Here is a 72,089-nt window from a genome sequence, read left to right on the forward strand (position 1 = left end):
TTAGCTTCAGAGTGTCTGGCTTTATGTGGAGGTCCTTGATCCATTTGGATTTGAGCTTAGTACAAGGAGACAAGGATGGATCAATTCGCATTCTTCTGCATGCTGACCTCCAGTTGAACCAGCACCATTTGTTGAAAAGGCTATCTTTTTTCCATTGGATGTTTTCAGCCTCTTTGTCGAGGATCAAGTGGCCATAGGTGTGTGGGTTCATTTCTGGATCTTCAATCCTGTTCCATTGATCCTCCTGCCTGTCACTGTACCAATACCATGCAGTTTTTAACACTATTGCTCTGTAGTATTGCTTGAGGTCAGGGATACTGATTCCCCCAGATTTTCTTTTGTTGCTGAGAATAGTTTTAGCTATCCTGGGTTTTTTGTTGTTCCAGATGAATTTGATAATTGCTCTTTCTAACTCTGTGAAGAATTGAGTTGGGATTTTGATGGGTATTGCATTGAATCTGTATAGTGCTTTAGGCAAAATGGCCATTTTAACTATATTGATTCTACCGATCCATGAGCATGGGAGGTTTTCCCAATTTTTGAGGTCTTCTTCCATTTCCTTCTTCAGAGTCTTGAAGTTCTTGTCATACAGATATTTCGCATGTTTGGTAAGAGTCACCCCAAGATACTTTATACTGTTTGTGGCTATTGTGAAGGGGGTCATTTCCCTAATTTCTTTCTCAGCCTGCTTATCCTTTGAGTATAGGAAGGCCACTGATTTGCTTGAGTTGATTTTATAACCTGCCACTTTGCTGAAGTTGTTTATCAGCTGTAGGAGCTCTCTAGTGGAGTTTTTTGGGTCACTTAGGTAGACTATCATGTCGTCTGCAAATAATGATAGTTTGACTTCCTCCTTTCCAATTTGTATCCCTTTGACCTCCTTATGTTGTCGAATTGCCCGAGCTAGTACCTCAAGTACAATATTGAAAAGATAAGGAGAAAGGGGGCAACCTTGTCTGGTCCCTGATTTCAGTGGGATTGCTTCAAGTTTCTCTCCATTTAGTTTGATGCTGGCTACCGGTTTGCTGTATATTGCTTTTACTATGTTTAGGTATGGGCCTTGAATTCCTGTTCTCTCCAAGACTTTAAGCATGAAAGGATGCTGAATTTTGTCAAATGCTTTTTCAGCATCCAATGAAATGACCATGTGGTTTTGTTCTTTGAGTTTGTTTATGTAGTGGATTGTATTGATGGATTTCCGTATATTGAACCAACCCTGCATTCCCGGGATAAAGCCTACTTGATCATGGTGGATGATCGTTTTGATGTGTTCTTGGATTCGGTTGGCAAGAATTTTATTGAGTATTTTTGCATCGATGTTCATAAGGGAAATTGGTCTGAAGTTCTCTTTCTTTGTTGGATCTTTGTGTGGCTTTGGTATCAGCGTAATTGTGGCTTCGTAGAAGGAATTGGGTAGTGTTCCTTCTGTTTCTATTTTGTGGAATAGTTTGAAGAGTATTGGTGTTAACTCTTCTTTGAAGGTCTGGTAGAATTCTGCACTGAAGCCATCTGGTCCTGTGCTTTTTTTGGTTGGAAGACTTTCTATGACTCCTTCTATTTCTTTAGGCTTTATGGGACTGTTCAGATGGTCTAGTTGGTCCTGATTTAATTTTGGTATTTGGTATCTGTCAAGGAAATTGTCCATTTCCTCCAGATTCTCCAGTTGTGTTGAGTACAGGCTCTTGTAGTAGGATCTGATGATTTTTTGGATTTCCTCAGTTTCCGTTGTTATGTCTCCCTTTTCATTTCTAAGTTTGTTAATTTGGATACTTTCTCTGTGCCCTTTGGTCAGTCTGGCTAAGGGTTTATCTATCTTGTTGATTTTCTCAAAGAACCAGCTCCTGGTTTTGTTGATTTTTTGTATGGTTCTCTTTGTTTCTACTTGATTGATTTCGGCCCTGAGTTTGATGATTTCCTGCCTTCTACTCCTCCTGGGTGAAAAAGCTTCTTTTTGTTCTAGGGCTTTCAGGTGAGTCATTAAGTTGGTAATGTATGCTCTCTCCATTTTCTTTTTGGAGGCACTCAGGGCTATGAGTTTTCCTCTTAGCACTGCTTTCATTGTGTCCCATAGATTTGGGTATGTTGTGTTTTCATTTTCATTGTGTTCTAAAAAGTCTTTAATTTCTTTCTTTATTTCTTCCTTGACCAAGGTATCATTGAGTAGAGTCTGTAGTAAATCTTGATGTCAGGGATGGTGGTTCCCCTAGCTATTCTTTTATTGTTAAGAATTGTTTTCACTATTCTGGGTTTTTTTTGCCTTTCCAGATGAATTTGAGAATTGCTCTTTCCATGTCTTTGAAGAATTGTATTGGGATTTTGATGGAGATTTCATTGAATTTATAGATTGCTTTTGATAAGATGGCCATTTTTATTATATTCATTCTGCGAAGCCATGAGCATGGGAGATCTCCCTACATTTCTGAGATCTTCTATTTCTTTCTTGAGGGTCTTAAAGTTATTGTTATACAGGTCTTTCACTTGTTTGGTTGGAGTTACCCCCATACATTTTATATTATTTGTGGCTATTCTGAAGGGAGTTGTTTCCCTAATTTCTTTCTCAGCCTGTTTATTATTTGTGTAAAGGAAGGCTACTGATTTATTTGAGTTAACTTTATATCCAGCCACTTTGCTTAAGTTGGTTATCAGCTGGAGAAGTTCTCTGGTAGAATTTTTGAGGTTGTTTATGTATACTATCATATCATCTGCAAATAGTGATACCTTTGTTTCTTCTTTGACAATTTGTATCCCCTTGATCTCTCTTTGTTGTCTTATTGTTCTAGCTAATACTTCTGGTACTATATTGAATAGATATGGGGATATTGGTCATTCTTGTCTTGTCCCTGATTTCAGTGAGATTGCTTCAAGTATGTCTCCATTTAAATTGATATTGTCTGCTGGTTTGCAGTAAATTGTTTTTATTATGTTTAGATATGAGCCTTGAATTCCTGATATCTCCAGTACTTTTTAACATTACATTTCAAATATATGTTCCTCTTCCTGTTCCCCTCCTCACTAGTCCCACACACACTCCCTCCTATTTGTCTCTAAGATGGTTCTCTCCCAACCCACTCCCACCTTATCCCTACCTCACCCTTCTAGCATCCCCCTTCTCTGGGACATCAATCCTCCACAGGACCAAGAGCATCCCCACCCATGAGGTCAGACAAGACAGTCCTCTGCTACATATGTAGCATGGAACCATGGATGTTGTTTGGCAGGTGGCTTTGTCCCTGGTAGCTCTGAAGAGTCCAATTAGTTGATACTGTTCTTCTTCCAATGGGGTTGCAATCCCCTTCAGCTCCTTCATTCCTTTCTCTAACTCTTCCTTAGGGGTCCACATGCATAGTCCAATGGCTGGCTGTAAGTATCTGTATCTGTCTCAGTCAGGTGTTGTCAGAGCCTCTCAGAGGACAGCCATGCTCATCTTGGCATCAGCAATAGCGTCAGAGTTTGTTGTTTGCATATGGGCCAGATCCCAAGATGACGCTTGCTTCAGTCTCTATTCCATTTTTGTCCTTGCATTTCCTGTTGACAAAAAGAATTCTGGATTAAAAATTTTTAATGTGGGTGGGTGGCTGCATCTCTCAAGTGAGTGTCATGTCTATCTACTGGAGGTAGTCTCTTCAGGTTCTATCTACCTGTTGTTAAGCATTTTGGCTAATGCCATTTTCATTAGGTCGTGGGAGCCTGCCATAACCCTGGTGTCTGGGACATTCTAGAAGTTTCCAACCCACTTCCCCATTCCACAGTGCTACATACTTCTGTTCATTCTCCTGGTCCTCTGCGCATATCTCCTGTCTACCACCATACCTGATCCTGCCCCACTTTTTCTTTCTCCCTCTCCTCTCATACCCAGGTCCCTGCCTCCCTCTGTCTCCTGTGATTATCTTGTTCCTCTTTCTAAGTGGTCCCACTTAAGTTACACCCACATTGGGCCTTCCTACTAATTAAGTTTCATATGGTCTTTGAGTTGTATCATGGGTAGTTTGAACTTTTTGTCTAATATCCACTTATCACTGAGTATATACCAGGTATATCCTTGTGGGTCTGGTGTTTCTTACTCAGGATGTTATTTTCTAGTTCCATCCATTTGAAAAAATCATGATGTTCTTGTTTAATAGCTTAGTAGTATTCCATTGTTTAAATGTACCATATTTCTATATCCATTCTTCAGTTGAGGATTTGTGTTTCCAGCTTCTGGAAATTGTGAACAAGGCTGCTATGAACATAGTGGAGGATATGTCCTTGTTGAATGGTGAAGCATATTTTGGGTATATGCCCCCAGTGTTAGCTGGGTATTGCTGTAGAACAATTTCCAAATTTCTTAGAAATTGTCAGATTGATTTCCATAGTAGTTAGATGGAGAAAACAAGATATTCCATGGAGAAAAACAAATTTAAGCAATATCTTTCTACTAATTCAACCCTACAGAGGATAGTAGATGGAAAACTCCAACACAAAGAGGGTAACTAAACCCAAGGAAACACAAGAAATTAATCATCTCACAACAAACCCAAAAGAAGAAAACCACCTTTAACAACAAAACAAACAGAAACCAACAAGCATTAGTCTTTAATATCTTTTAACATCAATGGACTCAATTTCCCAATAAAAAGACATAGGGTAATATACTGGATATGTAAAAATGACCCAGCATTTTGCTGCATACAGGAAACATACAGCATTCTTTCTCCTTTGGAGGTCTTAACCATCCCCTCCTAGGCCATCCCCATTCCTAAGCCTTAGCTCCCCATACCTAGAAATACATTTTATCCTGAACCCTCAGTGGCCATACATTTCAAGATCCCAATAGACATTACTATCAGGCACCAAGCACTTCTCTCTCCCAAAAACCAAGGACCAAAACATCTACCCAATAAAGAAAATAATAGAGATCAACACCTAGAATCACAATATGTCCAAACCCACATCTCTACAAGTCAGCATAAAACACAATAATGGCCAGGACAATATGTATTAACTAAACCCAAGCAACCTTCCCACAGCATGTCATAAATATTGCAACATAGCTGAAGCACAAGGCAAAGGTATTAAAGTAGCCTTTAGGAATATTATAGACTCCCATAAAGAAGAAACAAATCAATCCCTTAAAGAAAACTGTGAAAACACCAAGTGGAAGGAAATGAATAAAAGTTTTCAAGATCTAGAAGTGGAACTAAGATCAATAAACAAAACTCAAACTGAAGGAAATCTAGAAATGAAAAGTTGAGGAACACAAATAAAAGCTGCAGAGGCACACCAAGAGACTACAAGAGAAGGGAGAATGAATCTCAGACATGGAAGACATGATGTGCATGTGTGTATGTATATGTGTTTATCTATTTATACAAGAGAGCTAGATCAGAAGAAGGATATTCTCTGGTGGTTAATTGTTATGGTGAAAGGGTAGGAAAGAAACAAGAGATTGGTAAACAACAAATTTATTATGCTTATTCTATTTTTAAAAATCCATATATTTGTGCATTTAATTCTATCACCTATGTGTGGTAGTGTTTGTGTGTATGTATGAATGTGCATGTGTGTGTGTGTACTTGCATGTTCTGTATTCTGCATATGTGAGAAAAGAGTATAATTGTCTTCCTAAGTCTATGTATTTATTTAGCATGATGATCTCCTTTATGACTCACTTTCCTGCAAGTGATGTATTTGCATGTCAACCAAGCTCCATTTTAGATGCATTAGAACACATTTTCTTTATTCATTCTTTAAGGACATTTAAGCTGTCTGTGGATCTTATGTCTTGATATTTGATATAAAGTTCATGAAAAAAAAATGTTTTATTTGATAGTGATTCGAGCAACTTCTGTGAACAATTAGCACTTGCAAAATTGATTGGTAAATGAAAATAACATTCATTCAAACCCTTGAATGAAACAAAAATCACCTCCTCAAGCAGAACATACTGTAAAAGTAAAGTAGAGTCACAAAAGCAGTCATAAGAAATATCACTTTTAATGAAGGTGGAATGCTATGCAGAATAACAAAAATAAATTTTCAACCATATTACAATAACATTCAATTCCAAGATAAATGAAACTTCAAAACATCACTGAACTTGAAAAATATTGAAGATATTACAAGAAGCTATATTTTTGAAATTGACAGAATATTTTTCTTAAGGTGAAGAAATTAGATACCTTCTAGTCTGATAGAGCCTCTTGTCTGTATCTTAAGGGATACTTACATTAACTTAGAAAATTGGAATACCCAAAACATAATCTACACATCAAATGAGGTACAAGAAGAAAGGAAGAGTGGCCCCTTGTTCTGGAAAGACTCAGTGAAGCAGTATTCAGCAAAACCAGAATGGCAAAGTGGGAAGGGGTGGGTGGGAGGACAGGGGGAGAGAAGGGGGATTATGGGACTTTCAGGGAGTGGGGGGCTAGAAAAGGGGAAATCATTTGAAATGTAAATAAAAAATATATCGAATAAAAAATTATACATTAAAAAAATGTTTCTTGTTATTAACTCAGTGGAGTTTCTGATATACAATGGTTACCTTAAAAAAAGTTTTATAGTAATAATTGCTGTAATTTTTCCTAAGTTATAAGATTCAAAAATACCTCCATCAATTTGACTTCTGGAGCAAAACCAGGTACAAAAATTAGCTTAGACTTTGAAACACTCATGCTACAAGGACCTCCACATAGAACCAGATACGCTAAATCTAATAGAAGAGAAAGTATAGAAGAACCTGGAGCACATAGGCAGACGGGGAAATTTCCTGAGTAGAACACCAATAGTTTATGCTCTAAGATCAAGAATTGACAAATGGGACCTCATAAAATTCCAAAGCTTCTGTAAGGCAAAGGACACTGTCATGGGACAAAATGGCAACCAACAGATTGGGTAAAGATCTTTACCAGTCCTACATTTGATAGAGGGCTAATATTCAATATATATATGGAAGGTAATTCTTACAAGAATGTCACTAAAGAGTGTGCCCTGCGGGCAATATAACAGAAGGGACATGGAAGGAAGAGCAGAAGAGATACATGAGATGTGGTCCAAACCTGTAATCTAAAGGAGATATTGTGTGAATGTACCTAAAACACTCATTAAAAGAATCATGACCAGTAATTTCCTAACATTGATTTGAAATTTTCCACATAATAAAGTAGTATCAGTGATTTATGGAAAAAGAAAAGGAGTAAACATGGGGCAGTTATGGGGGTTAATACTGTAAGTGGATGATTTCTTTAAATTATGGGAATATTCTATAATTAAACAGTTGTAATGTTGGTACAACTTCAAAAATTTGCTTTAAAATTCAGTGAAATGCATATTAATGTGCCACAAACTCATGATTATGACTAAGAAACTAAGGGTACAAGGGTTACATACTTCAATGAAAAGGTAAAGTGTGTTAAATTTTATTTTAAAATAATATATCAATTTTATGTATTTCAAAAATAAATGTACAAAACCTAAAGTACTTTCTAGTGAAGCTGTTTAAATAATTTCCATGTGTTTTAACAAATGTATTAGTACAACGGGCATTTTCTGAAACAATTTAGGAATGTATCCATATACAAACAAAGTTACATATAATTTTTAAAGTATTTTAAAATGTGCCACTATTTACTAAAACGAATAATACCTATTTCTTATGGACATGATTAAGTAGTCAACACTTATTTCACTATTTGTTAATAAGTGAGAGATAAACAATAATAGATATCAGAAACATGGTTTAATGTAGAATATACAACATAATTTCTTGTTAAAATAGAAATAAAACCATACAACTACCTTTGCTGTATCAACATATAGTGAAATTCAAGTACATTTCACATGACAACTTTTGAGGGAAGACATCAATTAAATGAGAAAGAAACTTTGATTTCAATCAGTACCATTATTAGACATAAGATCTACAGTTGTCCATTTCATATGAATCAGAGAGTGAAGATGTGAATCTGATGGGCAGAGTTTTTCTGTTCAGTGTTGCTGAGTGCTTGTTTGGAAGCCTACCTCTCAGCAAGCTATCTACTGTTTTTCTTTAGATTTGGGTTCTACAATGGCATATGAAGTTCCCTCATGATGTTTTCACACATACTTCATTCTTCTTGACCACCCTTTCTCCTCCTCTGGTGTACTTGCTTCTTTTAATTACCCCCTTTCTGCTTTCAAGCTCTAAGTATTAAATTTCTCTTCATTTGTGTCTGTTTCTCTGTCTCTGTCTCTGTCTCTCTCTGTTTCTTTCTCTGCCTCTCTAAAATTTATTTACCCCCCTAATCATGACTTATACCACACACACATACACAAACACACACACACACACACACATTTATAATACACACCCACACTTATCAATATATTAGAATCTAGGATTTTCATTTGAAATAAAATATGCAATCTCATCTTTCTGACTTTGGCTCATTTCCTCCATTTCTGGACATACACCTAAAAAGACCATATTCCCTATCTTAAAGACTGGGCAAATTCATACTCACAGACTCACTTGGTACAATAGATAACAAATTAAACTAGCCTAGATATCTCTCAATAGACGGCTGATTTAAAAAAAAACAACATTGCAAATGTACAATGAAATCTTTTTCTGCTATAAAGAAAAATTCTTGACAAACATTAAATGTTTTGTTATTTTTAAAGGATCCACTCTAACACAAGTAACTTCTTTCTATCATACAAGCTCTTTTTTCTCTGAGTTTACTATAAATGTCCCTAAACCTAGAAGGCTATGAAAAGTCCACTGAGAAAATAAGAGATAAATCACTTATGTCCACATACCCGTAATTAAATACCTAATTGAGACTTTGACCAAAAATGAGACTCAGTAATTTAAAGATGTCCCAAGACTTGAATAAAAGAAACCCATCTTTGGTGATGTAGAAAAGTAAATCCCCTTTCTTGGAATACTCAGAGGATAATTATCTAAGGGATTATGTAAGGGAATTGGGGCAATAAATTTTCCTTATGGATGGTCCTTAGCAAAAGTTAAGAATATATAAATAATATGTACTATGCTCAGGAACAAAATCTTCAGTCTGACCTTGGTCCACAAGGTCTTTGGTCAGACTGCTCATTTTAATCCAAAATTCTGTTTTCAGGATATATCTGCCTTTGGTTCTCTTTCAAACTATAAATGGTCACCATATATGTGATTTTCTTCCATATTTTTTCAATGAATCAAATGGCAACAAACTTTTCCAAAGAATATTCACATTTTTACTATGCCATGTGAAATGCCTTTAGCATTTCACTAAAGACAGGAAATTAAGGGCAGAAACAGCCTCATTGAGTCTTGGCTTTCAGTTTATGGTCCCACTAGAGTTTTTCACTGGAGGATATAGAAAGCCTGGCTCCTGAGCTTGCATAATCCAATCTGAATTGTTCTGTTAGGATCCCGGGGGGGGGGGGAGGGGAACATAGCCTGTACAAGACTGCTATGTTCACATGAGAAACACAGAGAACTCTTCAAATTTAGCAGCCTGTTGAATATGAGGCACTCAAATGCCTTATCTTAATTTGGAAATGAAAGTTTACTTATCATGATTATAAAAGTTATTGCAGAACTAATTCAAGCAGAAATAAACTCCCAGATTAAACTTAAAAGATGATGTCAATCTTCAGTTATCAGCAAATTGTACAGGCTAAACACAGTTCCAAAATATGTCAATGTGATATTAATGGCTGCCCATGGGTCATCACAAAATAGAGGCAAGCAGGACATTCACAGAGTCAAGATCCATTCCAGGTTATGCCTAAATAATTCTGAAAGCCTAAAACTGCATAGCAGAATTTTAAGTATTTGGCCATTGTCCAGGTCATGAGTATATAAACTGTATTTACTTCCTATGAAAAACAGAAACTATCATGCTGTTAGGTGAGCCAGCAGTGAAAGCCCACTGAGGCCTGAATGGTGCTATCCTCCTGTGATGCAGTAGGGTTCCCCTGAGCAGAATAAGCTTTTGGCTTAATACTTAGGAAGAAATAACAATGAACTAATTTTCAGAACACAAGGAATTATTTTACAATTGAAAAATAAAATAAGCTACAGCATCCCCTTTATCTAGGTCTATTTAATTTTTTTCTTTAAAGTGCCAAGCAGTGCTTGACATAATTAGAATTCAATCAAGTGGTTTTCAGTCTTGGATTAAATCCTGAAAGATGTGATTAGGAGATGAGATGAGGATAACAGTGAGAAGTAAGATTTACAATTAATAGAGGCTGAACATCCTATACCAAAGTCCAAAATACAGCAAATCATGAATGTTTTTATATCAATATGATGTAGAAAATTCAACACTTGACCTTTGTATGAAAATGTCAATCAAAACACAATGACCTTAAACTACTGGGTACAATTATCTTTCATCTATATGTATGATCTTATGTGGTAATAATTATTCTGCTGTTTCTTTAAAGAATAAATTTGTTGCTCTAGACTTGAATACAGAGCAACAAAGTACAAGGAACTCAGCTCTAATAGCCTTGTTCTTTCAAATAGTTTTTTGGCTTTTAACGAATCTAAGCAGAAAGTACAGAGCTCCCATAATCATTTCCCTCCAAACTAACAACTTTCCTTCTGGAATACTGCTGCATAAGACAGTGGTACATGTGTGAATTCAATAAACCTATGTTGATACATGGTCATCATCCAGAGCTCAGCTGACTTCAGCTAATGGAAATATCCTTAGGTTCAGGTAAAAATGTAATGACCCAGGTTCACATTAGCACACCACACAGCAGTTTTCTTTTCATAAAATCTCTCTACCTCTTTTGCCCAGTATCTCTAGGTTGCAATCACGTGACACATGGCCTTGTATATTCTTTTGCAGTCAGAGATAGTCTAGTCATGTAAGTGCTGTCATACATATTAATGGAGAGGGAGCTCATCTCTTTGTAGCACTGAACAATATTCTATCTTCGTGATGAACCATAGCTTACCCTTTTATTTTCAAACTGAAAGTCATCTTTCTAAATGCTGATATAAAGTATAAGTGAGCTGTTGTAAATATCTGTGTGAGTTTTGACATGTTTTCCAATGTGTTTCGACTAGGAAACAGGTTTCATTGAGTTTTTTTTCCAGCATAGTCTAGAGCTGCTTAAGAGTTTATTTACTTTGAGAAAAATAATTTCCTACTCATTTTGTATATTTTCTCACCCAAATCTACCAAAACCTGTATCTTAAGAAATTAAATGCTTTGCAGAGAATGTCTTATACTGAAGTTGGATGATTCTTAGAATCAGATGTCTACAAAGAAAGCATGTGTTAAAATTTGATCCACAACCAGTGAAACTGTAGGAGTGGAAATTAGGGGATTTCCAATCTAGTGTAAGGGAATTTTGTCACTGGAGGAATGCCCTTGAGGGTGCTGCCGATATTATATCTATCCTGCCTCCTCAGCTTCTGTGTCCCATCCACTCAGGAAAACAGTCTTTTTCTGCTTTTCAATTCCCTCCCTCAACATCTGACTCCACCCTGAGCCCAGTGAGCATGGATTGCCACTTCTAATACTCTGGCCCAAAACGAACATTTCCTCTCTTCCATCTAACTTGAGTATTTTATTGCTAAACTAGAATTTATTAGCTGAGCCTTTAAAGACAGTGGTGAGGCCTCTACTTGGTCTTATCTATGTGCATGTACTTAAGTTTTAACATTTTAGCAAAAGTAGTTCAGACAGATATACAAAAAATATGACATTATCACTATCTTAAGAATATTTCAATATCTTTTTGACCAAAACAAAGATGTTTGTTTTACATTTCAGTTCTCCTTTATAAACATATCCTATTTTATGGATTTCATAGTTCTACTGGTTCAAATAATTTTGTTTCCTTCAAAATTTATCCATCTTCATTGATGTTTATTTTTTCTTATAACTTAGAAAGCAATTACTTCATCTAGACCTAACTTTGAAATGATTTTCCTATAATTTTGATTTACATTCTTTTCTTTTGTAGCAAAATAAAAGAAAGAAAGAAAAGTTATGCTCTGGAAACACTGAAGAAATAAAATCAAACTTTAGTAACTTTATGGCTCTATTATAATTTAAATGACACTAGAAGGGTGAAAAATTACATCCAAAGTGTCTTCTGCTTCCACAGCAAACAACTTGATGAAAACATAATTGCTAAGTTATTTTAATTTTTTAAAGTTTGGTAATTTTATACATCTGAAAGATTTACTAAAAACTAATGTATCCGTGTGAAGAGATCATTTCAGAAGAGGAGGGAGGGGAAGCTGCCATCCAGATGTAAAGTAATTAAATAAATCAATTAATTAAAACTTATCTTTTCAGAAATATGCATCTAAGGAAAAAATAGACTTGAAAGTAGGGTTGTTATTATGGAGACAAGGAGAGGTAGGGCAAACATTGAAACAGAGCTTAAATTTGCTCAGTGAATGCAATTTGAAAATGTACAAATGCCACAATGAATCCACTAACGTGCATAAAATTACATGTTATTTTTAAAATAGTTAACAGAGTGGTAAAAGCATTTTTGAATAGAAATATTAGCAATATCCCATTGCTTCAGTTCCAATGTGCCCTCCCCCTAGCCTTTCTGAGTGGGAGTTTCAGAACTCTGTTAGCCACTGCTTCCCACCTAGGGTGGAGTGCTCAGACCAAGGAGAAGCCCCCTGTTCTCCAAGGACACTAGCCAGCCTGAAGCCAGCCTCCTGCAGAGCAAGGAGAACCAGTTCTGCAGATCTATTTCCAGCCTTTGAAGGAAGGGTCTTTCCTTGCCTATATATTTGGAGACCCCAAATAAACTTTGAGCCTTGAGCAGGAAATCTTGTCTTGACTACATGTTTCTCTCACCACCCTGCTCCTATCCCCAAATTTCCTTCCAGGTGATCCGTTAACCCATTGGAATGTAGCCACGGGCGGCTCCATTCCAGGTTTTATTTTGAATGAAGCAGTGTCTCAGACCTTCAGTTTGACAGTGAGTTCTGACATGCTTACCTCTTGTCACTCATGGCTCCCATCTTTAGGAATAATTTATGATGCATTAGATCATATTCAGCTGTTTTCACACTCCTAGCAGATTCATCAGTTCTTCTGTACTCAACCAATCATTTGTCCTCTTTTAGTTTTTTTAGTCTATAAAGTGTAGTTCATGTTGCCCATACATTCCTGAATGCGTGGCCTTCACCAAAGGGTGGTCAATCCACCAGGAACTGTACACTTGAACAAAACTGACTTTTTCTATCCTACCAGTGCTCCTTAGCTAGGGAGAGTTGTTGTCCATCTCCCTTCACCATGCTGCCATTTTGTCTGCTCTGACTGAGCCTGTAAGGATTTTGTGTGTGTTGTCTCAACTTCAAGCAGTTTGTATGTGCTGTTGTCATAAGCTGAGAAAGCATGGTTTCCTTGTAATCATTTAGATCTTCCTTTTCTGGCATAGAAAGAAGATAAGTTCCCAATCAATTTTAAAAATTTCCAGTCCCCCCTCCAAAAAAAGTTTGCTTTTAGGATATATTAAATTATCTTAAGATTTTTAATTTTAGCTCCTAGATAATTAAAGTTAATGTTATCTTGAATCATCAATACTATACATGAACATTTGATATTCTAAAAGGTGAAATTTTAATTAAATGCAATGTCTGAATCATGTGCAACTAAGTAAAGCACAATAAGTAAGTTCTTCACACAAGATTATTTCTTTGCTGTGCACAATTGTGTTTTGGTAGCAGAGTAAAGTCTCCTTGTTACAGTAACTTTTATTCACATGATATAAAGGTTTCAGATGCTTATTGTTTTATCACCTAACCTATCCCTAGACCTGGAAGCTTCAATACAATTTTTTCCTAGGCCTAGAATGTTTTTAGCTTCTGAGAATTACTGCTTAATAAGCTCACCCCTTCCTAGCTCTTTCTGATCTCTGGTTGGCTGATTCAACTCATCTGTTGTGATTCATACTCCCTATAAATTGACTAATTCAGTCTGGCTTCTCTCAGCTTCTGAATTGCTATGCTTGGCCTCAATCTAACTTTGGCAATAGGTATTAACCTTCTGGCTCCTTCTCATTCTTTGGCTCATTCTATATTCACCTGTATCTAAATTATTCTCCCTCTGCTAGCTGTCTCTGTATAACTCTTCAAGTAAAATTGTCTCCTGCCTCTTCCTCTGCATTGCTCCCTCTTTATGTTGTCTCTTTCTTCTTGTGAAAGGTCATATGCTAGTCCACCAAATTTATCAACTTGTCTGCCACTCAATTAGACATCACTTTCAAACATTCCTTCTTCAAAATAACTCTACCTTTATTGGGATTAAAGGTATGTACTAAGGGTAAATCTTTTATGAGTACTTAAGTCAAAAAACAAAAATTGGAGAGCAAAATTTGATCACTGGAGACTAGTGTTGACCCCGTTCTTTTCTCACTATAGATACACAAAGTTACAATGTGAGAGGACATGATAGAAAATGAGAGAGGTGGATAAAAAAGAACAGAGAGCATGAGAAATAGAAAAGCAGCAAGAATTGTAAGAGTTGAGGAAAGGGAGGCACAAGAAAAACAAGGATAAAATGAAGGAAGACATTATAAAGGGGGAAGAAAGAAAAGAGTAGAATTCTGGGAAAGTAACTCTGGAGGAAGATGACACCAACACAAGTCAGGCACAGGTGTGTACTAAGGAACTGGAAAAGAAGCAACGGGAGGAATAGAACTGAGATAGAAGAAAAAGAAGACATCAAATACATAACACAAGCATTGTAGGTAGGAAAGGAAGGAGGATGGAAGGAATAAAAGGGAAGGGGGAGAGAGAAAGAGAGAGAGGGGGAGGAGGAAGGAGAGAGGGAGAGGGAGAAGATGAAATGAGATGAGATGTGGGTGAGAGATTGTGAAATTATATAAAAGAAAAAGACAAAAATTGGATAGTATTTCTGGCTTTTGATGACTGCTTTAATAGTTAATGTTTCCCTCAATATATGATAACTATATCTTTTTTACTTGTCTTACTTTTAAAAATGTGTCTATGGTGACCATCTCTTATTTATATAAAAATTCCTAACCATCCAAAAGGAGATGTTGCAGAATAGTTGATCACACCATGAACTCCAAGATTGTGTTATTTACTGAAAAAAATAAAACAAAGCAGTTACTAGTTGTTACATGGTTCAGCCCTTAGCACCCACCTTTATTCCCTCCTACCTCTCCCTCCTCCTCTGCATTGCTCCCTCTTCTGTTGCCCCTCTTTTCTCTCTCTGGCCTGCTTTTTAGATATTAAACCTCTCCATATATTCTTCTGGTAATATAGTGAAATTTATCCCAGAAGAAAAGAATCCTTAAATATATCAAAGCTAGCAAAATGTTTAATCAAAAAATTCTCATATCCAGAGCCTACTGTTGCTAAGAGCAAGAAAAATACCAATTGCAAAAATTCTTTCACTATGAGCAAAGCCAGGAACTAATATTAAAATGAATTAGAAGATCATGCAAAACTTTGCATAGTATTCTAAGGAATATTGACAGAAATTTAAGCAGAATTTCCTCTAACTCTTACTGGCTCTTAATATTTTAATTATTTTTATAATTTTCTTTCATGAAATATGTTTGATTATATTTTTTCTACTCTTCTACCTTCTACTCACACAATTTCTTGCTTTTTCTCTTCTTCACTCTCTCAAAAAAGAAACAAAATTCAAAACCAACAGAAACCAATAAAACAAAGAAGAAACAATGAAAATAAAAACAAAAAAGACCTTTAGAGAACACACACACACACTGAGAAACACATGTGGGCACACACACACACACACACACACACACATACACACAAGGAAACATAGAGTCTATTCTGTATTGGCCAACTATTCCTGGTCATGGAGCCTACCCTGGAGAATGGCTGATACACATAGTGCTACTCACAGCAGAAAACTAATTTCCCTTTGCCCAATATGTATTCATAAAAAGTGAATTCTTGGCTAGTGGTACCACTTTGTGCCCACTTTCCTCCTATGTGCTGGAATTTATGTTTTGAACTTTTGTGGATCCTATGCATGCTGTTACAGTCCCTGAGTACATATGTGTATCAGTGCTTTTGGATAAGGATGACACTGATTCCATAGAGTCATCTACCATTTATGCCTCTTCTAATCTTTCCACTTCCCATTCTTAGATTTCTGAGCCTTGAAGGAAGAATGGTGAAAAAAATCCCATTTAGGTTCAGTGCTCCAATGTCTCTCGCTTTATGTATGTTGCCCAGTCATGGGTCATTGTGTTACTTACCATCTACTCTAAGAAAATTCTCTGGAGATGGTTGAATGATGCATTGGTGTATGTGTTCATCATTAGGTGTCTTTTTATTGATATGATATGTGTTTTTAGGAGAATAACAGTAATCCAGATTTTTTTCTAGAGCCTATGAACTATCTAGTTTATGGAACCTTAGCAGGTCCAGGTTTGGTTTACATCTCATATCTCATGGAGTGGGTCTTAAATTTGATTAAAAAGTGGTTGGCTACTCAAATGACTTTGTGCCAGTCTCCAGCACATCTTGCAAGCAGTTCTCTGCAGTAGTTCACTGGTTTACAGATGGGTGAAACTGATTATTTCTGTCTTGTCCCAATAGCCTACCATGTACCATGCTATTCAGTAAGCATGAGACATCTAGCTAGGCACCAGCTTGATTTCTCTGTGCCTGGTGACAAAAGCAGTGTCCAAGGAAAAGGGTCTTGCTGCAGCATCTAGAAGGTGATTAATAGTCTTGATAATAGCATGTGCTATTTGTTTGTGGGGGAAAGTTGTCTTTCAAACCCCTTTATCCAAGAATTCAACAGACTGTGACTCATTTCTGGCAGAGTTTCTGAAGGCTTTACTTGACAGCATGAGATGTCTAATTTGGGCATTTTCCTTCACTATATGGTGACTTAATTTAAGTTCCTTAAGCAAGCACACAATTAGACAGTCTTTAAAGTGGTAGACCTTCAAATTCTTTTACACAGGTGCTCTCTCAGATGGCTCACTCTCATGGAATGCCCTTGTTTTATTTCAAGTATCCTACTTGTTGGTTATCCTCACTAAGCATTAATTATTTCACAAGATACACGTCTGTTGAATGGATTGTCAAGCAAAACCTCAAATGTTATGGCATTCCATAACTTAAGAAATTTGAGCTTGATTAACTTAATACTAAAAGAAAACAGAATCACTAAGGAATTTCATGACTCACTGAGACTAAATAAATCACTATCCAAAGAAGCTTAAGAGTCTCAAGAGCATCAGACAGGAAGTTCCAAGGTAATTCTTAAGCTCATTAAACAAATCTTGATTCCTGCTTTACATGTATTCTGTTATCTAAACCTATGCAGAGAAATATATTCTGTTTCATCCTTTGCTATTTTCACAATGATTTATTTACTGCTACCTTACTAAACCCTAAATGACAACATTCCCATTTCTGGAAACATCTTAGAATCAGAAGAATTTGAAGACATAGGAGAATTAGGAGACACTGAAAACAAATGTGTATTATTGGTGGGTTATATGAGGATGTCTGCCTATAGATTTAGGTGTAGGTAATAAACCTGGTTCATATACACAAGTATAAGGAGAATATAGTTTAGGATAGAGCTTGGACTAAGAAATCAGTTTAGCAAAAGACCAATTGCTTACAAAGCAAGAACTATGAAAATTCTAAATCTCCAAGAAGCCACTGATAAAGAAATAATGAGATAAAAACATGGAATGTAATCTATGTTGAGTATACATTTTTAGCCATCATTTCTGTTAGTTCAAATATAATGGTATTTATCTATAGAGACCAGGGGCACTCCAAAGTTGATTCTTTATTAATCTCTACAAAATCTCCATTGTTTTTAATGTAGAGACTGAATTAGATTACATAAGATAAGCTATTTGGGTTTGATAAGATTTGTACTTACATGATTAGATTATATTATTAGATTCTATTAAATTAGATCACTTGAGACGTTATTGCCAAAATCTGCCCCAAAGAAGGAGGCTAACAAAGATGTGATGACCTTCAAAATATACAATGTCTAAGATTGTGCTTCTAGAACCAAACATCTTACCCTGAACAATTTATTAATAAACAATTTTCTCTTCTGTGAGGACTCACAAGTTCAATATTCTGGTGCTAATAATATATCTAGATTCTGGTGAAGGCCTCTCTCTGCTTTACAGTTGGCACTACTTTGCTGAATCTTCATAGAAAGGACCCTCGAGGTCCCTTAGCATCTGTGATAAATTATAAATCCCATCAATTAAGACCAAGTCCTCATGACCTAATAATAACTTTCTAAAGTCCTTTCTTCCCTTAATAAACTACTTTGAAGAATAGGCTTCAGAACATGGATTTGGAGTAACATTTGTTTAAAATATACATGGTACAAGCAGGAAAGAAGTTCATTTTCTTTAGATTGATACCAATTCACTGGGTATACGTCATAGCTTTTTTGAGATCTTTGGTATTCATGATCACGTATTGCCTGAGAATTACTAGTATAATTCGAAGATTAGAGATATGTAACCTAAGAAAATTATGTCCTAATAGTATTCCTCCCATTATATGGTGACTTAATTTAACTTACACTCACACACACACACACACACAGAGAGAGAGAGAGAGAGAGAGAGAGAGAGAGAGAGAGAGAAGGTGAGTGAGACAGAGAGACAGAGAGTGTTAGATAGCTTTTAAAGTGGTAGGTGTTCAAACTCTTTTACACTAGTATTCTCCCAGATGATATACATTCATGGAATGAATTTGCTTTATTTTAAGTATACTGGCATGTTGGTAGTCCTTACAGCACAGATAATTACACAGCATGCTCATTTCTTGAATGGATTGTCTTGCCAAGCAAAACCTCATATGTGATGACATTCTTTAACTAGAAAATGTACGTTTACACTGTGGTGTACTATGCAAATATTAAAAACAATGATTTCGATGAGAGGCACTCCACCATCTTGGCTCCTGGAAACCAGAGCGATCTGACAGTGCCAGGTACACAGACATAGTCTGAGGCTAACATCGCTTGGGTCTAAATCTGTTAGGCTCTGGCCTGTACCCAGGCCCTGGGAAGCTTGGTGGGCCATCTGTGAGCCAACCTGGCCAGGAGGATGTTTTCCCTGCCGACTGCCCAGCACTTGCAGTGGCGCATGCATACCGCCATCTTGGCTACCAGGCGCCAGAGACAAAGCCAGCTAGCAGACATAGCCCGAGATTAACATTACTTGCTTCTAAGCCTGGCAGGCTTTTGCTGGCACCCAGGCCCTAGGCAGTTCAGTCAGCCACCTGTGAGCCAACCTGGCCAGGAGGTCATGTGCCCCGCAGACTACCCTGCATTTGGTAGTCTCGCGTGCCACCATCTCGGCCATCTTAGCTACCAGATGCCAGAGAGGTCTAGCAGACAAAGCCAGCTAGCAGACATAGCCCAAGGCTAACATCACTGGGGTCTAAGCCTAGCAGACTTCTGCAGGCACCCAGGCCCTGGGAAGCTCAGTGGCCCACCTGTGTGCCAACCCGACCAGGAGGCCGTGTGCCCTGCAGACTGCCAAGCACTTGCAGGGGCATGTGCCGCCATCTCGGCTACCAGATGCCAGAGAGATCTAACAGACAAAGCCAGCTAGCAGACATAGCCCAAGGCTACCATCACTTGGGTCTAAGCCTTTGACCTGCACACAGGCCCTGGGCAGCTCAGTGGGTCATTTGTGTGCCAACCTAGCCAGGAGGTTGTTTGCTTGGCAGACTGCCCAGAAATTGCAGGGGCTTGTGATACCATCTTGGCTACCTGACAGAACCAGTTAGCAGACATAGCCTGAGGCAAATATTGCTCGGGCCTACAACTTTCAGGCTTTTATCTGGACTCAGGGATGGGGCAGCTATGTCAGCTGTGTGTGTGCCAACCTGGTTGGGGAATCTGTTGCCCTGCAGAGTGATAAGCACTCAGAAAAGGTCCCCGCAGCATCCACCATCATCACTTCCTGAAGGAACAAATGGGCAATACCAGGTTCACAGAGACAACTCAGGGCAGGGCAACTAGGGCTCCAAGGGTACCCAAGAAATGGGCAACACATCAGCAGTCTGTGCCAGGGGAAACCAAGTCATCCAGTGTTGCAGAAATAACCTTACAGGTTCACAGGAGGTTCAAACACCAGCCAGTGACAACAAGACCAACTAATGCCAGAGATAACAAGATGGCAAAACACAAACATAGGAACGTTACTAACAGAAATCTAGGCAATATGACAGTGTCTGAACCCAATTCTGCAATAACAGCAAGTCCTGGATACCCCAACACATCAGAAAAACAAGATTTGGATTTAAAATCACTGGTCATGATGCTACTAGAAGAACACAAAAAGGACATAAATAAATCTCTTCAAGAAATACAGTGGAACATGAATAATTTAGAAGCCCTTACAATGGAAACACAAAAATCACTTAAAGAAATTCAGGAGAATACGAGTCAGAAGTTAGTAGCCAATAAAGAAATGAAAAAAATTAAAGAAATGCAGGAGAAATTGAGTCAACAGGCAGAACTCATGAAAGAGTAAACACAAAAATCTCTTACAAAAATCTGCCACAGATTCAAATACCAACAACAGACTACAAGAGATGGAAGAAAGAATTTCAGAGGCCGAAGATACCATAGAAACCATGGACTCAACAGTCAAAGAAAATGCAAAATGCAAAAAGCTTGTAACCCAGAACATCCAGGAAATCCAGGACACAATGAGAAGACCAAACCTAAGGATTATAGGTATAGATGAGAGTGAAGATTTACAGCTGAAAGGGCCAGAAAATATCTTCAACAAAATTATGGAAAAAAACTTCCCTTACCTAAAGAGAGAGATGCTCATGAATATACAAGAAGCCTACAGAACTATAACAGACTGGACCAGAGCAGAAATACCTCCTGCCACATAATAGTCAAAACCCCAAATGTACTAAACAAAGAAAGATATTAAAGGCAGTAAGAGAAAAAGGCCAAGTAATATATAAAGGAAGACCTATCAGAATTATACCAGACTTCTCAATAGAGACCATGAAAGCTAGAAGATCCTGGGCAGATCTCATGCAGAGTGTAAGAGAACACAAATGTCAGCCAAGACTACTATAGCCAGCAAAACTCTCAATCACCAGAGATGGAGAAACCAAGATATTCCATGACAAAACCAAATTTACACAATATCTTTCCACAAACCCAGCCTTACAAAGAATAACAAGAGGAAAACTCCAATACAAGGAGGGAAACTACACCCTGGTAAAAGCAAGATAGTAACCTTCTTTCATCAAACCCAAAAGAAGATAAACATTCAAATATAAAAATAACATCGAAAAATGACAGGAAGCAATAATCACTATTCCTTAATATCTCTTAACATCAATGGACTCAATTCCCCAATAAAAAGACATAGACTAACAGACTGGATAAGAAAACAGTACCCTACATTTTCTGCATACAGGAAAAACAAGTCAGTGTCAAAGACAAAAACTACCTTAGAGTAAAAGGCTGAAAGACAATTTTACAAGCAAATGGTCTTAGGAAATGAGCCAGAGTAGCCGTTCTAATATCAGATAAAATTGTCTTTCCACTTAAAGTCATCAAAAGAGACTCGGAAGGACACTTTTTGGTGTTCAAAGGAAAAATCCATCAGGAAGAACTCTCAATTTTGAACATCTATGCTCCAAATACAAAGGCACCCTCATTCGTAAAAGAAAGCACACTTTGCACCTAACACAATAATTGGGGTGACTTCAATACTCCACTCTCCTCAATGGATGGATCATGAAAACAGAAACTAAACAGGGACACAGTAAAACTAATTGAAGCTTTGGACCAATTCGATTTAACTGATATTTATAGAACATTTTACCCTAAAGCAAAACAATATACCTTTTTTTCAGCACCTCATGGTACCTTCTCCAAAATTGACCATATAAATGGTCACAAGACAGACCTCAACAATATAAGAAGATCGAACTAATCCCATGCCTCCTATCAGATCACTATGGAGTACGAGTGGTCTTCAATAACATCAAAGCAACAGAAAGCCCACATACACATGGAAGATGAGCAATACTCAACTCAATGATAACTTGGCCAAAGAAGAAATGAAGAAAGAAATCAAAGACTTTTTAGAATTTAATGAAAATGAAGACACACATATTCAAATCTTTGGGACACAATGAAAGCAGTGCTAAGAGGAAAACTCATAGCCCTGAGTGTTTCCAAAAAGAAATGGGAGAGAGAATACACTAGTAGCTTAATGGCATACTTGAAAGCTCTGGAATAAAAAAAGCTAATTCACCCAGAAGGAGTAGAAGACAAGAAATCATCAAACTCAGGACTGAAACCAATGAAGTGAAAACAAAGAGAACCATACAAAGAATCAACAAAACCAGGAGCTGCTTCTTTGAGAAAATCAACAAGACAGATAAACCCTTAGCCAGACTAACCAAAGAGCACAGAGACTGTATCCAAATTAACAAAATTAGAAATGAAAAGGGGGATATAACAACAGAAACTGAAGAGATTCAAAAAATCATCAGATCCTCCTACAAAAGCTTATACTCAACACAGTTGGAGAATCTGGAGGAAATGCACAATTCCCTAGACAGATACCAAATACAAAAATTAAATCAAGATCAAATAGATCATCCAAACAGTCCCATAACCCCTAAATAAATAGAAGGGGTCATAGAAAGTCTTCCAACCAAAAAAAAAAAAAAAAAAAAAAGCACAGGACCAGATGGTTTCTGTGCAAAATTCTATAATACCTTCAAAGAAGACTAACACCAATACTCTTCAAACTATTTCACAAAATAGAAACAGAAGGAACACTACTACCCAACAAGTTATATGAAGTCACAATTAGGCTGATAGCAAAACCACACAAAGATCCATCAAAGAAAGAGAACTTCAGACCAATTCCCTTATGAACATTGATGCAAAAATACTCAATAAAATTCTTTCCAACCAAATCCAAGAACACATCAAAACGATCATCCACCATGATCAAGTAGGCTTCCTCCCAGGGATGCAGGGATGGTTCAGTATATGGAAATCCATCAATGCAATCCAATACATAAACAAACTCAAAGAAAGAAACACATGGTCATTTCATTAGATGCTGAAAAAGCATTTGACAAAATTCTGCATCCTTTCAGGATTAAAGTCTTGGAAAGAACAGGAATTCGAGGCCCATACCTAAACATAGCAAAAGCAATATACAGCAAGCTAGAAGCCAACATCAAACTAAATGGAGAGAAAATTGAAACAATCCCACTAAAATCAGGGACTAGACAAGGCTTCCCCCTCTCTCCTTAACTTTTTAATATTGTACTTGAGCTAAGGCAATTAGAGAGCATAAGGAGGTCATAGGGATACAAATTGGAAAGGAAGAAGTCAAATTATCACTATTTGCAGATGATATGATAGTCTACTTAAGTGACCCAAAAATCTCCACCAGAGAACTCCTACAGCTGATAAACAACTTCAGCAAAGTTGCTGGTTATAAAATCAACTCAAGTATATCAGTAGCCTTCCTATACTCAAATGATAAGCAGGCTGAGAAAGAAATTAGGGAAAAAACACCCTTCACAATAGCCACAAACAATATAAAGTACCTTGGTGTGACTCTGACCAAACATGTGAAAGATCTGTATGACAAGAACTTCAAGTCTCTGAAGAAGGAAATTGAAGAAGACCTCAGAAAATGGAAAAATCTGTCATGCTCTTGGATTGGCAGGATTAATATAGGTAAAATGGTCATTTTGCCAAAAGCAATATACAGATTCAATGCAATACCCATCAAAATCCCAACTCAGTTCTTCATAGAGTTAGAAAGAGCAATTCTCAAATTCATCTGGAATAACAAAAAACACAGAATAAACTATTATCCACTCCTGCTTCCCTGACCTGGCATTCCCCTACCCTATGGCATCAAGCTTTCACAGGATCAAGGGCCTCACCTCCCATTGAGGTCCAACAATGCCATACTCAACTACATATGCAGCTGAAGCCATCAGACACTCTTTGGTTGGGGGTTAAGTACCTGGAAGCTCTGGGGGAACTGGTTGGTTCACATTGTTGTTCCTCTTATGAGGCTGTAAACCCCTTCAGCTCCATGGGTCCTTTCTCTAGCTCCTTTTTAAATGTTTGAACATCAAGGAATAGAATTTTGAAACACATGATTTTTGTAAATAAGACAAAAGTGAGTTTTTCTATGATTGAAAAAGAGAATAGAATTGGCAAAACCCTCATCCCGAATTATGGGATATATTTCAACAATTTAATCTTAATAATGACAAGATAGGAAGCAAACTAAGATGGCTGAACAAGTGTGTGGCATTTAGTGTTTCTGAAGAGTGGTATGTCTTTTAGTAAGAAATAATGCACATATCATAGCAAGTGTACCCCTGCCTATGTTGTGTACGCATTTGTTTGTTAGAACACTGACAGGTGTTGATGAAATATTGCCTTGGTTGCAATGTTTCTTGCTTAGGCTTTTCTTATCATGAGATGTAAAAGAAATGTTGCACACAGTTACAGCTTTGAGAAAGGAATAATTCATTCTTGGGAAATTCTAAGAGTTACAATTTTGTTTTTATTTCATTATTCATTTTGCAGTTATTATTGTCTTCTCTGAAAGAAAATGTACTGTGCTGTACCTGGATTCTGGTGAGAGAATATGAAGTAAATGACTGTTAAAATGGTGCTGAAATCTTTGTGATAACTCTACAAACCTACATTTTGATTAATTTTTATGTAATGAAAAGGATTTTGAGAACATAGTGATAGTGGGAAGATAGGTTTCTTTTTCAGAAGTGATAAACTCTGATTTAGGAGACAAATAGATCAATGGAAACATTGGGTTTCTACATTTCTCATGAGTGTAAATAAGATAGGAATGAGTCAAATAGCCCAGTGATGGAGTCCTTCCATATAAACTGTCTCTCAAAAATCATCCACTTCCAGCTTTCTTTACTCCTGCTATGCAATTTTCATTCACTTTCTGATTTTAATATTACCATGTACTCACATTGGTGCTATCGTATTCATTTTTATTTATTTGTTTGTTTATTTATATCCCTAATACTGCCCCTCCTCCCAGTCTCCACTCTATTAGTAACTCACTAACTTGTATTCAAAGGAATACCAGACTTAGAACTAATGTTTCATATAGGATAAAAGAGATTTTGATGTGAGGCACTGTTAATACAATAGTGGTTTTATTATTATTATTATTATGATGATGATGATGATGATGATCCTTAAGACATAGACAGATTGCAAATTTAGAATAATCCTGAGATACAAAATGACACTGGAAAAAGTAGCAAAAATAAGAAATTAGTCCGTTATGTGTAGAAATTAAATACTGTCCTAATTAGGAACTAAGATACTTGGCATGGTTGTATATAACATCAAATGGCTTTCATCATCTCACATAGGTTCAGACTCTAATCTTTGCCATTACATCAATCAATATGTATTTTTTCTTACAAGTTGACAAGCTACTAGAAGATGATGGAATCTTAGGTAGTTGAATCTAGTTGAAAAGTTGCATGATGTTTGCACTTGGAAATTGCACTCTGCCCCCGTCCCCTCCTTATGTGTCTCTGGATTTTCTTTCTATCCTTACCTCTCCAGTGCTTCCTCTTCCTTCTTACACTTTCAATGAAGTAAGCGACTGCATTCCACTGCTTGTTCTTCACCATGTTAGTTGGCCTTCCCATGGCCCAGAAGCAAGGAATACAAAAGACTCTGTGCCAAGACTTTTGAATCCTTTGCCCAAACTACATCTTATCTCTATGATGTTGATTTTCTTATGTACATTACCACCATGACAGAAAGCTGACCAACACAGCTTACAAACAGAATGCTACACTGACTTATATTTTACATATTTCCTGTAAACTTACACAATTTTGAAACCAGAAATAATTTTGAGTAGTGAGGTGTGTGTGTGCGTGTGTGTGTGTGTGTGTGTGTGTGTGTGTGTGTGTATGTGTGTGTGTGTGGTGTGTGGCATGTGTGTATGTAGTGTTTTTGGCAGACATTGAGTTAGTCTAAAATGAGGGAAAAAGTACAATCATCATAGACCTAATATGTATGCAATGAATTAGAAATGTGGGTTTACCAAAAAATATAATAATTCTACAAGGAAAAGAAATCATTCAAAACTCATTTTTAAATTCCAAAGAAGCTTAAATTTTCAAAGACTAAGTGAATGACAATGAGTATTTCACTTAATATCATAAAATAGACAATCACAATGTATTTTGACATGCTTCTATTTTTTTTTATCTCACAGATAGTATAAAGTCCCTTTTAGTAAAAATGTTAAAAATCATCGCCAAGGGTTTCTTTCCTACTTTAGACCATTTATGTTCCTGAATGAAAGACATGCATATCCTTTATTATTTTAAATAGCCTTAGGCATCCCAATAGATGGGCAGCTGCCTACCCTCCATATTATTAAAATCTTCCTTCCTACAGATAATCCAAAATTATTACTATTTACTATGTTCCATATGGACTGCTCTTAACTTCAATTAGACATCCCTGAAGCCCATGCTCTTTTGATCCATATCCCATGATGACTTCCTTACTCCTTCCCTCCTCCTGCAAGTTCTTCTACTTTCTGAGAGTGGCTTCTTTCTCCTCTCCTGGTGGTTCTCCTCCCCCAACCACCACTCTCTCTCTCTTTCTCTCACAAGCCCGTTAAACCTCAACTCTATGTCTCTCCTGCTCAACTATTGGCTGTTGGCATCTGTATTCACTAATCAGAATTAACATGTAGGCAGGGTCTCTGATGCAATATATAGACTCCAGGTCTTGGTGGTTCACACCTCGCATTATAATAGACAGTAAAAGACAAAACCTCTACAAACCTTATTTAGCTTCTAGACTAGTAAATAAAATTATTTGGACAACTAATATATGATAATGTGTGTGCTAGCATGATAAAATAAATTTAATATAAAATCAGTATTATATATTAAGCATAGAGATTGGCATTACCTATGGTATAACTATTGCCAATTTTTTATATGTATGTGTGTTTGTATGTCAATGGTATAGCTAAGTCCAAAATACAACCACAGTTAGATAAATAATTTGAGATGGATAAATGATAGATAAATAAATGATAAATCATAAGTAGATAGTTAGAGAATATATAGACAATAAATAGATGATAAATAATTTTATAAAGTTGACTGAAACTTAGCCAGCCTCTGCTATTTCTTTGAGCATCAGTTTGCTTACCTGAGAATATCTGTGTCATGAGATATCTTGTTCTGATAGAAATTGATCAGATGAATATGATGACTTAAAATAGTGTCTAAGTTCCCTGTGGACACACAACAAAATCTCACAGTCTATAGCCTCAATTTACCAGTCTGATTAAATTCTATCCTGTTTATACTAAATAGCATCTTCTTTGTTCATATCAATATATATTTTCATCATCAATACTGTGTATTGGCATTTGAAGGTAGTCATCTTCTGTAAGACATTTTTATAATGTGAAATGGCTGTTATTTGTGTACTTTCCCCAGTAACTTTACTTATTCCATTAAATATGTATGCAGTAATCTAATAAATTTGCATTGGAAATTCTCTTATATGTTATACAAAGAAAACAAAAGGTGACATGACATTCTTAAAGATCTCATAAATGACCAAGCACACAGGAAATGTTCAAAGCCACACTACTGCCATTATTCACTTACCGCTCTCAAAATCACAAGAAAAATCTCCAGAGGGAAAAAACAAAAATGACAATAATTAAAAACATCCCTCTGAGATCTACTAGTCCAATATATCAAGAAGGATAGACAAGGAAATAAAACAGAAAATCATAAATATTCTATCCAGAAGTGCAAAAATGTTATTGTGACCTATTTTGGGGGACACGGGGGATATGTCTACATAGATTCTGACTTCTTGAGGTATATTGGAAAAGAAGGTTAAAACTGTAACAGATACAAAGAGACCAGGGAGAATATTAAATTGCTTTAAACATTTTAGTGAGAAAGGTCTTTAGCATGATGTCCATTTCTTTCACATATGGAATTATTTTAATTTTATTTTTATATATGCATGTGTGTTTGTTTATATACATCATGTGTGCATGTGTTTTCTGAGACCCGAAGATTTTGTTGGGTCACCTAGACCTGGAGTTACTAGTAGTTGTGAGCACCCCAGAAATGTGTGCATAAAGCCAAACCAAGGTACTGTAGAGGAGTAAGAGTACTTCTAACCACTGACCCATCCCTTGAATCTGATTATATAATGTTTTCTAGTGTGTGTATTCCTGAAATGTTTTACTCTTCATATTCCTTTAGCACACTGTCATTTGTCTGCTTATACTGTGATATCAATGCCTATTTAATGTAATTGTGCTTTCCAATCTAATTTCTGTATGGGCATTTACAATGTAATATGTGCTCATATAACTTTAGCACCTGATATGACTTAATGCTTTTAATAACTGTATACTATAATTACTAATATCATCTTACTTTACTAGGAAATACAAAATATTTCATTCACATGATCTATGCAACAAATAAATATGCAGCTGAGATTTAGGCTTCAAGGACATATCTCTGTAACGTATGATTATCATCTCAGTGATGTCTATATGAATACATGTTAGTAGTTTATTAAAGGTTTATTTTATTAAGTATGTACATGCATATGATGTATACATGTGAGTACATGTTAATCCATAATCCAGAGGCTCTGTATCTTCTCTAGCTAGATTTTTGTGTAGTTGTAAGAAATCTGACAGTGTTAGTGAAAGCTAAATTCAATTCTTTTGCAGAGCAAGTCACAGTTTTCATCTCAGAGCCATCTCTCTGTACACATCTCTACAGTTTATTTTTCTCTGACTAACTCATAATTTCCTTCAAGCTGATAATTGCCATCTAAAATAACTACAGATCTCAGACTCAGAAACCTATGAACTCAGTCTATAAATGCATAAATATTAGACAATATTTTAAATTATTAAATCTATTAAATATATGTTATTAAAAAGAATTTAAATTATCATAACCAACTGACTAGTCTGAAATTAGTAGTAAAATATTTCATTGACATTTGTCACCATTTTGTGCCTTAGATTGTCGCATTTTGCTACATTCAAACAAATGAACATAACTCTAAGCTATCATCTGTATTTTTAGAATCCATGTGTCAAAAGAGGATTTGGACACAAATCTTCTGAGTGACACTGCTTTGATGAGCTTGAAATACCATTTTGCCTCCTGTGCTTAGCAAACACACTTCTGCAGTCTTGAGACCTTCAGCAACAAGCATAGACTTTATTGATCTGCCTTTCTAATTTCGGTCCTGAAATCATTTGCTCTTCAGAAACACCTTAGTCACTTACCTGTATTCTGTGTTTTCCAGTCTCTTCCAACTGGGCTTCACATAGAATACTTCTGCTTTTTTTCAGAGATTTATACTGTTTATTTCTTCAAAATTATGATTTATCTGAAGACCTTTTCCTACTCTTTTCATGTATCTTTAACAATGTTCTAATGTAGTAAAATCTTAAGGAGAGGTGGAATTTATATTTGGTTGTCAAAGTTATATAAGTACTATATTTAGTCACATATAGGAAATCCCACCATAGTTGTCTTTCTCTATTAGAAGTTTCCTATTGTTGCATTTCCAATTCTGTAGGGGGTCCCTGCAGGAGTTATGACACACAGGGAAATGAACCATGAAGAGGTGAGAATGAAAATTCAGTTCAGTTTGACTTCATCAAACTGTATCAAACTTCTAGAGACTCTGATGCCAGGCAGTTTATTGACAGCATATTTAGACACAGAACAATATGGGGGAAAGATTCTTGGTATAATACAGTAAATTTTGCATAAGAAAGTATAATCACATAGAAACTCAACACAGTATACATGGCATTTTTTCTAAGAATATGGGTTCTAGAGATAGTCTGCCTGTACTAGCTTAAGGACTTTGGGAAGTTTCTGCCATGGTCCTAAGTCTTATAGATCATGTAGAGGTCATTTGGTTGTTGGTCAACTCTCATTGTGGTTGTACAAGGTTGAGGAATTCCCTGCCTATACATAAAATGAAATGGTCATTTAATTTACTAGCTGCCTCTAGTCCTGGTTGTGAAAGCTTGAATATGGCCTATCCATCATATAATGTAAGTCACCACACTTACTTATGTCCAATATCTAATATAAGGAAAATCATCCTTACCTTTGAGAGAAAAATTCTGGGTGTTAACGTTACTGGTTTTCTAGGAGATCTGTGGGTGTCAGGGCCTTATGTTTCCCACATCATTCCCTTTTCACTCTGGGGTATCACATAGATATCTGAGATATCTGAAATAAATATAAATGAAACCTTTCAATATGTTTTCTCAGAACTTTACCCAACAATGTGTACCTGTAGTTCGATTTACAAATAAATACATAATTTGTGGCCTATTTTGTTTAAAGTATTGTAAAGACAAACACAGAAACTCTCGTGCCGTCCTTGAGCTTTTCAATGATTAATGTAAATAGATAAAATGGAACAGGAAGAATTAATCTGGGGTGCAAGAGCAGAAGGTGGCATAGATCAGAGAGTATAGGGAGAGATAAATGAAATAGAAGCCCCTTTGGCAAAGGAATATGGAAATCTAGCATCTTAGAAGCTTTCATACACATACACATACAAACACATCCATATGCACATGTGCACACCCTTCTCCTACACAAACACACTAACACATGCACATATGGTACACAACCTTCCCCTACACATACACATACACATGCAAACTCATACACATACACATGTGCACACTCTTCCACTACACACACACACACACACACACACACACACACCACATGGACACTTATTTAAGATGGAGTACTGTATAAAAGGAAAACAGTGTCCTAACTAGAAATCAGAGACTACTAAATTGAAATCCCTGAAGTTAAATGGATTGTTTCTTTTGCTAATTTTTGGCCAGTAAGCTGTAATGGACCCTCAAACATTGAAATCTATTGCCATAGATTTTGTTCACTTTCCAGTATTTGATGGTAATACTTTTTTTTGATGAAGACTTCACATAATTAAGACACAGAACGTAAAGAGATAAAAATAGTATAGAGTTGGAATTGCCATTCTTCCTGACTAGCTTTCATAGTCCTAGAATATATGATGCGATATATTGAAAAAATAATCATGACTAATACTCTCCTATGAACTCTTTGAGCTATGATAACAAATATCCTGGCAAAATATGCCCACAGATACATTAGTGACATAAACACAATAGTAGTGAACAATCATCTTCTGATTAAATTTAAGATTAAACCCATACTGACATCATTATTGAGCCAAAAAAAATGAGGGTCAATAGGCTATATGCTGTAGGAAGAACTTACCACTATTTTTCTGCTAAATCAAATAGAATTCAAATAACACCAAATAACTAATCCTTATTTATATGGATCAGTGCATCTCATAACCATCATCTGAGAAGCTTCTCTGTGCAGGAGATGGTGAATGGCACACCCACAACTAGACAGCAGGCAGATAATAAAAGAGTTCTTACTCTAAACAGAACTTAGATACATACTGCACTCACCTCCCAAGTCTAAGGGTTCTTTGAAGAAGTGGAAAATCCAGAGACAGTGGATGCCTACCAGGAAATGGTATCTTCTGAGCACTGTAGGGCATCTACACGATGAATAAGAATCGGCATCTTCTGTATACATCAGAATAGCTATGCATATAAAATCACACAGACTGTGATGGCATGCATACACAAGACCTGTCAAACCAAAGCCCAAGGAAATCTCAACATGGATGGTGAGGAAAGATCACAACCCAACTCCTAGCCATAGAACTACTGGTAATTGTTAGTTGCTAAGAACTTGGGAGAGATTTTCTCTAAGAATATAGGCCCTGATAAGTTGATCATGCTCCAGTATAAGGCCAAATATCCAAGAATCTTTGGGGAAATTAGTCTTGGAAATTTTAAAGGAAATGAACACAAAATAAGTTTTTAGGCATCAGGATTGGACCTGCAAAGATGTGAGGGGTAGAATGTGTTCAAACATGAAGTATGAAACTGTGAAAGAACTAATAACAGTAAAAGTCAGATGAAGCTGCAGTGTGAAATGCCATAGGGACATGAAAACAACCATAAAAAGTTAAGAACATTCTGGGGAATCAAAATGTGAAATGAAAGTGAACCAGCACCAGAGAATGGAAAAGAGCAGATCATTAGTGATTTGCTATTGATGCAAACATTTAGCCCCTACGAGAAGAGTTAAGTGTGCATATATATATATATATATACACATATGTGTGTAAAACATTTATATTCTATATTTTACATATAATATACTATATTTTATTTTATATTTTAATAGCATTTTTATTATTTTTAGATGCCTTTTCATTTTTTAAGGAGAGATATAAAGAGTGTGAATTCAGATGGGAGGGTGGTAGTGAGGGTCTCAGAGGAGATGGAGAAGAGAAAACCATAATCTTAAGATATTATATGAGAAAAAAACACACACAAAAAAGAGTAATGTACATTTGGGATACAGCCAGTAGAGGTTAGCTAGATGCTGTTTTCCTTCTGTATAAGCTCCACTGTCTTTACTACCCAGGTGGCCTGCCATGCTCCGGGAACTTCCAAACCTGTGAAGGTCCAGGAACATATAAGATACCCTTGACACTTCCTTTTTTTTTAATTGAATATTGTCTCCATTTACATTGCCAATGGTAAAACCTTTTTCGATTTTCCCCCTCCCCAAAGACCCCCAAATCCTCCTCCCACCCCCTGCCTCCACATATATATTCCTCTACTCTACCCACTCCTACCCCCCACTTTCCTTTTGTTGGGACATCTATTGAGCCTTTACCTGACCAAGGACCACTCCTCCCACTGATGCCCAACACGAAATTCATCTGCCACATTTTTGGCTGGAAAAATGTATCACTTGGTTGATAGTTTGGTCCCTGGAAGAATTGGGCATCTGGGCAGCCTACATCTTTGTTTTTCTCATGGGGCTATAAACCCCTTTAGCTCCTCCAAACCACCTTTCAGTTCCTCCATTGGGGATCCCATGCCCAAACCAATGGTTGGTGGCTAGCATCTGCATTTGTATGTATAAGGCTCTGGCAGGGCCCCTCCAGAGACAACCATGTCATGCTCCTTTTGGTATATACTTCTGGTTGTCAATAGTAGTATCAGGGATTGGTGACTGTTTATAGGATGAATCCCCAGGTAGTAAAGGCCATCCTGAGTGGCCTTTACTTCAGTATCTCCTCCATACATTGTCTACCTTATTGTTCCAGTGAGTATTTTGTTCCATTTCTCAGAGGAACCAAAGCACCCTCACTTAAGTCCTCCTTCTTCTTGAGCTTCCTATGCTGGGTGAATTGTAACTTGTTTATTTTGAGCTTTTGGGCTAACATCCCCTTTTTAGTAAGTGAACACCATGTGCATTCTTTTGTGACTGAGTTATCTCACTTGTGATGACACTTTCTATTTCCATCCATTTGCCTAAGAATTTCATGAATCCATTGTTTTTTTTTTCTTTTTTTTTTATTCGATATAATTTATTTACATTTCAAATGATTTCCCCTTTTCTAGCCCCCCCCCTCCCCGAAAGTCCCGTAAGCCCCCTTCTCTTCCCCTGTCCTCCCTCCCACCCCTTCCCAGTTCCCCGTTCTGGTTTTGCCAAATACTGTTTCACTGAGTCTTTCCAGAACCAGGGACCACTCCTGCTTTCTTCTTGTATCTCATTTGATGTGTGGATTATGTTTTGGGTATTCCAGTTTTCTAGGTTAATAACCACTTATTAGTGAGTGCATACCATGATTCACCTTTTGAGTCTGGGTTACCTCACTTAGTATGATGTTCTCTAGCTCCATCCATTTGCCTAAGAATTTCATGAATTTGTTGTTTCTAATGGCTGAATAGTACTCCATTGTGTAGATATACCACATTTTTTGTATCCACTCTTCTGTTGAGGGATACCTGGGTTCTTTCCAGCATCTGGCAATTATAAATAGGGCTGCTATGAACATAGTAGAGCATGTATCCTTATTACATGGTGGGGAATCCTCTGGGTATATGCCCAGGAGTGGTATAGCAGGATCTTCTGGAAGTGAGGTGCCCAGTTTTTGGAGGAACCGCCAGACTGCTTTCCAGAGTGGTTGTACCAATTTGCAACCCCACCAGCAGTGGAGGAGTGTTCCTCTTTCTCTGCACCCTCTCCAACACCTGCTGTCTCCTGAATTTTTAATCTTAGCCATTCTGACTGGTGTAAGATGAAATCTTAGGGTTGTTTTGATTTGCATTTCCCTAATGACTAATGAAGTGGAGCATTTTTTAAGATGCTTCTCCGCCATCCGAAGTTCTTCAGGTGAGAATTCTTTGTTTAACTCTGTACCCCATTTTTTAATAGGGTTGTTCGGTTTTCTGGAGTCTAACTTCTTGAGTTCTTTATATATATTGGATATTAGCCCTCTATCTGATGTAGGATTGGTGAAGATCTTTTCCCAATTTGTTGGTTGCCGATCTGTCCTCTTGATGGTGTCCTTTGCCTTACAGAAACTCTGTAACCTTATGAGGTCCCATTTGTCAATTCTTGCTCTTAGAGCATACGCTATTGGTGTTCTGTTCAGAAACTTTCTCCCTGTACCGATGTCCTCAAGGGTCTTCCCCAGTTTCTTTTCTATTAGCTTCAGAGTGTCTGGCTTTATGTGGAGGTCCTTGATCCATTTGGATTTGAGCTTAGTACAAGGAGACAAGGATGGATCAATTCGCATTCTTCTGCATGCTGACCTCCAGTTGAACCAGCACCATTTGTTGAAAAGGCTATCTTTTTTCCATTGGATGTTTTCAGCCTCTTTGTCGAGGATCAAGTGGCCATAGGTGTGTGGGTTCATTTCTGGATCTTGAATCCTGTTCCATTGATCCTCCTGCCTGTCACTGTACCAATACCATGCAGTTTTTAACACTATTGCTCTGTAGTATTGCTTGAGGTCAGGGATACTGATTCCCCCAGATTTTCTTTTGTTGCTGAGAATAGTTTTAGCTATCCTGGGTTTTTTGTTGTTCCAGATGAATTTGATAATTGCTCTTTCTAACTCTGTGAAGAATTGAGTTGGGATTTTGATGGGTATTGCATTGAGTCTGTATAGTGCTTTAGGCAAAATGGCCATTTTAACTATATTGATTCTACCGATCCATGAGCATGGGAGGTTTTCCCATTTTTTGAGGTCTTCTTCCATTTCCTTCTTCAGAGTCTTGAAGTTCTTGTCATACAGATCTTTCGCATGTTTGGTAAGAGTCACCCCAAGATACTTTATACTGTTTGTGGCTATTGTGAAGGGGGTCATTTCCCTAATTTCTTTCTCAGCCTGCTTATCCTTTGAGTATAGGAAGGCCACTGATTTGCTTGAGTTGATTTTGTAACCTGCCACTTTGCTGAAGTTGTTTATCAGCTGTAGGAGCTCTCTAGTGGAGTTCTTTGGGTCACTTAGGTAGACGATCATGTCGTCTGCAAATAATGATAGTTTGACTTCCTCCTTTCCAATTTGTATCCCTTTGACCTCCTTATGTTGTCGAATTGCCCGAGCTAGTACCTCAAGTACAATATTGAAAAGATAAGGAGAAAGGGGGCAGCCTTGTCTGGTCCCTGATTTCAGTGGGATTGCTTCAAGTTTCTCTCCGTTTAGTTTGATGCTGGCTACCGGTTTGCTGTATATTGCTTTTACTATGTTTAGGTATGGGCCTTGAATTCCTGTTCTCTCCAAGACTTTAAGCATGAAAGGATGCTGAATTTTGTCAAATGCTTTTTCAGCATCCAATGAAATGACCATGTGGTTTTGTTCTTTGAGTTTGTTTATGTAGTGGATTGTATTGATGGATTTCCGTATATTGAACCAACCCTGCATTCCCGGGATAAAGCCTACTTGATCATGGTGGATGATCGTTTTGATGTGTTCTTGGATTCGGTTGGCAAGAATTTTATTGAGTATTTTTGCATCGATGTTCATAAGGGAAATTGGTCTGAAGTTCTCTTTCTTTGTTGGATCTTTGTGTGGCTTTGGTATCAGCGTAATTGTGGCTTCGTAGAAGGAATTGGGTAGTGTTCCTTCTGTTTCTATTTTGTGGAATAGTTTGAAGAGTATTGGTGTTAACTCTTCTTTGAAGGTCTGGTAGAATTCTGCACTGAAACCATCTGGTCCTGTGAATCCATTGTTTTTAATAAATGAATAGTACTCCATTAAGTATATATAGCACAGTTTCTCTATCCATTCCTCTGTTGAAGAACATCTGGGTTCTTTCTAACTTCTGGCTATTTATTATAAATAAGGCAGCTATGAACATAGTGGAGCATGTGTCCTTATTACATGTAGGAGCATCTTCTGGGTATATGCACAGGAGTGGTATAGTTGGGTCCTCAGGTACTACTACGACTTGTTTTATGAGGACTTACCAAACTTATTTCCAGAGTGGTTTTACCAGCTTGCAATCCCACCAAAAATGGAGAGGTATTCTTTTTCCCTACATTTTCTCCAGCATCTGCTCTCCCCTGAGTTTTTCATCTTAGCCATATTGACTGGTGTGAGGTGGAATTTCAGTGCTGTTTTGATTTGCATTTCCCTGATAACTAAAGATTCTGAACATTTCTTTAGGTGCTTTAGAGCCATTGAGTTTCCTCAGTTGAGAATTCCCTGTTTAGCTCTGTACCCCATATTTAATAGGGTTATTTGACTCTCTGGAGACTTAACTTCTTGAGCTCTTTGTATACATTGTATATTAGCCCTCTATCAGATGTAGGGTTAGTAAAGATCTTTTCTCAATTTGTTGGTTGCCCTTTCATCCTATTGACCCTGTTCTTTGCCTTACAGAAGCTCTGCCATTTTGTGAGGTCCCATTTGTCGATTCTTGTTCTTAGAACATAAGCCATAGGTGTTCTGTTCAGGAACTTTCCCCCCGTGTCCAGGTGTTCAAGATTCATCCCCGCTTTCTCCTCTATAAGCTTCAGTGTATCTGGTTTTATGTGTAGATCCTTGATCCATTTGGAGTTGAGCTTTGTACAAGGATATAAGAATGGGTCAATTTGCTGCATGCAGACCTCCAGTTGATCCAGCACCAGTTGTTAAAAATGCTGTCTTTTTTCCACTGGATGTCTTTAGCTCCTTTGTCAAATATCAAGTGAACATACGTGTGTGGGGGTTTTTCTGGGTCTTCAATTCTATTCCATTGATCTTCCTACATGTCTGCATACCAATACCAAACAGTTTTTATCACTATTGCTCTGTAGTAGAGCTTGAGGTTAGGGATGGTGATTACCCCAGGAGGTCTTTTGTTGTGGAGAATACATCCTGCCATCCTGGGATTTTGTTATTACTGATGAATTTGGGAATTGCTCTTTCTAGATCTATGAAGAACTGATTTGGGATTTTGATGGGGATTGCATTGAATTTGTAGATTGCTTTTGGCAAGATGGCCATTTTTACTATATTGATCCTGCCAATCTATGAACATGGGAGATCTTTCTGTCTTCTGAGACCTTCTTCGATTTCTTTCTTCAGAGGCTTGAAGTTCTTGTCATACAGATCTTTCACTTGCTTGGTTAGAGTCACACCTAGGTATGAAATATTATTTGGGACTTTTGTGAAGGTGACATTTCCCTAATTTCTTTCTCATCTTTTTTATCCTTTCAGTAGAGGAAGGTAACTGATTTTCTTGAGATAATTTTATATCCAGCCACTTTGCCGAAGTTGTTTTAATCAGGTTTAAGAGTTCTCTGATAGAAATCTTGGGGTCTCTTAAGTATATTATCATATCATCTGCAAATAGTAACAATCCTGCTTCAGCAAGCACTGGATATCCTAACAGCCAAAATACAGAAGATGACTTTATATTCAGTTTTACAAAGATGATTAGATGCCTTTAAATAGGAAATGAATAAAACTCTTAAAGAAACACAACAAAATATAACAAAACAGATGAATGAATTAGAGAAAGAACTTTCTAGACTAGAAAATGAAAGTAGAAGCAATAATGAAAATAAAAATGGAGGGAATCCTGAAGATGAAAAGCCTAGGGAAGAAAACAGGAACTACAGAAGCAAGCATTACCAGCAGAAAACAAGAGAAGAGACTCTGAGGGACACTTCTTGCTGGTCAAAGGAAAAATACAACAAGAAGAACTCTCAATCCTGAACATCTATGCTCCAAATGCAAGGGCACCCTCTTTCATAAAAGAAACTTTATTAAAACTCAAAGCACACATTACACCTAACACAATAATTGTGGGTGACTTCAACACTGCACTTTCCTCAATGGACCGATCAGGAAAACAGAAACTAAACAAGGACACAATGAAACTAATTGAAGCTTTGGACCAATTAGACTTAACTGATATATATAGAACATTCTATCCTAAAACAAAAGAATATACCTTTTTTTCAGCACCTCATGGTACCTTCTCCAAAATCGACCATATAATTGGTCACAAGACAGACCTCAACAAATATAAAAAGATAGAACTAATCCCATGCCTCCTATCTGATCACTATGGAATAAAAGTGGTCTTCAATAGCAACAGAAACAACAGAAAACCCACATACACGTGGAAATTGAACAATACTCTACTCAATGACACCTTGGTCAAGGAAGAAATAAAGAAAGAAATTAAAGACTTTTTAGAACACAATGAAAATGAAAACACAACATACCCAAATCTATGGGACACAATGAAAGCAGTGCTAAGAGGAAAACTCATAGCCCTGAGTGCCTCCAAAAAGAAAATGGAGAGAGCATACATTACCAACTTAATGACACACCTGAAAGCCCTAGAACAAAAAGAAGCTATTTCACCCAGGAGGAGTAGAAGGCAGGAAATCATCAAACTCAGGGCCGAAATCAATCAAGTAGAAACAAAGAGAACCATACAAAAAATCAACAAAACTAGGAGCTGGTTCTTTGAGAAAATCAACAAGATAGATAAACCCTTAGCCAGACTGACCAAAGGGCACAGAGAAAGTATCCAAATTAACAAACTTAGAAATGAAAAGGGAGACATAACAACGGAAACTGAGGAAATCCAAAAAATCATCAGATCCTACTACAAGAGCCTGTACTCAACACAACTGGAGAATCTGGAGGAAATGGACAATTTCCTTGACAGATACCAAATACCAAAATTAAATCAGGACCAACTAGACCATCTAAACAGTCCCATAAAGCCTAAAGAAATAGAAGGAGTCATAGAAAGTCTTCCAACCAAAAAAAGCACAGGACCAGATGGTTTCAGTGCAGAATTCTACCAGACCTTCAAAGAAGAGTTAACACCAATACTCTTCAAACTATTCCACAAAATAGAAACAGAAGGAACACTACCCAATTCCTTCTACGAAGCCACAATTACGCTGATACCAAAGCCACACAAAGATCCAACAAAGAAAGAGAACTTCAGACCAATTTCCCTTATGAACATCGATGCAAAAATACTCAACAAAATTCTTGCCAACCGAATCCAAGAACACATCAAAACGATCATCCACCATGATCAAGTAGGCTTTATCCCGGGAATGCAGGGTTGGTTCAATATACGGAAATCCATCAATACAATCCACTACATAAACAAACTCAAAGAACAAAACCACATGGTCATTTCATTGGATGCTGAAAAAGCATTTGACAAAATTCAGCATCCTTTCATGCTTAAAGTCTTGGAGAGAACAGGAATTCAAGGCCCATACCTAAACATAGTAAAAGCAATATACAGCAAACCGGTAGCCAGCATCAAACTAAACGGAGAGAAACTTGAAGCAATCCCACTGAAATCAGGGACCAGACAAGGCTGCCCCCTTTCTCCTTATCTTTTCAATATTGTACTTGAGGTACTAGCTCGGGCAATTCGACAACATAAGGAGGTCAAAGGGATACAAATTGGAAAGGAGGAAGTCAAACTATCATTATTTGCAGACGACATGATCGTCTACCTAAGTGACCCAAAGAACTCCACTAGAGAGCTCCTACAGCTGATAAACAACTTCAGCAAAGTGGCAGGTTACAAAATCAACTCAAGCAAATCAGTGGCCTTCCTATACTCAAAGGATAAGCAGGCTGAGAAAGAAATTAGGGAAATGACCCCCTTCACAATAGCCACAAACAGTATAAAGTATCTTGGGGTGACTCTTACCAAACATGCGAAAGATCTGTATGGCAAGAACTTCAAGACTCTGAAGAAGGAAATGGAAGAAGACCTCAAAAAATGGGAAAACCTCCCATGCTCATGGATCGGTAGAATCAATATAGTTAAAATGGCCATTTTGCCTAAAGCACTATACAGATTCAATGCAATACTCATCAAAATCCCAACTCAATTCTTCACAGAGTTAGAAAGAGCAATTATCAAATTCATCTGGAACAACAAAAAACCCAGGATAGCTAAAACTATTCTCAGCAACAAAAGAAAATCTGGGGGAATCAGTATCCCTGACCTCAAGCAATACTACAGAGCAATAGTGTTAAAAACTGCATGGTATTGGTACAGTGACAGGCAGGAGGATCAATGGAACAGGATTGAAGATCCAGAAATGAACCCACACACCTATGGCCACTTGATCCTCGACAAAGAGGCTGAAAACATCCAATGGAAAAAAGATAGCCTTTTCAACAAATGGTGCTGGTTCAACTGGAGGTCAGCATGCAGAAGAATGCGAATTGATCCATCCTTGTCTCCTTGTACTAAGCTCAAATCCAAATGGATCAAGGACCTCCACATAAAGCCAGACACTCTGAAGCTAATAGAAAAGAAACTGGGGAAGACCCTTGAGGACATCGGTACAGGGAGAAAGTTTCTGAACAGAACACCAATAGCGTATGCTCTAAGAGCAAGAATTGACAAATGGGACCTCATAAGGTTACAGAGTTTCTGTAAGGCAAAGGACACCATCAAGAGGACAGATCGGCAACCAACAAATTGGGAAAAGATCTTCACCAATCCTACATCAGATAGAGGGCTAATATCCAATATATATAAAGAACTCAAGAAGTTAGACTCCAGAAAACCGAACAACCCTATTAAAAAATGGGGTACAGAGTTAAACAAAGAATTCTCACCTGAAGAACTTCGGATGGCGGAGAAGCATCTTAAAAAATGCTCCACTTCATTAGTCATTAGGGAAATGCAAATCAAAACAACCCTAAGATTTCATCTTACACCAGTCAGAATGGCTAAGATTAAAAATTCAGGAGACAGCAGGTGTTGGAGAGGGTGCGGAGAAAGAGGAACACTCCTCCACTGCTGGTGGGGTTGCAAATTGGTACAACCACTCTGGAAAGCAGTCTGGCGGTTCCTCCGAAAACTGGGCACCTCACTTCCAGAAGATCCTGCTATACCACTCCTGGGCATATACCCAGAGGATTCCCCACCATGTAATAAGGATACATGCTCTACTATGTTCATAGCAGCCCTATTTATAATTGCCAGATGCTGGAAAGAACCCAGGTATCCCTCAACAGAAGAGTGGATACAAAAAATGTGGTATATCTACACAATGGAGTACTATTCAGCCATTAGAAACAATGAATTCATGAAATTCTTAGGCAAATGGATGGAGCTAGAGAACATCATACTAAGTGAGGTAACCCAGACTCAAAAGGGGAATCATGGTATGCACTCACTAATAAGTGGTTATTAACCTAGAAAACTGGAATACCCAAAACATAATCCACACATCAAATGAGATACAAGAAGAAAGCAGGAGTGGTCCCTGGTTCTGGAAAGACTCAGTGAAACAGTATTTGGCAAAACCAGAACGGGGAACTGGGAAGGGGTGGGAGGGAGGACAGGGGAAGAGAAGGGGGCTTACGGGACTTTCGGGGATTGGGGGGGGCTAGAAAAGGGGAAATCATTTGAAATGTAAATAAATTATATCAAATAAAAAAAAAAGGCAAAAAAAAAAGAATTAACAAAAATAAATAAATAAATAAATAAAAATCAAAAAAAAAAAAAGAATACATAATCTAAAGCATAGAAGGTACTATTGATGAAATATATCTATAAGTTAAAGAAAATGTTAAATCTAAAAGTTCCTGACACAAAACATCTAAGAAATATGTGAGGCTATGAAAAGACCAATCTAAGAATAATAGGAATAGAGGACGTAGAAGCACCAGAAAATATTTTAAACAAAATCATAGAAGAAAACCTCACAACCTAGAGAAGGAGATGCCTATAAACATCCAAGTAGCCTACAGAACACCAATAGATAGCAATATAAAAGATAATCTCACTGTTGCATAATAATCAAAACACTAAATGTATAGAAAAACAACAAAAAATTATATTAAAAGATGCAAAGAAAAAAGGCCAAGTAATATACTAAGTCAGAACCATCACAATTGCACTTGACATCTCAACAGAAATTGTAAAGGCCAGAAGACCTTGGGCAGATATCTTGCAGCCCCTAAGAGACCACAGATGTGAGCCCAGACTACTTTTAACCACCCACAGATGTGAAAAAACAGGATATTCCATGAAAAAATAAAATGGTATCTACCCACAAATTCAGCCCTACAGAAGATATTATAAGGAAAACTCCAACCCAGGGATGCTAAGTATACCACCAAATACACAAGAAATAATGCCACAATAGCAAAACCACAATAAGAAAAGTACTTGTACACACACACACACACACACACACACACACACGGAGACACTCATATACACTATCACCACCAACATCAAAATAATAGGAATTAATAATCATTGGATATTAATAACTCTTAACATCAATGAACTTAATTCCCCAATTGAAAGACATGGGATAGCTAACATTATGGATGATTAAACAGAACTCATCATTCTGCTGCATACAAGAAACACAACAAGGTAACAAATATAGACATTACCTCAGAGTAAAGGGCTAGAAAAGTTTTCCAAGCAAGCATCCTGAAGAAATAGCTGGAGTAGCCATTCTAATATATAATCAAATAAACCAAAATTATTCAAAATACATAGAGAATGACATTTCATACTCATCAAAGAAAAGATCCATCAAGATGACTTCTCAGTTCTGAACATCTATGCCCAAAATGCAAGGACACACATATTCATAAAGAAAACATTACTAGAGCTTAAATCACATATGGAACGCCACGCATTAATAGTGGAAGACTTCAACACCTCACTCTTGCCAATGGACAGATCATTGAGAGAGAACTAAATAGAGAAATATTGAAACTTACATATGTTGTAAGTCAAATGGACCTAACAGATATCTATATAACATTTCCCCCAAACACAAAAGAATATACCTTCTTAGTACTTCATGGAACCTTCTATTAAATGGACCATATACTCAGTCACAAGGCAAGCCTTAACAGACACAATAAAATGAAATAACTCTTTTTATCTTCTCAGACCATTAAAAATGAAAGGTGGATTTCAACAACAAGAGAAACAAGCAAAAGCCTACAAACTTGTGGAAACTGAACAACTCTACCTGTCTATTCCATGATTACTAGGTCAGGGGAGAAATAAAGGAAGAAATTAAAGAATTCCTAGAACTCAATGAAACTAAAAGGACAACATTCCCAAACAGATGGGAAACAATGAAAGCAGTGCTAAGAGGAAAATCAATAGTACTAAGTGCCTTCATAATTAATTGGCAATATCTCATACTAGCCTAAAGCTCTTGAAAAAAAAAAGAAGCAAACACATCAAAGAGGAGTTGATTACAGCAAATAATCAAACTCAGGGATGATAGAGATAGATTAGACACAGAGTGAGCAAAACAAAGTATCAACAATTTCAAGAGGTGGTTCTGTGAGAAAAGCAAGAATAGACAATCCCCTTAGCCAAACTAAGTAAAAGGCAGAGAATTAGTATCACAATTAATGAAATCAGAAATGAAAAGGGGACTATAACAACAAGCATTGAGGAAGTCCAAAGAATCATTATGTCTTACTTCAAAAACTTGTGCTTGAGCCCTATTTATAATTGCCAGATGCTGGAAAGAACCCAGGTATCCCTCAACAGAAGAGTGGATGCAAAAAATGTGGTATATCTACACAATGGAGTACTATTTAGCCATTAGAAACAATGAATTCATGAAATTCTTAGGCAAATGGACGGAGCTAGAGAACATCATACTAAGTGAGGTAACCCAGATTCAAAAGGTGAATCATGGTATGCACTCACTAATAAGTGGATATTAACCTAGAAAACTGGAATACCCAAAACATAATCCACACATCAAATGAGGAACAAGAAGAAAGGAGGAATGGCCCCTTGTTCTGGAAAGACTCAGTGAAGCAGTATTCGGCAAAATCAGAACGGGGAAGTGGGAAGGGGTGGGTGGGAGGTCAGGGGAAGAGAAGGGGACTTACAGGACTTTTGGGGAGTGGGGGGCTAGAAAAGGGGAAATCATTTGAAATGTAAATAAATTATATCGAATAAAAAAGAAACTTGTGCTTGACAAAATTGGAAAATATAAGTGAAAGGATCAATTTTCATAAAATATCCCACTTAGCAAAGTTCAATCAAAATCAGGTAAATAAGTCAAATAGTTCTATAACAGCTAAGGACATACAAATCTCCTAACCAAAAAGGAAAAGAAATACATAGTCAGATGGTTTTAGCACAGAATTTTATCTGACTTTCAAAGAAGATATAATACCAATACTATTCCACAGAACAAAAACAGAACAACATTATCAAATTTATTCTATAAGACCACCATTGCCATGATCCCTAAACCACACAAAACTCAACAAGGAAGAGAACTTCATACAAATTTCTCTGATGAATATTGATGTAAAACCACTCAATAAAATTCTTGCACACAGAATCCAAGAACCCATAAAAACATCATCCACCATGGTGAAATACATTTTATCACAGGTATGTGGGGATTGTTAAATATAAGAAAATCCATAAATGTAATTCACCATATAAATAAACTGAAAGAAAAACCCACATGATCATCTCATTAGATGCTGATTAAGCCTTTGACAAAATCCAGTACCCATCATGATAGTAGACTTGGAGAGATCAGTGATAAGAGCCCTATAACAAAACACAATAAAGGCAGTATGTAGCAAGCTAATAATCAACATCAAATTAATTAGAGAGAAACTTAAAGCAAGTGCACTAAAACCAGGGACAAGTCAATACTGCCCAACTCTTTCCATATCTATTCAATATAGTACTTGAATTTTTAGCTAGACTAATAGAAAAACAAAAGGAGATCAGGGGATATAATATGGAAAGAAAGTCAAAATATCTATATATATATATATATAAAGCATTTTATCCTAAAGTAAAAGAATATGCCTTTTCCTTTTTCTCAGCACCTCATGGTACCTTCTCCAAAACTGATCATATAACTGGTCACAAGACACACCTCAACAAATATAAAAAGATCGAAATAACCCCATGCCTCCTATCAGATCATTATGGAGTAAAAGTGGTCTTCAATAGAAACAAAAACAACAGAAAGCTCACATACACATGGAAAATGAACAATATTCTATTCAATGATACCTTGGTCAAGAAAGAAATAAAGAAAGAAATCAAAGACTTTTTAGAATTTAATGAAGATGAATACACAACATACCCAATACTATGGGACACAATGAAAGCAGTGCTAAGAGGAAAACTCATAGCCCTGAGTGCCTCCAAAAAGAAAATGGAGAGAGCATACATTAGCAGCTTAGCAACACACCTGAAAGCCCTGGAACAAGCTAATTCACCCAGGAGGAGTAGAAGACAGGAAATTATCAAACTCAAGTCTGAAATCAATCAAGTAAAAACAAAGAGAACCATACAAAGAATCAACAAAACCAGGAGCTGGTTCTTTGAAAAAATCAACAAGATAGATAAACCTTTAGCCACACTAACCAAAGGGTACAGAGACAGTATCCAGATTAATAAAATTAGAAATGAAAAGGGAGATATAACAACAGAAACTGATGAAATTCAAAAAATCATCAGATCCTACTACAAAAGCCTATACTCAACATAACTGGAGAATCTGGATGAAATGGACAGTTTCCTAGACAAATATCAGACACCAAAATTAAATCAGGATCAAATAGATCATTTAAACAGTCCCATAACCTCTAAAGAAATAAAAGGGGTCATAGAAAGCCTCCCAAACAAAAAAAGCATGAGACCAGATGGCTTCAGTGTAGAATTCTATCAGATCTTCATAGAAGAGCTAACACCAATACTCTTCAAACTGTTCCACAAAATAGAAACAGAAGGAACACTACCCAACTCGTTTTATGAAGCCACAATTACGCTGATACCAAAACCACACAAAGATCCAACAAAGAAAGAGAACTTCAGGCCAATTTTCCTTATGAATATCGATGCAAAAATACTTAACAAAATTCTTGCCAACTGAATCCAAGAACATATCAAAAAGATCATACACCATGATCAATTAGGCTTCATTGTTTTATTCCATAGCTGCCTGCAGCTATTATGAACTGGGTTGCTGGAACAGAAGCTGAGGGATGGATGAGGAAGGGGCAAAAAGAAGAAGGGCCAAGACAATGTTTCACTGATCAAGGCCGGCAACTTTAATTGTGCCAGACCTTTTAACAGTTTGGGCAAACCCTTCCCCCCAGACTCTGGGCTGAGTTCCGGTGGAAGTTGTCTAACTTCTCTTGGAGGTCCTTGTCTTGACTGCTCTGGCAGCTGGGTGGGTCACCTGCTTAATTCAGGAATTCCTAGACCTGGAGGAACAATGAACTTAACCTTCACTGAACTTCTCCACCCTAGGATAAAAATTCCTGTTTTAACCTACTTCCCAATTATGTCCTAAAGGCAGATTCCTGCCTGAAGCCAGGGATTGTCCTTGACCAATGTCAAGCTCAAACCATGTGCATGACTGCCCCAATATGGCTCTGTACACTTCATCCCAGGGATGAAGGGATGGTTCAATATAAGAAAATCCATCAATGCAATCCACTACATAAACAAAATCAAAGAAAATAACCACACGGTCATTTCATTAGATGCTGAAAAAGCATTTGACAAAATTCAGCATCCTTTCATGCTAAAAGTCTTGGACAGAACAGGAATTCAAGGCCCATACCTAATCATAGTTAAAGCAATATACAGCAAACCAGAAGCCAACATCAAACTAAATGAAGAGAACTTTGAAGCAATCCCATTAAAATCAGGGACTAAACAAGGCTGTCCTCTCTCTCCATATCTTTTCAATATAGTACTTGAAGTGCTAGCTAGAGCAATTAGACAACAGAAGGAGGTCAAGGGGATACAAATTGGAAAGGAAGAAATCAAATTATCACTATTTGGAGATGACATGATAGTCTACTTAAGTGACCCGAAAACCTCCACCAGAGAACTCCTACAGCTGATAAACAATTTCAGCAAAGTGACTGGTTATAAAACCAACTCAAGCCAATCAGTTACCTTCCTATATTCAAAGGATAAGCAGATTGAGAAAGAAGTTAGAGAAATGACACCTTTCCCAATAGCCACAAACAATATATAGTATCTTGGTCTGACTCTAACCAAACAAGTGAAAAATCTATACCACAAGAACTTCAGGTGTCTGAAGAAGGAAATTGAAGAAGACCTCAGAAAATGGAAAAATCTTCCATGCTCATGGATCGGCAGGATTAATATAGTTAAAATGGCCATCTTGCCAAAAGCAATCTATCAATTCATCGCAATCCCCATCAAAATCCCAACTCAGTTCTTCACAGAATTAGAAAAAGCAATTCTCAAATTCATTGGGAATAACAGACAACCCAGGATAGCTAAAACTTTTCTCAACATTTAAAGAACTTCTGGGGGAATCAGTATCCCAAACCTCAAGCAATACTATAGAGCAATAGTGTTAAAAACTGCATGGTATTAGCACAGTGACAGGCAAGTGGACCAATGGAATAGAATTGAAGACCCAGAAATGAATCCACATACCTATGGTCCCTTGATCTTCGACAAAGTAGCAGAAAACATCCAGTGGAACAAAGATAGCCTTTTCAACAAATGATGATGTTTCAACTGGAGGTCAGCATGCAGAAGAATGTGAATTGTTCCATTCTTATCTCCTTGTACTAAACTCAACTCCAAGTGGATCAAGGACCTCCATGGAAAGTCAGACACACTGAAACTAATAGAAAAGAAACTGGGGAAAATCCTTGAGGACATGAGCACAGGGGAAAAGTTCCTGAACAGAACACAAATAGCTTATGCTCTAAGTTCAAGAATTGACAAATGGGACCTCATAAAATTGCAAAGTTTATATAAGGCAAATGACACTGTCAAAAGGACAAAATGGCAACCAACAAATTGGGAAAAGATTTTCACCAACCCTTCATCTGTAGAGGGCTAATATCCAATATATACAAAGAATTCAAGAAGTTAGACCCCAGGGAACCAAATAACCCTATTAAAAATGGGGTACGGTTGTAAACAAAGTATTTTCACTTGAAGAAATGTGGATGGCCGAGAAGCACCTTAAGAAATGCTCATCATTATTAGTCATTAGGGAAATGCAAATCAAAACAACCCTAAGATTTCACCTCACACCAGTCAGAATGGCTAAGGTTAAAAGCTCAGGAGACAGAAGGTGCTGGTGAGGATGTGGAGAAAGAAGAACACTCCTCCACTCTCTGGTGGGATTGTAAGATGGTACAACCACTTTAGAAATCAGTCTGGCGTTTCCTCAGAAAACTGGACATTACACTTTCGGAGGACCCTGCTATAACTCTACTGGGCACATACCCAAAGAATTCCCCAGCATGCAAAAAAGACACATGATCCATTGTGTTCATAACAGCCATATTTATAATAGCCAGAAGCTGGAAAGAACCCAGATGTCCCTCAATGGAGAAATGGATACAGAAAATGTGGTATATTTACACAATGGAATACTACTCAGCAATTAGAAACAATGAATTCACAAAATTCTTAGGCAAATGGTTGGATCTGGAAAATATCCTATGTGAGGTAACCCAATCACAAAAGAATACCCATGGAATGCAATCTCTGATAAGTGGATATCTCTCACTCTTGTAAGGAAATGGAAGAAAATTTGCTCTAAATTATCAGCATTCAAACAATATTTCTGCAATACAATTTAAAAAATCTGGAATTTTTTGTACCTTTCTGTTAATGTTTTGTAGTAATGAGACTCTACTCATATTTATAGTTTTATAAAAGTATTTATACTGTACTCAAATTAGCAATTTGTGGATAGACAATTTCTCAGCCTTCTTTTCCATGTTTTGTAACAAAGTTTGTACTTATCCTGCTTGAGAGCAAGACCATTAATTAGTCAGAAAGAAACAAAATAACAAGCATGATACCAGCCTTGTATAGTGATTGTTTTTTATCAGAACTGGTTGAATAAAGAAGCCTTAAAATGGAAAAACAAAAGCAAAAACAAAACAAACAAAACAAAACAAAAATAACAAGTGGGACTTCAAAAAACTACAAAGCTTCTATAAGGCAAAGGACACTTTCAATAGAACAAAATGGCAACCAACAGAGTAGGAACAGATCTTTACCAACCCTACATCTGATAGAGGGCCAATTAATATCCTATGTATACAAAGAACTCCAGAAGTTAGACTCCAGAGAGCCAAATAACCCTATTGAAAAATGGAGTACAGAGCTAAACAGAGAGTTCTCAACTGAGGAAATTTAAGTGGCTGTGAAGCAACTGAAGAAATGTTCAACATCCTTAATTATCAGGAAAATGCAAATAAAAACAACCCTAAGATTCCACCTCAAACCAGTCAGAATGTCTAAGATGAAAATCTTAAGGGACAGAAGGTCCTGGCAAGGATGTAGAAAAAGAGGAACACTCTTCCATTGCTTCTGAGATTGAAAGCTGGTACAACCACTCAAGAAATCAGTTTGGGAGTTGCTCAGAAAATTAGACATAGTACTACCTAAGGACCCAGATATACCACTCCTGGGCATATACCCAGAAGATTCTCCAACATGTAATAAGGACACATGCTCCACCATATTCCTGGCTGCCTTATTTATAATAGCCAGAAGCTGGAAAGAACCCTGATGTCCTTCAACAGAGGAAAGGATACAGAAATTTTGGTGTATTTATACAATGGAATACTACTATTAAAAACAATGAATTCATGAAATTCTCAGGTAAATGGGTGGAACTATAAATGTCATCCTGAGTGAAGGTTCCCAATCACAAAAGAACATGTATGATATGCACTCACTGATAAATAGATATTATCCCAAAAGCACAGAATAAGCAAGATACAACTCACCGACCACACGAAGTTCAAGAAGAAGGAAGATCAAAGTGTGGATGCTTCAGTTTTTCTGAGAAAGGGAACAAAATACTCACAGGAGCAATTATGGAGACAGTGTCTGGGGTAGAGGCTGAAGGAAAGGCCATCCTACCTGGGGATTCATGCTATAAACAGTCACCAAACCCTGACACTATTATGGGCAACAATAAGTGCATAGCAAAAGGATCATGTCATAGTTGTCTCAGGAGCTGCCCTGCCAGAGCCTTACAGATACAGAGGCAGATGCTAGCAGGAAGTCATTGGACTGAGTGTGGGGTCCCCAGTGAAGGAGCTGGAGGGAGGATTGGAGGAGCTGAAGGGGTTTGCAGACCCATGGTAAGAATGATAAAGTTGGCCAACCAGACTCCCCAGTGTTCCCAGGGACTAAGCCATCAACCAATGGGTATACATGCTTCTAGCCACAATGGTGGGGGAGGAATGCCTTGTCCAGCATCGGTGGGAGGAGAGGTTCTTCACCCTATGAAGCCTTGATAGATGGCCCAGCATGGGGAAGTCAAGGGGCTGGGGGCATTTGGGAATGGGTTGGGCAGAGGAGCATCTTCTTAGAGGCAGAGAGTAAGAGGATGGGCTGGCTATTTTCTGCAAAGAGGGAAACAAGGAAAGGATAAAACATTCGAAATGTAAATGAAGAATATATTCAATAAAAAATAAAAATATATAAAATAAAAAAACAAAACAAAAAAAGGAGAAATACTTTAATAACCAGAGGAGATGGAGAGCACCAATAAAACATGGACCTCTAGTTCTACAAAGAGGAACCATGTTCATATGACAACACAGAGACTGAAGCAGCATACACAGGGCCTTCAAGGTACACACGAAATGGTTTTCTATAGATGTAAGATAGAGACAAGTGCCTTCCTCCCTCACCCAGACCTATTCCGAATTAATAACTACTATAACTGTCTGCTGTCTGTTACAGAATACCATGGATTATAAGTACGTAAAGAGTATCTACTGGGAGCCTTCATTTTACCACAGTACTGATTCTGTATTTTTGCCTTAAAATATAGACAAATCATTTTTACATGAGACAAAACTCAAAATACCTAGGCTAGGCTTCTGACTAAGCAACCTATGACCTTCCTTCAATCTGTGTAGTTGTCAGTTACTATTTCTAGTAGTTATTCCTGGTTGTCAACTTGACTACATCTGGAATGAACTGCAATTAAGAATTGGACAGCTCACCTATGATCCTAATCTGGAGGCTGACAGTGGTTGCTACTTCTTTTTCACTTGGTCCAATCAGCATAATATCATCATATAGTGCACCAATGTGATGTTTTGTGGAAGAGACAATCAAGATCCCTTCTAACTAAGTTATGACACAGAGCAGGAGAGTTAATATATCCTTGGGGCAAAACTATAAAAGCATATTGCTGGCCTTGCCAACTGAAAGCAAATTGCTTCTATTGGTCTTTACGGACAGGTACTGAGAAGAAGGCATGTGCCAGATCAATAGCTGCATAGGAGCTACAATTCAGGAGATATGTTAATTTGCTCAAGTAATGAAACTACATCTGGGACAGCAGCTACAATTGGAGTAACTAACTACCTGATTTAGTTTTTGATAATCAACTGTCATTCTCTATGATCCATCTGTCTTCTCCATTGGCCAGATAGGAGAGTTAAAGGGAGATGTGGTGGGATCCACCATGCCTGCAGCTTTCAAGTCCTTGATAGTGGCAGTAATTTCTGCAATATCTCCAGGAATATGAAACTTTCTGTTTCACTATTTTCTTTGGCAGAGGCAACTCTAAAGGCTTCCATTTTGATTTCTAACAATAATAGCCCTCACTCCACAGGTCAGTGAACCAAGGTGAGAATTATTCCAATTTCTGAGTTTATCTATCCCAATTATATATTCTGGAATTGGGGGAATGACCACAGGATATGTTCAGGGACCTATTGAACCTACTGTGAGTCAGACATCAGTCAAGTCTCCATTAATCACTTGTACTCCATAAGTACCTACTCTAAATGGAGGGCCACAATGTTTCTTGGGATCTCCTGGGACCAGTGTCATTTCAGAACCAGTATTCAATAGACCCTGGAAACTCTGATTATTTCCTTTTCCCCAGTGTACAGTTACCCTTATAAAAGGCTGTAGGTCCCTCTGGGGAAGAAATGGAGAAAGACTAACAGTAAAACTTTTAGGTGTCTTATCAAGATCCCTCTTCAGGGGAACCTGGCCACCCCTTCATTCAAGGGGTTCTGTATCTGCAAACTGGCTCAAGTCTGGAAATTGATTCACTGGCCGAGATTGCCTTTTGCTATGATCCAAGGTAGCCTTGCTTTCATTTGTTGTATAGAATTTTTCTGCTTATACAGATCAAATAGATATGCAGTAGGTTTCCTATCTATTTCATGCCTGGAAACACCGTGATTGATTAGTCATTACTAAAGGTTCAAATGAATCATGCCATTATAAATTTCACCTCTCTTGTGCTGACCATTATGGGTTATGTCATTATAAACATTGTTTTGTCTACCCTGTCTATTATAATAACTGGGATTCAATGCTGCCACCTGGTCCTTGTTACCTTGGGGTCCAATCAAACCATTGAGTTTAATTCATCTAATTAAGCATCAGCATCTCCCACCCTAATGTCTGGCACAAGGAAAGGGCAAGAACAAAACTCTTTAAATGTGCTGGTGCCCCCTCACCATTTTGCGTCTTATAGTACTGGTAAAGGGCATATCTTCTAGACCTTCCCATTGTAGAGGATTAGGTTTTACACAACATATCCACTCTAGCATTGAAGTTTCCCTAAGCCTTAAAATCCCTTTGTCGACACTAAGCCAAGGGCTATCAGGCATCTTCAACTCCTTTTCAGTAGGCCATATTAGGATAAACACTTCAGTCAACTATTCAAACAAACTTCTGACACATTTTTTTAACTGTGCGAGCTTCCATATTGAACCTAGAGTCTCAATTCAGAGGACCCATGCCAATAAACTCAGCCTGCTCTAGTTTTATATTCCTTCTACAATTATCCCACACCCTTAAACTTCATTCCCATGCATATTCCCCAGACTTATGCTTGAATGAATTAGCAAACTCATTAAGCTCCTTAGTAGTGCAATGTAGTTCCTCATGGACTACACTTTCTACCTCCCCTCTAGGGCCGTGTTTTGCCTTGAGCCTGGTTATAGGTCTAGAAGTAACCATTGGTGGGCCTTGAGAAACATCAGTATTGTCCTGTTTGGCATTTTCTTCAGCAAATATCACTGCTGTTTATCAGGCTCTGAGGAATTAATTTTCTCATGTGAAGAAGGCATTATTTCAAGGGGTGGGGCGGATGGTATTACTTCATCAGGTGGGGCAAATCCATGAAAATCTGAAGATTCAAAATTCTCAATTTCAACAGGGTCTTCCCACACATCCCCATTCCAAGTTATAGGATCCCTTTCTTTGCCAATCAATGCCATGACTTTAACTGCTGACATCCTCTGAGGCTAAGACCTGAATTTTCAATGTAATTCAGCCAACCTTATAATGAGGGCTTCAGTTTGATTTTCTGCAACTTGAGCTCTATGGCTCCTAGAGAGAAGATTCTCTTCAAGGGCACACTTAGCAACTTTTAGATTGTTTACTTGCATCTGTAGCTGTTTGATTTTATCACACAATTCCTTCCTTCCCTTCAGTGTTTTTTCTGGAGATGCTAAGAGCAACCAGCCAGCAAAATCTTTTTCCGATTTTTTCCAACTTGTAGAAAGTATTGTACACCACCAACTCACCTAATTCATCAAGATAATCAAAGACATTAGCTTCTTTAAGCTTGAAATTTAGTTTCAACCACAGGCCTTCAATATTTTCCAAGCTCCCAGGAGGGAGAGAATCTGGAGAGGTTTCAGTAGCTGAAGGTGCTGGCAGATCAAGCAACCAATTCCAAATTTTTAAAAGATTCATCCTTATACTTCTGCTCCTCTAGAACCACTCCTGGTACCAATATCTGTATTAGTCAGCATTGTCTAGAATCACAGAACCGATGGGTAGTCTCTATATAGTTAGGGAATTTGTCAATGGCTTACAGCTTGTAGCCCAACTCCTCAACAATAGTCAGCAGCAGCTGTGGATGGAAGTCAAGGATCTAGCAGTTGCTCAGTCCCATGATGCAAGCAGGCAAGGAAGAGTGAGTGAGTGAGTCTTCTTCCAATGTCCTTATGTAGGTCTTCAGCAGAGGGTGTGACCCAGATTAAAGGCATGTGCCACCAACCCTTTAATCGCATATGACCTTGAACTTAGGTCCTTGACTTAATCTTCTGAAATTCATAGCCACTATGATTCAAGATCTCCATGCCAAGATCCAGGTCAGGAACTTGTATCTCTGAGTCTCCAGATTAGGATCATAGGTGAACCTTCCAATTCTGGATTGTAGTTCATTCCAGATATAGTCAAGTTGACAACCAGGAATTGCCACTGCAATCCACCACTTATCAACTTGACACAAATAATATCTCATGTACACATGAAACAATAACAAAGTCATGAATATGCCTAACATGATGCAACTATCCTCGTACAACCACAAACACATTTGTAAATTTACAATAGGGCATTGCCCCTTGAGAACATTCTTTTAGTGTCTCAATACCAATTGATATTAAAGGAATTGGAAGAAAGACAAATGTATCCTTAACAAAATAAGACAGAAGCATTCATTATTTATAATCCTCATTTCTGCAACTGGTTGTGTGGACTTTACTGGTATTTTTAAGTACCTTCCTCTGTGACCCATTCTGTATTTCCTTCATCGTTGGCAAACACCTCAGCAAGTCTTGGCTCTTTCCTGGAGGACTGACCCATACCTTCATTCTTGATGGGTTTGGGTCCTTTGTCATCCTGCTTGGATTAGGCTGTTGTAATTTTCCATTGACTTTAATCACAGGACAAGGTAGTACTAAGAGATGCCCTAAGGGATCTCCTGCATTCCAAACATAATCCTGCTTGCCTCCATTGTGGAGAGGCAATCCAATTTCCCCATAGTAATATGGATCTATCACTCCTCCTAATGCTGTTATTCCTTCTTAGCCTGTTGGTTTAAGGGCATTAGAAACCCAAAATGGCCAGGGGGAAGTCTGAGCTTCCAGTTCAATGGAATGTTTGTTGTGGCTCTGAGTAGGAGCACTCCCCTCTATGGAATCAAAACTTCTAGGCCAGCAGAACATAAAGTTGTGAAGACAGGAAGCAAAAATTTTCCTAGAAGGTCACTATGAATGATAGTGAGTGGAACTATTCCCTTTTCCACCCTTTGATTCCTTGACCCATGGATCCTGGCTATGGGAGAAACTGTACTATATATTGAGCACTGACTCAAAGCATATACTGCCTTCTGAAGAACTCTGCCAAGCTCTCCATGATGTTGCCCCTAATTGGTGGTGTAATTGTGTCTTCAAAAGGCCATTCCATCTTTCTATCATACCAGCTGCTTCAGGATGATGGGGAACATGGTAAGACCAGTGAATTCCATGATCGTGGGCCCACTATCACACTTCTCTGGCTGTGAAATGAGTTCCTTGGTCAGAATACTGTGTGGAATAACATGACAATAGATAAGGCTTCTGTGAGTCCACAGATGATGGTTTGGGCAGAAGCATTTCATGCAGAAAAGGCAAATCCATAACCAGAAGAAGTATCTACTCCAGTAAGAACAAAATGTTGTCCTTTCCACAGGAGACGTGGTCCAATGTAGTCAACCTGCCACCAGGTTACTGGCCTTTCACCTCGAGGAATGGCGCCTTATCTGGGGTTCAGTATTGTTTTTTGCTGTTGGCAGATCTGGCATTTAGCAGCAACTGTAGCCCAGTCAGTCTTGGTGAGTGGAAATCCATGTTGCTGGGCCCAAGCATAACCTCCATCTCGGCCACCATCACCAGTTTGTTCATGTGCCCATTGGGCAATGACAGGGATGTCTGGGAAAAAGACTGACTGTCCACAGAATGGGTCATCTTATCCACTTGATTGTTTAATTCCTCAGCTGAAGTCACCTTTTGGTGAGCATTTACATGGGACACAGATATTTTCACATCCTTTGCTCATTTGGAGTGATCTAGCCACATATTTCTTCCCCAGATGTCTTCCCCACCAATTTTCCAATTGTGATCTTATCCAGTCCACCCATTGGCTACCGCCCATGAGTCAGTGAACAATCATACATCTGGCCATTTCTTCTTCCAAACAAAGTATAATACCATGTGTACTGCCCAAAGTTCTGCTCACTGTGAAGATTTTCCTTCACCTGTATCTTTCAGTGTTGTCCCAGAAAGGAGTTGTAATGCTGCAAAAGTGGAATGCTGTCCACTTCTGGGTGGTGCCTGTATAGTGTGCATAGCCATCAGTAAACCAGGTCCTAGCCTTCACTTCTTCAATCAGCAGGTCATACGGGACACCCCATGAGGCTATAGGCATGCTTGGCAGCAGATGGAATTGTAGCAGGAGTAGAAACCATAGGCATCTGAGCAACTTCTTAGATTCATTGGTGACACATATGTGTATCAGAGGATGGGAAATAAATTCAACCAAAATTCAAGGACCATCTACATCAGTGAAATTCTTAGGAGTACAGTAGTGTGGAGCATGAAGAGATATTCCTTCTAAGGTGAAAGATAAGTTTTTGCACCTGGCCCCTCCCACCACCAAGAAAGAAGCACAATGTTTAGTGGGTTTATTTGGATTCTGGAGAAAGCACATTCCTCATTTAGGTGTGTTATCAACTGCTAGATCCGTGGACTTCCATCCACAGCTGCTGCTGACCATTGTTAGGGAGCTGGACTACAAGCTATAAGTCATCAAGAAATTCCCTCACTATATAGAGACTACCCATATGTTCTATGGGAACCCTGACTAATATACTATTTTTCAAAGATTTATTTGTTTCTTGATTTTCTTCCTCTCATAACAAGACTCTCATTCTACAAACATTGATGTATTTAATAGTATACCATAAATGTTTTAGGTTCTAACAAAGAATTTCAACTCATCTTTCTTAGTTTAACTCACTTCTGCCAGCTTAAATCAAATGTTGAAAAACTGTGGTGGTTCTTATAGAATTTGACTCTAAACTTTCTACCTACTTTCTCTTCATAAGTTTCAATGATGTTATCCTGATTATTTGACTATTCATTCCTTTCCAGTTTCCTCTGAAAATTCTTTGTCAAAAGATTAGTTTAAACATTGAGAAAATGAGAGTTGATCTGAAAGATTTTCCCAATAAATATTGCACCTATGTCCACTAGAAACTAGAATATAATTTCTTTTTCTGTCTGTCTGTTTATCTGCATGTATGTGTATGTATGTATGTATGTATGTATGTATGCATGTATATATGCATGTTTGTATGTATACATCCACCCTTCTCTGTATGTTTGTGTGTCAAAGTTTTACTATGAATAAAATAATAAAACATATTATTTTAAATACTATTATGTGGCAAGTTGGCAAATCCTGTTCATTTCACTTAAAAGTCTGTTTCTTTGCTTGCTTGATTGATTGGTTGATTGATTGATTGATTGATTGCTCACTTGCTAGTGGTGTTGGTTGTTTAGGAATTTAGTTTGAAGTTTGGTTTTGGCATTTGTTATTGTCCTTTGTGATCTCTGGAGTATATTTGGTCAACTTATATTTATTCAGTGTTTGGTGGAGTTTTGCTTTAACAATTGAAGTTAAGATAAAGAACAAAAAGAAAGAAATGTGAAAGAAGGTGGGACAAAGGGAATAAAGGCTGAGAAAAATGAATAGAGAGGAAGTAGAAGGAAAGAGGAGGAGAGGGGGGAAGGAAGTCAAACACTCAAACCTTGCAAAATGACTGTTGGGAAAACTCACTAACACTTTAATAGTCTGCTAAGCCTTCAGAAAACCAGAAGTGACAATGTTGTTACTAATAGCTAAGTAGTATTCCATTGTGCAGATATACCATATGTTGGGCAAGTCTTTGTGGAATGATGGTGCATCCTTGGGTTTATTACCAGTAGTGGTATAGCTAGGGCCTCATGTGTGACCTAAACAACTGTATGGGGACTATGCTAAAAGATTTTGCCTGTACGTAAGGATATATTTTTCTAGCTTGCATGCCTTGTCTGGTCTCAGTGGGAGGGGATGCTCCTAGCCCTGCAGAGACTTAATGTACAGTGTGGGTGTATACTCAGGGTTCCCCACACTCTCAGAGGAGAAAATAAGAGGGAAAGGGGGAAGATTTGTAGGAGGAATGACCAGGAAGGGGGCAGCAAGCAGGATATAAAGTGAATAAATAAAATATTAATATTAATAATAATAGTAGTAGTAGTAGAAGTAGTACTAGTAGTAGTAGTAGTAGTAGTAGTAGTAGTAGTAGTAAATAAACTGATTTTCTGAACATGGGCCTTTCCTGGGCAGAAGCACATTTCTAAATTTACATTTACCATGCACGCATGCTTCTAAATCCTCTAGTTTCAAAGAGGCTCTCTCCCCACATTTTCAGTTAATCACTGATTTCCTTTAATTATAACCTTTTATTTGTGAACATCTATGGGCAATCTCGTTCATTACTATTCCATATGAAATTATACTATACTACAATATACTATACTATTCCATATTGTATTATATTCTACTATATACTGTATTTTATTATACTATTCTATACTAGGCTTCCATAAGCTATGCTATGCTATGCTATGCTATGCTACTCTATGCTATACAAAACTCTACCATATAACAGTACAGGTATAACACTGTATATACCAGTATGCCATTCTGAATAAATTTCTATTTGAAATAAGCAAAGGTATAGGACCTGCATCAATTTTTCATGCAGATACATTTTCTGACATAATTCTTGGAAAATAAAACCCATTTTTCTTCCTACAGTCCCTTCTAAGACTGTAGGTGCCATATTTACATTGTCTCCATAGCACAGAGAGATTAAGAGAAGAACAAAAATCATAAGGATTTCTTGCAGATGTATGGTCTCCTTTCTCTTGATTAGTTATTTCTACAAACAGTAACTAAACTTTTGTATATTTTCCAGAATGTTGATTCTGGACAGTTGATTCAGAAGCATGTTCATAAATGGCTTGTGATTCTGTGAGGCATGAATCTGTGAAGCTAGATAACTACTCTGAGGTTTTACTAAAGTCACTGGCTCGTGTAACCTGGAGCATAGAACTGAGAGCTGCTATTCTCAGCTCAGCAAGCTTATTCAGTGCTTGGGATTATGTAGACAGATTGATTCGATGGATATTAATTCTTTTCTGATACCTCCATAAACTGCATACCACATTACTAAAAAGCCCTTGATTCTGCCAAACCCAAGATTTAAGTATTATGTTGAGGCTGGGTTTCAGAGAATGTAAAGGCCCAGATAATTCCTGCAGAAAAAATGTTTATCCATAGTCATGAAGGAAGCATAGTAACATCTCCATAATTAGTAAAAATACTGTAATAACCAGAATGCTGTGTTCCAGGTAGATAGGGGAGCAAAGAAGCTACAAAGGAACATGAACATTTTTCAGATGAATAGAAACATTTTTGAGTCAAAATTTCTAAGACCTTATCCCCAGTTTCTCTTCCCCAGTGACATAACTGATGGCTAATGGGGTAAGTAAATGACTATGTTATTTCCTGGAAATAAACTAATTGTAGCAGAATTAAGTGAGTTTCTGAGTGTGAAACTTCCCAGTCAGAGTAGCCTTTAAAGTAACAGGTAAGACGGTTCTAATGGCAACCATTCAACTATGATTTATTATAGTCAATATAGTTATATATTTATTATAAAGTTATTCATATTATAAACATATGTTTAATTCTTAACTGAACAAAATGGAATAGTTCAGTAGTCTTATTTGCTAATAGTCAAATTTCTAGGAAGCTGTGACACTCTGCAGCTGACTAATCATGATGACTGTTAGAGCAAGCTGCCTGTGATTCACACACAGTGGCAAAAGCTAAGCCCTGTGTCAGCACTCAGGGCCCACTCTACTGGGGTGAAGCCTTTCGCTAGCTTGACCTCTGACACACTCATGCTCCACTGATCATGAAGGCTTCTGTAGTCATCACTCACTGACACTTATTCTGAGTGATGTAACTTATGATTGTGATGGGTACTGTAAATTTCCAGTGATTCATTGAGATCCTATCTCTCTGAATTCTAGGAATGGCATAGTTTTTCATTTATATGTTCCTGGGAGTAATAAGGATTAAGCTCAGGAAACGCTTCAGAAACCTTTGTATTACTTTGATCATTTTGAGAACTAAGTACAAAAGAAAGACAAAAGCATAAATCAATAACTTTCTATCTTCATATATTTATTTTGCCTAGGCTTTTACCGAGTGCCTATTATTTATGACACCTCATATGTTATACATATTTGAATTATTGTCACCATTTTCAACTTACTTACTAGTCAAATTACTGAAAACATGTCCTTATTTCATGTATAGCAAGTCCTTTAGTATAAGCCTTTGAGTATAAAATTAGTGGTGGGACATCAATTCAATTACAGATAGAGAATCATCAGTTCAATTAATTACTATATAGTAGAAATAATTAGCAAGTTGTTGGAAATAAGTTTTACTGTTGTATATTTAAATTTTATTAAGATATCACTAAATAATATCATAATTTTAGAGAGGGGAAGAAAAAATTCAGAGTGAGGCTAAGTGAGATGAGACTTATAAACTATAGTTAAGATTTAAATTCAGGACCAGGGATGTAGTTCAGTTGGTATAGTGCTTGGATGAGATGCTCAAAACCTGCAGAGAAGGCTCACTATATAACACCAGGCAAGGCGCTGTATATCTGTAATAGCATCACTTGGAATGTAGAGTCAAACCCAGAGATTCAATGGCATCTTTAGCTATACAAAGCAAGTGTTCAGGAAGGTCTTGGACACATATGATACAGGAGAACAAAATGAAATAAAGATGTAGAGAAGAAGGAATGGAGGAAAGACAGGAGTGGAAGTTAAGAAAGAAGTGAAAGAAAATGTAAAAGGATGAGAAGAAAGAACAGTTTAAAGATAACTGTGAATTGACATCCAATTATATTGTTGCTAAGGTTTTGAGGAAGTGGTGTTTCTGTTTCTTAATCTAATAAGACTCAGAATCTGGGTTACATTCCACCTGCCATGAGGTTTGAAAAAGAATAAGCTGTCTATGATTTTGGAGAGAAGATTCAGTGGTTAAGAGCATCTGCCAGTCTTGTGACGATTATGTTCCACATTATGTTCCCAGCAGTTGTAAAATCATGTCATTCCAGATCTGGCCTTTGCTAGCATGGTATGCACATGCTTCAAGTACACACACTCATGCACACACCAGCAACACATTAAACAATTTTCTATGGTAGAACTAACTTTAAGAAAAAGTAGTTGTCTAACAGGATTTTAGGTGAACTTTACTAGGAAGTAACTATTATACTGAACCTAATCACCATACAGGATTGCCCCAATTCATATAATGTTGTTTGAAGAATCGAAAAAATACAACAGTAAAAAAAGTTTTGATGATACAAACATGAGTACCTGAATTCAGATCCCTAGGTCCCATATTAAAACCCTGGCCTAACAACTTGTTTGTGCAACTGAAGCAGTAGGATCTTCAGAGATGGACTCTGCAAGTCCCTAGCCACCAAGTCTAGTCAAATTTGCAACCTCCAATTCAATTCCAAAACACTATAGTAGAAAGTGATGAAATATAACTGCCTACCCATATGCAGGTACAATGTACAATGTGTACAATTGTAAACACATGTGCACATAAAACTTGCACACACACAAAAAAATAAATACACACAGAGCCATCTGATTATATAAAATGCAATTCTGCTGCTTTTGATGCTATAACTCTACTCACCTTTTTAAAAAGGAAATATTGTTAAGTTTCACTTATGTATATATGTGCTTGAAAGGCTATGCAGCCTTAGTGAAGGTCTCTGCATGGCTAGAAGAGGATATCAGACAACATAGGGCTGGCATATCCAGCATGGCTCTTCTACTTAATACATAATTGAACACCACCATTTTCTATAATTAAATATAAACTTTCTAAATAATAACATACATGGAAATATCCTATACAATGCAAAAAATAAATAAGTAAAATAAAAAATGTCCAGTTGGAGGAACTGATTAATTTTGGACTTGTTGGGTATCAAGTTCTTAAATATATCTCTCTGCCCCTAGATATTACAGATTATTATCAATTCTTTTGACAATCTTCCAGAACTTGACTCTGAGACCCTATTTTTGAAAGCATAACATACTTTAGTTGTAGAGCATGGAGAAATATAGGTGGTAGTGATTTAAAAGTTTTATTCCTACTGGCTAGCTTTCGTAGTGTTGAAAGACACTGTGAATCTGCTGTTGAGAAAAGAAATGATCAACTTTACACTTTTACAAAACCTGTGAGCTACAATAAAACTGTCCTTGCAAGGAATGCCCACTGGGGCAATAGTGAGATAGATGTCACTGGAATAAACAACCACTTCTTGGTAATTTGACATTTATGTTCTACAAGCTGATATGCATACCTGCAGTATTTTAGGGTAAAGAATTTACGGCAAGAATATCCTAGACCCTCGGAGAGAACTTGGTACTATTATTCTCCTACATGAGCATAATAGTAAACTGATTTCAACGACTTACATTAAATCCATAGATTAAGACACCTCTCAACTCTCATCAAAGGAATTCTGTTTGCAGTAGATTGTGATCAACATAGAGACCACCAATCAGTCAACATCGATGGGAAAAGACACTGCAGAGGGGTCCCAAAGTGGGACATCTGTACACAGTCTCTCCTTCAAAGGCTCAGGAATCATTGTAAAAAGAGAGAAAACAGTATCAGAGCCAGATATGGTGAATCATTAAAAGGAAGCAGAGCCATTTGGAAAAAGAAGATCAGCTGCATGTGTGAATGCATGGAGGTTTTGATAGCAGGCTCAAGACCTGTGAAAACTTAAACCATACCAAATACCAGAATGTGGAACAAAGTTGAGCACACGATCCTACTCCTATCCATGAATCTATTGAAATTCTAAGCTCAGAGAAATGAGAGTTTTCTCTAAAATTTTAACCCATGAGAAGTTAATCACATTATCCTGGAAGGGCACACAGCCATGGATATCGAGAAAAACTAATTGCGTTTGGTAGGAAAAACAATACAAAGCTAGATGGGAATGGAAAGGAAGGGTGGGTGTTACCACTCTAGAAGGGGTGGAACCTAAAAGGATGCAGCTTATAAATTAGGTGGACTAAAGTCTTATGCAATAACCTACTCCATGCAGCACATCAGACAATTCATATTCTGAGGCTTAAGCAGAGTCCTACACGTAACTGTGATATATGGTCACATGACAGTTCTCACATGGCAAGAGCGTGCTTTTCCATACGTGCTTAAACAAATAACAATAACCAGCTTTAATGAGTAATCTGAAGTAAATTTACTGCTGTCTTCTACATTTGGCAGGTGCATACACACACACACACACACACACCCCACATTCTAAGAACAAGAAAATGAAGTCAAAAAAGTCTTGTTGCTTGGTGTTTTCTCACAAGCTCTCAGAATTCCCCTCAGACAGCTCCATTCATGGACCACATTATGACAGTTGTAAACGTGAGACAAGATAGGAGAGAGAGTGAATATGATCAAAATATATTTTATGAAAATTTCAGAGAACTAATTTAAAAAGTAAAAGAAGTCATCTAACATAGGGTTTTTAAAGACTTTACTCTGATAAGCCCATAGCCTTTGGTTGCCAGCTGCTACACTTACTTGGAATGTCTAAAACAGAGACTATTTGTATTTTGCATCAGTTATACAAAGCTATATAGATCAGAATATTCTGATTATTCTCAATAATTTCTAAGATACTCAACATTTCATTTCTTCCTAGTTTTCTTCAGCTGTTAACCTGTTTTCCTTGAGGGGGTGATTTTCAGGGTCTAGAACTCTATCTATCCAAGCTAACCTCAATTTCATAATCACCCAGCCTTGAGTTCCCTAGGGCTGGCATCAAAATTTTGTGTCACCACACCTTGACCCAAGTGTCATTTCAACCAGTGAATAAATAATTTCTTGTATCGTTCAAAAACGCTACATATTCAAAAATAATTAGAGTACTTGCAAAGCTTTAAATTTTTCTTCAAAGTAAATTAATTAGACAAAAATACTGTCTGTGTATGTATATGTTTGTGTGTGTGATATGTGTATAGAGCACCTATATTTTTTCAGTACAGTTCATTCTGACAAATGCATAATTACATTTTTGAGAATTAAAGAATTGAAATACTAATGAAGATTTCCAATGCAAACAACTCTTTTTTTTAAAGATTTATTTTACTTATATAAATATACTATATCTGTCTTCAGACATACCAGAAGAAGGCATCAGACCCCATTACAGATGGTTGTGTGCCACTATGTGGTTACTGGGAATTGGACTCAGGACCTCTGCAAGAACACTCAGTTCTCTAAACCTTTGAGCCATCTCTCCAGCCCCAGAAAACAACTCTTATTTGTAAGACTTCTTGACTTCCCAGCACAAATAATCATACCCTTAGCTATGAATGTGAGAGAGTGTAGGACTTGATTTACATGATTGTAAAGGAGATTAATTATATCAAAACTAGTAACAAGGCAGTGGAATTGGAAGATATCCATGCTGTTACCATGACAAAGCAGCACAGGAAAAGCCCAGTATTGTATACTAGTAGGGTATATCTTATCTGTTTTGGCAAGCCCTTTGTTGTGAAAAAAATTACAAGGTTTTATGATACTAAATAAGCTATCAAAGTCATGACTGTAGCTACTGGGGACTACCTGACAAAGCATAGTAAAGGTGCATATGCAAACATACACATGGAGGCCTGAGGTCAGCATCAGGTGTCTTCCTGAGGGATTTGCTGCTTTTGGTACAAGATCTTTCATTGATCCTAATTCTCAGCTGCAGTTAGGCATGCTGGCTAGAAAGTCCCAGTCTCTGGCTCAACAGCAATGGTGCTACAGGCATGTGCCACCAGGGCAGGAGTTTTTCAAGGGTGTAGGAGATACAAATTCAGGTTCTTAAGGTTGTGTGGCTAGAACTTTAATAATTAAATGATCTCCCCAGTACCACTTCTGCTATTTCTTACCAATATGTTGCAACTGACCTGAGAATCCTAATCTCTGTTATAATAAAACGCCATAATCAAATGTAACCATGAGAAGAAAGGATTTATTTAAGTTTTCAACTCTTAGGTCATATCCATCCCAATAGATGTTAGGGCAGAAGTCAAGGTGGAAGCTTGCATGGAAGAACTGAATTAGAGGCCGTGGAAGAATGCTGCTTACTGGCTTACTCCTTTTGGCTTACTAAGTCTACTTTTCTATAGCATTCAGGGCCATCATCTCAGAGATGTCATCACCCACAGTGAACTAGCTTCTCACACAACAATCATTAATCCAGAAAGTGGCCTAAAGACCAAACAAATGGAAACTTTTTCTCAGTTGAGACTCTCTATTCCAAAGTTTGTGTCAACTTGACAAAAAAACTAGCCAGCACAGAGCATTATCCACATTCTGTACAATAATTCTTGATTATTGTTCTATAGCTAACATTTGATAATAGACTACAGTTTGTCACTTGATTAGGGGATGGCTTACATCAATAATTGGCAGCAGATATTCTGGTGATTCTGATCCAAATGATAAAGACAAACAAGGTTGGTGTGTACAGTCTTACAAAGTAAAAGTTTGAAGAGAAGAATTTCTGAGGAAGTCTGTTGTTGACAGGTTTTGTAAACATAAATGAAGCAAACAGCATCAATAAATCTGATTTTGATCATTTGTAAAAGGATAATTCAAGTGAAGGTATCCAAATACATATTACATTTTTACTTTAGGAATTGTATTAAAAACCTGAGCCAAAATTTTGAATTGTACTGGTAAGCGATATTTACTTATTTTCAAATAATTATATTCAGCTTTGTCACTGCATCTTCATTTTTCAATAATTTAAACACTGACCCATTCTCACAAAAAGTTGTCATAAAATCTATGTATAAATTAACATTGTTTGTATTATGGCCAGATGTTGACTCAAAGCATTATAACATGCCTGAATTTGTAATAGTATTAAAGGAAGGAAGGCGATTCTAGACATCTTCTCAGACTTGCTAATACATCTTGGTATATTTTTCTATTAAAGAATGGAGTAAAGTCGCAATAAAAGCATCATTTGACATCAAATGCAATTTGAGAGTACAGAGATAAAAAAGTCTATAACTTTGAAAAATCACATTAAGATCCCCAAACGTCGATGCTTCTCACTGCTAAGGTTTTATTACCAACTCACTTATATACTTTGCAATAAAAGCTATATAAATTTGCTCCTTCTTTTTGGAAAATATGATATTTATTAACAAGGGAACAGAAAAAAATGCAGAAACATTTCTAAAAGAAAATGACTTTTCATAGCAGCAAATAAGAAAAAAAATGTCCTTTATTCTTTGAGGAGTGATAAACCTCAGCAAGTAAAAATCTGACTGATAATTAAATACAGCTTTTGCTCTACTGTCACCTTCGGGTCAGTTCACATCTAAAGATGACAGCAGATATCAGCTGCTCTCAGTGAGTTATACTTAAAATAATTGTGGAAAGAGTTTGGGATAAAACCTCTTGTTTTCAAAGTATCATGCAATATTTATGGGTGTCATAATGATAAAATGGGTACACATTACTGAACAACATAATCTCAGAGTCAGATCAGAAATTACAGGATTGTTAAAAGATTTCTTAGGGTAAAGAGAGAGGGGTCAATGGTAAAGAATCTTCCAGAAGTGTCAGGTTCAACGTCCAGCATCCAGATGATATCTCACTACAATTTGTAACTCAAGCTCCAGGAGTTCTGGTACCCTCATACAAATGCATACATAGACAAAACACCAATGCACATAAAATAAAACTAAATAATGAGAATTTTAAGAGATTTTCTACATGATGAAAAAAGTCTAAGATGCCCACTCTAAAGTATAGTAACTATGCACATTTATCCCCTGAGCATCAAAAAATATGATTACTAGATATAAGAATCTGCATTTTGCCAATTTCTTTAATTGATTTATCACCAAATCTGGTGTCCAAACACACTTGTTTGAATGATTTTTATGCAATACCGTCATTGCAGAAATACAGAATTACTTTGTCCAAAAGCATAAAAAATGTTAGATATACTATGTCCCTCATTTTATTTTAAATTACATTTATTTATTTTGAGTATGTGTGCATATTTATGTGTGTGTATGTGTGCATGTATATGTATGTTCATGTTTAGGGACACACATGCTATAGAGCAATCATAGGAAGGTCAGAGGAAAGTTACAGGAGCTATCTCTGTCCTTCCACAATGTAGGTAATGGCAACTAAACTCAGCTACCAGACTCTGTAGCAGGAATCTCTTCCTACTAAACCATTTCAAAACACCACTTTATTCTTTATAAAGAAGTATTACTTGAGTTTCCTATAAAATGATTTTATTTCAATTAGTAACTTATGCACTATAACAACAAAATTGATGTGGGTGAGCGTATGACTATTTCTAATTTTAAAGGAAATATTTTCAGGTTTTTGACACAGAACATTATTGCTTATAGTTTTGACATATATAATCTTGATTATAAAAATATTGCTTCTACTCCCATATTCTTCAAAAAATTTTTGAAAGGAATGTCAAAGGTGTTTTCTTGGTTTGCTAACATTGTTATGTAATTTATTTTTTAAAAAAACATTTATTTATTTATTTTTATGTATATATAAGTACATTGTAGCTGTACTGATGGTTGCTGGGAATTTGAATTCAGGACCTCTGCTTGCTCCAGTTGGACCCAGTTTAGGCTTTTCTTTTCTTTTCTTTTCTTTTCTTCTTTTCTTCTTTTCTTCTTTTCTTCTTTTCTTCTTTTCTTCTTCTTCTTCTTCTTCTTCTTATTATTATTATTATTATTATTATTATTTTGTAAATTCTTTGTTTACATTCTCAATGCTTTACCCTTTCCCAGTTTCCCCCTCCCCATATGTCCCATAAGCCTTCTCTCTACCCCTCCTCCAATCACCTCCCTCCTTTTTCACTGTCTTGGTACTCCGCTACAATGCTGGATCAGGTCTTTCCAGGATCAGGGCCCCCTCCTTACTTCTTCATGGGATTCATTTGATATGCTACTTATGTCTTGTGTATTCAGAGCTTCTGGGCTAATTAATATCCACTTATCAGTGATTGCATTCCATGTGTATTCTTTTGTGATTGGGTGACCTCACTTAGGATGATATTTTCCAGTTCCAATCATTTGCCTAAAAATTTCATGAACTCATTGCTTTTAATTGCTGAGTAGTATTTCATTGTGTAAATATACCACATTTTTTGTATCCATTCCTCTATTGAAGGACATCTGGGTTCTTTACAGCTTCTGGCTATTATAAATAAGACTGCTATGAACATAGTGGAGCATGTGTCCTTATTACATGCCGGGGATTCCTCTGGGTATATACCCAGGAGTGGTATAGCAGGGTCCTCCAGAAGTGTCATGCCCAGTTTTCTGAGGAACAAGCAGACTGATTTCCAAAGTGGTTGTACCAATTTGCAATCCCACCAGCAGGGGAGGAGTGTTCCTCTTTCTCCACATCCTTGCCAACACCTGCTGTCTCCTGAATTTTTGACCTTAGCCATTCTGATAGGTGTAAAGTGAAATCTCAGGGTTGTTTTGATTTGCATTTCCCTAATGACTAATGATGTTGAGCCCTTCTTAAGGTGACTCTCGGCCATCCGATTTTCTTCAGGTGAAAATTCTTTGTTTAGATCTGTATCCCATTTTAATAGGGTTATTTGTTTCCCTGGGGTCTAACTTCTTGAGTTCTTTGTATATATTGGATATTAGCCCTCTATCAGATGTAGGGTTGGTGAATATCCTTTCCCAATTTGTTTGGTGCCGTTTTGTCCTTTTAACAGTGTCCTTTGCCTTAAAGAAACTTTGTAATTTTATGATGTCCCATTTCTCAATTCTTGATCTTAGAGCATAAGCTATTGGTGTTCTGTTCAGGAACTTTTTTCCCCTGTGCCCATGTCCTCAAGGGTTTTCCTCTGTTTCTTTTCTATTAGTTTCAGTGTGTCTGGTTTTACATGGAGGTCCTTGGTGCACTTGGAGTGAAGTTTAGTACATGGAGGTAAGAATGGATCAATTCACATTCTTCTGCATACTGACTTCCAATTGAACCAGCACCATCTGTTGAAAAGGCTATCTTTTTTCCACTGGATGTTTTAGGCTCCTTTGTTGAAGATCAAGTGACCATAGATGTGTGGAATTCATTTCTGGGTCTTCAATTCTATTCCATTGGTCCACTTGTCTGTCACTGTGCCAATACCATACAGTTTTTAACACTATTGCTCTGTAGTGTTGCTTGAACTCAAGGATACTGATTCCCTCAGAATTTCTTTTGTTGTTGAGAATAGTTTTAGTTATCCTGGGTTTTTGGTATTCCAGGTGAATTTGAGAATTGCTTTTTCTAACTCTGTGAAGAACTGAGTTGGGATTTTGATGGGGATTGTGTTGAATCTGTAGATTGCTTTTGGCAAGATGGCCATTTTAACTATATTAATCCTGCCAATTCACAAGCATGGGAGGTTTTTCCATTTTTTGAGGTCTTCTTCAATTTCCTTCTTCAGAGACCTGAAGTTCTTGTATAGATCTTTCACGTGTTTGGTTAGAGTCACACCAAGATACTTTATATTGTTTGTGGCGATTGTGAAGGGTGTCATTTCCCTAACTTCTTTTTCAGCCTGCTTACCTTTGCGCATAGGAAGGCAACTGTTTTGCTTGAGTTGTTAACCAGCCATAACAACAAAAACTGAGGAAATTCAAAAAATCATCAGATCCTACTACAAAAGCCTATAATCAACACAACTGGAGAATCTGGAGAAAATGGACAGTATTTGAGACAGATATCAAACACCAAAATTAAATCAGGATCAAACTGATCATCTAAACAGTCCCATAACCCCTAAGTCATAGAAAGTCTCCCAACGAAAAAAAGCACAGTACCAGATGGTATTAGTGCAGAATTCTATCAGACCTTCAAAGAAGACCTAACACCAATACTCTTCAAACTATTCCACAAAATAGAACCAGAGGGAACACTACCCAACTCATTCTACGAAGCCACGATTACACTGATATCAAAACCTCACAAAGATCCAACAAAGAAAGAGAACTTCATACCAATTTCCCTTATGAATATCGATGCAAAAATACTCAATAAAATTCTTGCCCACCGAATCCAAGAACACATCAAATTGATCATCCACCATGATCAAGTAGGCTTCATCCCAGGGATGCAGGGATGATTCAATATAAGGAAATCCATCAGTACAATCCACTAAATAAACAAACGCAAAGAAAAAAAGCACATGATCATTTCATTAGATGCAGAAAATGCATTTGACAATATTCAGCATCCTTTCATGCTTAAAGTCTTGGAAAGAACAGGAATTCAAGGCCCATACATAAACATAGTTAAAGCAATATACAGCAAATGGTAACCAACATCAAACTAAATGAAGAGAAACTTGAAGCAATCCCACTAAAATCAGGGACTAGACAATGCTGCTGTCTCTCTCCATACCTTTTCAATATAGTACTTGAAGTTCTAGCTAGAGCAATTAGACAACATAAGGATGTCCAAAGGATAGAAATTTGAAAGGAAGAAATCAAATTATCACTATTTGCAGATGATATGATAGTATACTTAAGTGACCTAAAAAACTCCACCAGAGAACTCCTACATCTGTTACATTATTTCTAGCCAGTATGTGCAGTATTTTTTTTATTGATTTAACCCTTCTTAAACAAGCTCATATCTCTGGGATGAAACCCAGGTTTGAATCCTAATGTGTTCCTGAGTGGAATTTGTTTTGAAATTTTGTTTATATTTATCAGGTAAATTTTTCTATACCTCTTTCTCTGTTATCCCTTGCCCTGTTTTAATATAAGGATGATATTGTCTTTATAAAATGAGTTTATTTTCTTGTGATATCAATAGATACTCTTGAATTTTTTCAATAACATAGTATATCTCCACCAAGTATATTCACCTTAATCTAAAACAGCCCCAGTGAACTCATTGACTTCATCTAATTATAGTAATGTGTTATATACCCAATATCTTGCTCATGCATCTCCAATTCCAGTCTTTGCTATCAGCTCACAACTTCTTGTAGATAAACATTTTATATGTCATATAAGAAAGATTATGCAGTATTTGTCTTGTGTATTATATAACTGCCCATATATCTAACCTGATTAACTGAGGCTGTGTGAATGATGGGATCTTCCTTTTTGGCAAAATCATATTCCTTTGGTCATATCCAAGCATTTCAACACCAACTTGTTCATTAATGTTAGATTAATTCAATATGCCATTATATAAAGAATGTTATTTTTTTCTCAAAAGTGAAAGAATAGAATGAAAATTCATGTACACAGCAAGAAACACTCAACATAATATAAACATAGGGTATAACATGAGAGGGAACCTTTTTAGCTATGTATATTGTAATAAATTAATATTAAATATATAAAAGTATTTCAAACAGTAAATATACACATCAAAAAAAGCAACCATTAGGCAGATTTTAGGAAATATAACAAAAGAGAAGGAGGCAGGATAATGGAAGCCAGAGAGATTCATGACAACAGGTAAACACACCACAAAAGAATCAATTAGAGTTTAAAGGGACTCCCAGAGACTGAAGGCCT

Source organism: Apodemus sylvaticus, chromosome 13, assembly GCF_947179515.1.
Source record: "Apodemus sylvaticus chromosome 13, mApoSyl1.1, whole genome shotgun sequence".
Classification (NCBI taxonomy): Eukaryota; Metazoa; Chordata; class Mammalia; order Rodentia; family Muridae; genus Apodemus; species Apodemus sylvaticus.